At 34.1% G+C, this 72,089-nt stretch overlaps 1 protein-coding gene and 1 long non-coding RNA gene across 2 annotated transcripts; one reads left to right on the top strand and one right to left on the bottom strand.

Moving 5' to 3' along the window:
- The first annotated feature begins 10,376 nt into the window (after window positions 1-10,376).
- On the top strand, window positions 10,377-11,510 carry LOC127870281 (uncharacterized protein KIAA1958-like). Its single transcript, XM_052412910.1, has 2 exons — window positions 10,377-10,546; window positions 10,703-11,510. Exons 1-2 carry the CDS (start codon window positions 10,377-10,379, stop codon window positions 11,439-11,441), a joined length of 909 nt encoding a protein of 302 aa, XP_052268870.1. The 3' UTR covers window positions 11,442-11,510.
- Window positions 11,511-35,085: 23,575 nt separating this feature from the next.
- On the bottom strand, window positions 35,086-59,524 carry LOC127869555 (uncharacterized). Its single transcript, XR_008044685.1, has 3 exons — window positions 59,182-59,524; window positions 58,832-58,959; window positions 35,086-35,218 (listed from the first exon to the last, which is right to left on the bottom strand). It is a non-coding gene; the product is annotated as an uncharacterized LOC127869555 (long non-coding RNA).
- Between the last annotated feature and the right edge of the window lie 12,565 nt (window positions 59,525-72,089).

Here is a 72,089-nt window from a genome sequence, read left to right as displayed (position 1 = left end):
ACACAGTATTTTGTGGAGTTGGAATAGGACATCAATATGGGACTATATTGTTTTTTCAACAGTGCATAATATGCAGTTTTACATGTTGTATTGATTTAGTTTAACAAATAATAATTAAAATAGATACTTTCATATATAATAGCATCATTTAAAATGGTTTTTTTTACAAAACTGTTTGTTATGTCTTCCACTTAAGTAGTGGGGGACATATTGTTTTTGCCCTGTCTGTTGGTCTGTCTGTTGGTCTGTCTGCGCCAACTTTAACATTTTGCAATAACTTTTGCTATATTGAAGATAGCAACTTCATATTTGGCATACATGTGTATCTCATGAAGCTGCACATTTGAGTGGTGAAAGGTCAAGGTCATCCTTCAAGGTCAAAGGTCAAATATATATGGCCAAAATTGCTCATTTTATGAATACTTTTGCAATATTGAAGATAGCAACTTGATATTTGGCATGCATGTGTATCTCATGGAGCTGCACATTTTAAGTGGTGAAAGGTCAAGGTCATCCTTCAAGGTAAGAGGTCAAATATATGTGGCCCAAATCGCTTATTTTATAAATACTTTTGCAATATTGAAGATAGCAACTTGATATTTGGCATGCATGTGCATCTCATGGAGCTGCACATTTTGAGTGGTGAAAGGTCAAGGTCAAGGTCATCCTTCAAGGTCAGAGGTCAAATATATGTGGCCCAAATCGCTTATTTTATGAATACTTTTGCAATATTGAATATAGCAACTTGATATTTGGCATGCATGTGTATCTCATGGAGCTGCATATTTTGAGTGGTGAAAGGTCAAGGTCAAGGTCATCCTTCATAAGGTCAAGGTCATCCTACAAAGTCAAACGTCATATAGGGGGACATTGTGTTTCACAAACGCATCTTGTTTTTTTTTATAATTTTCATAAAATGAAACTGTCCATGCCACACACAGTTGAAAACTACAATTAAAATGAACTTAAAGCTTAATAAGCAATATCCTATTACTTATCAAGCTTGAAGTGTAAATAAATCATTACAAACATTAATTCAATACATGAAAGGAACAGTTTTGTTTTAGAATATCAACAACACAATGTCCATTCCCAGTTTGATGTCTAATTCCAAATTCACATAATACAGTGTACTTATAATACCTTTGGAATTGGTTGCAAAACATGTCTAATTATTGCGATGACGCTCATTTCATTTAAGTCCCCTAATGTGTTCCATACAAAATTACATAGTAGATTACTGTATAAATATGCACCAACATGTTAAACCTGTTCAAACATGGTTACAAAATAGTCATCTGCCATATTTTGGATGGTGATTTTATGCATTTGTAACTAGCACATTTACCTTACACCGAACACAAAAACATGTATGTTTCCGGTTACACACTCAAAACAATGAGGGTCAGTAGGTTCGGATATTTTTTTATATTTGGTTCGAAAATGTTCGGAATTATTAGATGTTCGTACTCATATTGTACCAACATGATTCAAATAATATAAATCAAATTTACGAACAAAACAAATCAAGGTATTACAGATGCTGACCATCTTGTGATAATCAAGTACTGTTTCACACTGGCGGTTACCGCACAAAACAAATCAAGATATTACCGATACTGACCTTCTTGTGATAATCAAGTTCTGTTTCACACTGGTGTATTAACATGTTAAAACAAGTCAGGTTGTATTAGATATAAACATGACTGTGCCTTGTCATTGGATTTTTTTCCCCTACCCTGAATTCCAAAATGGTGGAAGATAATGGCAGCTCTGCCTTCTTGTCAAGCCACTACGCTTGAGCAGTCGGCCATTTTCAAAGATAGCGGCGTGGTTTAAAGTTCAGGCCTTTAAAGATCTACATAGGGACCAAATAGTGTCAAACAATATCGTTGTTGTCCACTCGCGATTTTTTGTTAAAAGAATTGCAGTCACGGGTAAACTCTTGACGGTCGATCGGGTAACCGGAAATAAACATAATTTTTCGTTAGGCCTTATACAATTAACGCTCCATAAAAACAGCTCGTAATTACTAATCTTAACCCTTTTACACTCCATTTTTAGCTCATCTGAGCACAACATACTCATGGTGAGCTATTGTGATCGTCATTTGTCTATCATGCAGCGTCAACATTAACCTTGTTTACACTCTAGAGGCTACATTTATTGTCCATTCTTAATGAAACTTGTCTGTGGGTGTGTCTGTCCAAAAATGCTGCGTCGCGTGAACCTCGAAATTGCTTGAGCTAAAGACATGCAACTTAACAGGAATATTGGTCAGCATGTTGTATATCCTTCAAGTCATGCACACCATTACTGTCAGCTGTTGTCATTTTGCTAATAACTCAATATGTATGTAATCATGTTATACAGGATGAAGAAGAGCGCGACATCCTGGTAGGAAAGTCGAAAAGTCCAACAAAGATGAGAACAATTTACATACAGGATGAAACGGTGGACAGGGTAAAAGTGGCTTTGTGGAGAAACACTAACAAAAACGTCAGAACTGGGGATTTCGTCAAAATCACTTATTTGACAATACACACTTACCAAACAAAGTACACAACTGAAACCAGCTTCAATTCTACCTACACAACTTCAGTTACTGTAAGTAAACAATTTGACTGCATACTTTAAGGATTTTTCAAATAATTTAGCTAAGATGCACTAATGGTGGGCAGAACACCATGACAAGTTGCCTATTTTTGTGCCCCCCCCCCAAAAAAAACAAACCATGTCCGTCTGTTTGCTGTTCTTCCGTGCGTCTGAAAAAAGTTTGTGATATGCATATCTACACTTATTGCTTAACATGTAAATTTGTGCACCTGTGGTTTTTCATTTGATTTCAATATCTGAAAGCAGAGTAATGGCTCTCGACTTAGTAAAATTATACTTAATAAAGTTTGCGCATATCTATTAAAGTATAAGGCGTACAGTCTTGACACTTCAAGAAAGAAAAGACCTACAGTCACTGTCTTGAAACTTTTTAGCATTATTGCTCACTATGTGAAGTTGTGCATCTGAGTTTTATTTAGTTTTGTTTCAATTGGTAAAGCAGAGTTGTAACCCCTGACTTAGTAGAATTATACTTAAAAGAGTTTATTCCTACAGTCCCGAAACTTAATAGGCTTGTTGCTCATCATGTGAAGATTCGCGCCATGTAACATTTATGGCCCTTGGTTAATTTATGTTGCTTTTAATATGAGAGACTTAAGACTTGTAAGATTTTTGCTAATCATGTAAATAATAAGCTGTGAAGGGAGGCACCCGTGTCCAATGGACACTTTTCTAGTCTATGTCAAGTCAATGCTAAATGTCACCTGTTGTTATTGTATAAAACTTTAAAAGCCAATGTAAAAGGCCTACTAAAGGTATCTTGTTCCTGAGTAAAAGTATGTTCTATTTAGGTTTTTCCCAAATTCTAGATTTCACAACACATTCCTTCCCATTTGAAAGAATCCATCCAGTACCTTCCCCAAAATTTTTTGAAATCCCCGAGTTGCTCTGTCTAGACATAAAAATTAATTAGTATTCTTATAAAAAATCAATCTGATTCTACACAAGATTATCACGATTTAATTTAATTCAATTTAAGAAGCGTTCGACATTGTGTGGCTGACTTTAGATCACTTGCCTCTCACAGATGTAGGTTCCATCCTCGCTCTGGGAGTTGAATTTTTATGCCCCCATTCTAAGAAGAGGGGGTACATTGTATATTGCTTTGCACATGTCTGTCGGTCGGTCCGTCCACCAGGTGGTTTCCGAATGATAACTCAAGAACACTTGAATCTAGGATCATGAAACTTCACAGGTACATTGATCTTGACTCGCAGATGACCCCTATTGATTTTGATGTCTCTAGGCCAAAGGTCAAGGTCACAGTGACCCGAAATAGTAAAATGGTTTCCACATGATAACTCAAGAACGCTTAGGCCTAGGATCATGAAACGTGATAGGTAGATTGATCATGACTCGCGAATGAACCCTATTGATATTCAGGTCACTAGGTCAAAGGTCAAGGTCACAGTGACCCGAAATAGTAAAATGGTTTCCGGATGATAACTCAAGAACACTATGGCCTAGGATCATGAAACTTAATAGGTAGATTGATCATAACTTGCAGATATCCCCTATTGACTTTCAGGTCACTAGGTCAAAGGTCAAGGTCACAGTGACCCGAAATGGTAAAATGGTTTCCAGATGATAACTCAAGAACGCTTATGCCTAGAATCATGAAACTTCGTAGGTAGATTGATAATGGCTGGCCGATGACCCCTATTGATTTTCAGGTCACTAGGTCAAAGGTCACGGTCACGGTGACCCAAAATAGTGAAATGGTTTTCGAATGATAACTCAAGAACGCTTATGCCTAGGATCATGAAACTTCATAGGTACATTGATCATGACTCGCAGATGACCCTTATTGATTTTCAGGTCACTAGGTCAAAGGTCAAGGTCACGGTGACCCCAATAGTAAAATGGTTTCCGGTTGATAACTGAAGAACGCTTATTCCTAGGATCATGAAACTTGATAGGTAGATAGATCATGACTTACAGATGACCCCTATTGATTCTGGATGACAACTCAAGAACGCTTATGGCTAGGATCATGAAACTTCATAAGTACATTGATCATGACTGGCAGATGACCCCTATTGATTTTCAGGTCACTAGGTCAAAGGTCAAGGTCACAGTGACAAAAAACTTCCACCCAAGTGCCCGCTCATGAAATGCTCAAGGGGACCTGCTCAGGGGACCTTGGGTCTTTCTCCACCATGACAAGCGGGAAAAGGCGCCATATAGCCATTAAACGTGTCAATGCGACGTTAAAACAAACAAACAACTTCTATTGTTTTGTTAATGTCTGATGCTGCCTTATCCTTGAAAAGTAATGTTTGTATTGCCATATGAAATATTTCCTTATTTTTCCAGAAAGTCGAACCACCAACTGTACATGTGACACTTACAGTAATTAGTGCCTGTGCACAAGATGACGTTACAGAACTTCTCCTCAGTGATGACTCTGTGAGGGCAATTCCTTCACAATTATTAATGGCTGCCCTTCCACAAGAACTTGAAGAAGTATTGGATCCAGAACAGTGATTTTTTTTGCCAGAAATTACAGCCGATATTCGGCTGCTTCCCAATTGCAAAAAATGACGTTTTTTCCCAAAAATTTGATTAAAATTTCCCAAAAAAAGACAAAATTTTCCCAATAAAGCCAATAAGATTACAATGTAATTAAGCAATAATTTCGAACGAGTGCCGATCGAGTTGCCGAGTCGTCGCCGAACAACAACTGACTTACGTATTTTTCGCGAATTTAGCCGAATACGATTTTACGTTGCTATCCACATCTCTCTCTATATTGCGGAGGATACCGACGATAGTCGATGTATCCCGATTGTAAACGCCTGTTTTAACACACGCCCAAGATGGCGGCAAGCAGACGAGAAATTTGCGATGAGCGGCGAAAATGATAAATAACATTCAAATTAACAATGGATATCATATGGTTATTACGGATTAATTTAATGCGTTTGTCAATTAACGCAAAATATAACGTTTGAGATAAAAACAACAAATATTTATTACAAATCTTCACAGTGAATGTGCATCACGGAAATCAGTGTTGGGAAATTGGAATTAGTCTACCGTTACTCACAAAGTTAATGCATTTAAGATGAGTATCGTTCGAAAATGGAAAGAGACAAACATGATATGATTTATATGTTAGTGGATCTGTATAAAATCAGATTCAAATGCATATTCTGCTTTATTATGTTTGTCACGCTTTACAGTTTACTGAAATAGCATTGAAGTGCACGATGTTGAAAGGTAAAGAAATGAAATACATTATTTTAACTCCATATAATACATCATTAACATAGCAAGACCACTAAAGCGTTTTTTTTATAAATATTTGTTAATGTTTTCACCATATGATATTTAATTTAAAAGAATACTGAATTAAATTCTTACTGTTAAAGAGGTTATGATTAAATGGTATATTTAAGAATCTATATAGATTATTACAAGTTCAATATGAATGTGGAAGGATATTAACTTTAACATTGTCTTCATTGTAAGAACACATTAAATTAGTACTTTATTAAATAAAAATGCTGTCAAACATACTTTAATAATTTTAATTCTGTTCTTATAATCATATTTATAATGTTTCCCAATTTCATGGTTTATCACGCTATTTTTCCCAATTTCATGGTTTATCGCGCTAATTTTCCCAATCCAAAAGGCACAGGCTGTAAGAAAAAAAAGCAAAAAAAATCACTGCCTTGAGTTACCAGTTTCAGTTGATGTGTAACAAATAGTTGACAATATCAGATTAAAAAATACATATTAACCCTTTGCATGATGGGAAATTTGTCGTCTGCTAAAATGTTGTCTGCTGAATTTCTAAAATTAGCATTTTCTTTGATTTTTTCAAAGAATATTATCAGAATAGCAAATAGTTTGGATCCTGATGGACGTTCTGTGGCGTCTCATCTGGATCCAAACTGTTTGCAAAGGCCTTCACAATTCGGTTCCCGCACTGAAAGGGTTAACCAGTAATTGCAACTAGAAAGATAAAGGGCTCTGCCCTTTATTGTGGTTGGGGACGTGCGACACTTGACCCTCAGTCTTATTTTCCAGATTTCACATTTGGGACAATTGACACCCCTGCTATAGAAGCCTATTCATAAGTAAATCGGTAATCTCCATTGGGCACTCATTGAGTAGATGCTTATTGAACAGTGTAGTAAGTTGATCTCTCTAGACACTTTCACTAGTATTATTACCGGATGGATTGGATTAGGTCCAAGACTAACATATTTACAAATGTTACAGAATTATAACTCTAATTCGGGCTAGTAAGAATTGATTCGGGCTATTGAAATTTCCAAGCTGGTAGTCTGATCAAGCTAGTGCCTCAAAAAAATAATGCCAAGACTGGAACTTGGCCTAGACATCATATAGATACAACTTATGATTAAGTTTGGTGAAGATTGGATGAAAACTACTTGAATTTGAGAGCATACAACATGCTGTATGTGACCCCGTGAACTCGTTTTTTGACCCGGCATGACCCATATTCGAACTTGACCTAGACATCTAGATAAAATTTCTGACCAAGTTTGTTGAAGATCGGATGAAAACAATTCGAGTCAAGAGAGCGGACAACCGATACAGATCAGATGGACAGACAGACAAGACTCCTATATACCCCCTTTAACTTCGTTTGTGGGGGTATAATGAAATTATAAGCCAATGAAAAGAAGTAATATAAATACCTGAATGACTTTCCCGCGAACAGTTGTTTTGGTTTTTGAAGGTGACCTTAGTGCTTCTCTCAATGAAACCATAGGAGCCGCTGGTGGATTGACAAGAGCCTTACCCTCTTGTACTCTGCTGTCAGGGACTTCAATTTCTTGTGTTGGGAACAGTCTAGATGTTCGGGTTAGAATGATATACCCATCCCTTCGGATGAAATTTCTCAACATTATTGTTTTCCTTCAATAAGTTTGTTGAATTGGGTTGGGTCATACGACACAACTTTCACAGTTTTTTTGTCATCTGCTATAGCAACAGACTTTGACTGCTTTGTCTCACCATTGGCATTAGTATATGTCTCTGGACTGCTTGCAAACACAACTCTGCCCCTTGCAGACTTGTCATAGGGCATGCTTTGGTCCATGTTCATGATTTCTTCTAAGGTTGACATCTGCAAAGATATAAGTAGAACAAATGTAATTTATCAAACAAGAGTACTGCTTGTGGGTGCCAACGCTTAACTGCAGTTGTTTGTTGCCCTAGCATAACTCGATAACTGAAAAATATTGCCCAAATATTTATGTAACTTTTCATACAAATATGCCTCGTCTGTATAAAGACCTATTGCAAGTTTGAAGAAAATGTCCTTATATTGAAGGAGATAGCTGCATTTTTAAAGAAATTTGCTGAGTTGAAAAGGGGCATAACTGTGAAAATACTGCCCACTATTTTGTGTAACATGTTTAACAAATATGTGTTGTCAGTATAAACAACGAGTACAAGTTTGAAGAAAATATGTTTAGTGATTTTACTTACTTCTCACCAAAATGATCAAGATACAAGAGGTTTTACACCTTTGTACAGCTGATCAACCGTGCCTTTGATTGTCGCAGTCGGCAGTCCATCGAGCCAGTGTCAACTTCTTCGAGAAGTGGACACTAGTCACACTCTTTTTACACATTTCGCCGTAATCCAATACATTCAAATTACACAACCAAAAAACCCCAACCGTCGTCACTTGTGCAGACATTTCTTAAATCATCGTAAAAGAAAAAGAAAGATACAATAATTGCTAACAGTTGTACGGTTGTTTTGCGTTTCATTAAAAGTAAACCAATCAAATGCCACTAATTGGTCACGTGATTTGAAACGTAGCACATCGTCATCAAAATGGAATTTTATTGATAAAACGGAAGTGAGATTCTCGCATGAATATGCAAACAATATAAAACCTATGCCGTATCCAATGCTTAGGAATTTTGCTTCAATAATATTTTATTACACGTTCTATGACACTTTCATGTTATATAGTTATGTTCTGTATTCACAATGCGGGTTATTGAGAACTTCTTTGCAGGGACCTATTTGTTTGTATAGGTCCCTCTTCTTTGATTGCGCATGAATGACCGCCAAGTGGTAAATCGGACTTTTCCAAATTCATTCATTCGCGGTTGTTTTGGCAGCCAGCCAAGTCAGCTTAATCCAAAAAACGGTTTAAGTACTTTAAAACAAAACACTCAACTAAACTGTGTCAATGAAATGCATCGAAAAAACCTCTGCGAAACTATACTCAATACAAATGATACATCATCGGTAACATAAAATAACACATCAGCTTTACCCATACAAACAACAACAATAACGTCAGCAACGGCATACTTAACGTTTTAAGAAAGGTTTCAATTACTATGAGCTTAACATCACTGTTACTTAATATACCATTCTCTCTTTTAGCAGCCTTTAATAAAAAGAATATATATATTTAATCAGTATTCAATAATACAGCATTAAAGGCTTTTATCCCACTTTTACACCGAAATCGGTTGATTAAAGCCCCGTTGATTAAATTTCATCTATAATCAACGGCAAGGCTATAATCAATGGCACGAAATGACGTCATCAACTTCCGAACCGGGACTACTTTTTCCCACGCACCTCGTCGCCTGTATTTGCCAAGTGCATTAATAATAAAACAATCTCAAATGTTTGTCAATCTTAATGACCTTAAAACAAATAAAAGTAGCAAAAAACCGTGTTTTTTGTCATTTATTTTTATTAAAACCTCTAGTATTATGTAAATTTAACACTATGTTGCAAATAGGTTCTGTTGTTGTTGCTCCCCTTTGAAGAAGTCAGTTCGAGTTGCTCCCCTTTGACTATAGAACACAATCGTCTGCGAAATCGTAAACCCCTCAAAATGTCTGACGAATTTGACAAAGTCAATTTCTCATTAACTTGGGATGAATTAAATAATGAACATGAGCAACAAGCAACTGAAGTGGAATTAACACTAAGCCAGTTCCAGGAACAATATGGGTTTCATCCATCTATTTTGTTCACAAATGAAATTGAATTGACCATTGAGAATGAAACCAGCCCCAGTAGTAACGCACCATCCAGTAGCAATGTCTTCCCCCCAACTTTAGATCTGCATGAGAATAAAGAGTTCTTAGATGTTAACCTCACTGATGTTGGTGATTTCATTGTCCAAAATGAAAATAAAAAGACTGTATCGAAGACCTTGTCTGACATAAACAAATTTAAAAGGTTTCTTATGTCAAAAGCTGAATCAAAAGAAATCCACCACATAGAACCAACTCTTCTTGATGAGTATTTGGCCACTTTCCTGTTGTCCCTTAAAAAGTCAAATGGCACAGATTTTGAACAAAGCTCCCTCCGTGGCATCATTGCTAGTGTTGACAGGTACCTGAAACGACATCGCTATGGATGTTCAGTCATGACAGGGACTGGAGCCCAATTTGCACTCACAAGGGACACCTACAATGCAAAGAAAAAAGTCTTAAGATACAGGTAAAATTGAGATGAACGGTTATAACTAAAAGAAATTTGGCAAAAATAACATATTCAACAGAAAACGTATCATTTATGACAAAATTGGGAAAAAATCCCAAGTGTAGTCTGTACGAAACTAATACCCTGTCGACATAAAGTTGCAGTTAATAAATATAACTCTAAAAGTCACATTAAAAGTAATACTGTAAGCCTACGAAAGATAGAATACTCAAAAAATAAATTTAAATTTAAAAATATAGTCGAAAAGTTAAATGAAACAGTATAATAAATATAAATCACCAATTTAGGGTATGGGAAACCGTCCTAGGGAGGCCCATCCGCTGAGTGATACCGACATCGATCTGCTCTGGGAGAAGGGGATCCTTGGCACGGAGTCTCCGAAAGCCTTGTTAAATACAGTCTGGTTGAACAACTGCCTTCATTTTGGCTTGCGAGGTACAACGGAGCAATACAATTTGCGGTAAGAAACATTTTTACACACAAACACACAAAATATGTATCAATTTTTCTCATTATTTTTTCACCCCATTCACTAAGTACATCCGCTTCAACTAAATTGCTGTATTTAATTATTGTTCATATCTGACATTAAATTAAGATTCTTGTATTTTGTTAGGTGGGGAGACGTCCGCCTCCGTGTAGACTCGAATGGTGTCGAGTATCTCGAGTTAAACGAGCGGCAAACGAAAACGCGCACAGGAGAGAACATCGCTGACATAAGAAAAGTGTCTCCCAAGATGTTCGGCACTTCTGGACCAAGAAATCCCGTGTTAATTTACAAGCTGTACTCGAATATGCGTCCATCTGATTTTTCTTCAGATCAGCACCCTTTCTACCTGGCAACACGCACAATTGACACTGCATCCCAGTGGTTCTTGCGTCAACAATTGGGTGTCAACAAGCTGGGTCAGATGCTGAAGGCCATGGCAAAAGACGCCGGCTTTCCCGAGCACAAGAGAATAACCAACCACTCAGTTCGCAAATTCCTGGTCCAAAAACTTCGAAATGCAAACATTCCACCCACTGAAATCATGGCCATAACAGGGCACAAAAATGTCCAGTCCATAACCAATTATTCCACCATATCTGTTGAACAGCAGCAAAAGTGTTCCAACATTCTTGCTCAGTCCAGTAAATGTAACAAACAAACAGCTTCCTCTTGTTCACCTTCATGCACTGAAACTATGGTCGAAATGCAGCCTACACAACCACTGTCTACCGTTGAACAAGTTGATCTTGATTTTCGTCCCACCCAGTCACTTCACCAGCAAATGTCTTTCTCTCGTTCGAACAACTTTGCCTCACAATTCTTTGGTGCCACTTTCCACATTCAAAATTTTAATGTGAATAATTAGATTAAATCCAAGTTGTTATTGTTATTTCGTCACGAAATAACCACATATTACAACAAAGAAGCAAATGTTTTGCACCTCGTGTTCTAGTTGATAGTCTGAACATCGAAAGTGAATTGTGTGTGGTGTTAGGCTACGTTGTATACAGATGTAGTTCCTTGTATATAACAACTAAATGTTATATTAATGTTATAACACTTTTAGATTTGCAATTCAATATGAATAAAATTGTTATTAGTAACGCACGATTCTTTGTCACAGAACTATATTCTGTTTTTTTTTAAATGACAATTTGATCAGCGGTTATTTTTGGAACGAGGAGTAATACACTGATCTTGGTTACACTACAGTCATTATCAAAGTACGACAAACACTCATGAAAACTAATTTTGTTAAAATAAAAAGGTTTACTGAATAAGGCTCGTGCTTTTTGTTTTCTAAGCCTCGCATGATAAACCTGATCTATAATCAACACTAACCTATTATTCTCTATATAACACATTATCAGGATAAACCTGTTTGACCTAAAGAAATGTGTTAACGTCACAAAAGATTATGACGTCAAACATTGTTACGTTTCGACAAGGGTCTTAGAGGCCTCCAAAAGGTCGTTTGAAAGGTTTTGGAATGCTCCCGTAGTGTAGATATACTCCGCCACGAAATGTGGGCTGAAGTCAATATTTCGTTTTGCTGCATCGAATCTCTGCAAATACGATAACGAATTAAAGTTTGTATACATGTATATATCTTATATTGTATCAGCTCTATGACTGATGCTGATGACTTCTAAAGACGGCATATGAGCTCGACGCAAAATAATTAAGACGAACAACACATGTGACCTCCATTAAAGAAAATGGCGGTTTTTTATATCTGAAAGCTTACGGCTAACTGTACAATTTCTATTCATAAATTCGTAAAACGTTGAACACTGTTAATACGGAATTGATTATATTGAACCATATACAATCTGAACTGTTGAAACCACAATACAAAAATAGGCTACAAAAATGCATAAAGCAAAGGTTCAAACGCTGTAACAGTTAGTGAAGTCGTTTCCATTAATTTCTACATACAGTTTGGTAGAGAAATACAAACAGGTATTGTGTTGAAGTCTTTACTGGAGAGACGAATCCACTTATATAATAAATATTTATTCAGTAAACCTAAAAAAAATATCATAAGATAAATTATTTTCCACTTGAATTGTATACAAGGCAAATTACCGAGTGTTGAATTTGATAACATGTACTTAAATATGGTTATAATTTGTTAAATAAACGTCTCATAAAAGCATTTGTACCAGAACTATTTTCAAATCATGATGATTTGTGGGACAAATATTTTTGTTGATTTCGTGTTTCGACGGATTTAAGATCTAAACCAATATTTATAACCAACGTTACATCTGTATAAGACCAAATTACCGTTAGCACAACACACATCAGTATCCAATAAAATGCACGCAGACATCCTGCTTTTAATTTGCAATCTATGTAAGTCCAGATTTTTCACAAAGAAGAGTACATTACACTGTGTACTCAGCTGACTTTTGACAATTCATTTGTTAAACGCAATGCAGTAAAGCGGTATCGATAACGTTAACATTGTTTTATTAGAATGATATGACGTGCGTGCTTTGTACATGTAGTTATGAAAATAGTTCATATGAGCATGTACTTTCATTATAAATACAATCATCAAGTAATTTCAAATCAATAAATACCAAACATACGGCACTTTACAGCAAATGCAAAAAATACCATTCGAACAAATATCAAACGGCTGTAATTATCTTATTTAGAACTGTTCGTTCACCATGTTGCAAACTATAATTATCAAAGGGCATTTGCATCATGGTACATTTACTTCAGTTGTAAGATAACAGTTCGAATGACGATAAGACACTGATCAAAACAGTAGTTGTGATTCGTTTTTTGAAACTTCCTTCGCTCATGCTGCAATCAATAATATTTTCAAATAACATTTAAATCAATGTTTCGTCGACTAAAATCGTTATATCATATATAAGGAAGTAAAACTTCAGCTGCTGCAGCATTATTGAATTCTTATTATAAACAATGTCACTTTTACAATGGCTTACCTGCTTAAATGTTTATGGGGATTGTCAAGTGTCAACAAATAACATTTAGTGTAGTGTAGTGTAGTGTAGCGTAGCGTAGTGCAGTGTAGCGTAGCGTAGTGCAGTGTAGTGTAGTGTAGTGTAGTGTAGTGTAGTGTAGTTTAGTGTAGTGTAGTGTAGTGTAGTGTAGTGGTAGTGTAGGGTAGTGTAGTGTAGTGTAGTGTAGTGTATGGTAGTGTAGGGTAGTATAGTGTAGTGTAGGGTAGTGTAGGGTAGTACTCGTATAGTCTCGTATAGTATACGTCTAGTAGTAGTATCGTCTCGTCTCGTCTCGTCTCGTCTCGTCTCGTCTCGTCTCGTCTCGTCTAGTCTCGTCTCGTCTCGTCTCGTCTCGTACTCGTCTCGTCTCGTCCTCGTCTCGTCTCGATCTCGTCTCGTCTCGTCTCGTCTCGTCTCGTCTCGTCTCGTCTCGTCTCGTCTCGTCTCGTCTCGTCTCGTCTCGTCTCGTCTCGTCTCGTCTCGTCTCGTCTCGTCTCGTCTCGTGTCGTGTCGTGGTCGCGTAGCGTAGCATAGTGTAGTGTAGTGTTACTTAGCGTAGCGTAGTGTAGCGTAGCGTAATGTAGTGTACTGCAGCGTAGTGTAGTGTAGTGTAGTGTAGTGAAGTGTAGTGTAGTGTAGTCTTCTTTGTGTAGTATCTGGATTTACCTAGATTTTGCGGAACAAACTCAGGATGTGTGCATAAATTACACTGGATATTACATTATTTAATTCGTTTCGTATTTCAGTCTTGATAATCAAATACCGACATAATGATTTATTTGAATTTCCTTTGCATGGATAGGTCTACTCACACAAATCAACAAAACTTTATGAACTCGAACAATACTGGATTCACAAAAGGTCGCATCTATTATTCCATTAAAAATGTGAATCACCGATCATATTGATACTTTGCGCAGGCCTTTCCTTTTTCTAGATATGCTATGATTGAATGCATACAACCTTTAATATGTGTTTAATGTTCAACGTAGCTTTCATACAAAATAATAACGAAGCTTTCATACAAAGAAAAAAAACTGACCAGTCTTTTAATATTGTTTAACAACGTGGTAAAACGTGATCCGCTGTAATAACTAAACACAAACATATGCGCGAAAATAAAATGACAAGTTTTTTTCTCTATACACATTTTACGTGTTGACGAGTCATATACGCTATACACGTGCGCTCGGTATGTTCTATCGGGTGTCATCGCCATGCATATTCATGTAACACATCTCTGGTCATTCGCCCATTCAGTGCCGAACCTGGAATGCCTTGCATTGCTTTTAAACTGATTTCATTCAAAATCATGAGCGGCCTTTGATTGGCTGAGGTATTTCATTAGATCAGATACCAAGAAAGTTTCCGGCTGGGCCGCTGCAATTTAAGATAAATACTTTAAGGAGCTATATGTCGATAGCATGTAGATCGTGTATTTCAACATATTAAGTCAGAAGCTTTTCATATTAGGATAGGAACGTTGAATGAGGTCATTAAAGTACTCAAGACGACGTTTTAACTTTAAACAATACTTTTTTTTAAATATTGGAGTTAGTCTACCAAATATGCAATAGCTTGAGCGAAATCATTGCGAAATCAACACAGAAAACACAGAATGACACATATATTTCCTAGAAAATTTTTAAGTTTGCGTAGATTCTGATGACTTTATATAAAAAACCACCGCCAGCATTGCTAGCAAATCTACTTGTGCTACTCATTTCTTTCATGTGTTTGTTTTTATTTTCTGCACCGTTTATGGTTGAGTATGAAAACAATTCTACACCGTGCGGTTCTGCCAATCAAGAAATACAAAAAGGATATTGGAAAGTTATTTGGTATCAAATCTAAACCAGACAATCACGGACTGTGTTGGTCAATAATCGGTGTATAGTGCAATTGTCAATAATAGAAAACGGTTACATAATCCATTTAGCAAGTCTCTGGGAATAAAGGGCTTTATACGTCTGCGTGTAGTGTCTTCTCACATGTCCCTTTGCAATCTTCACTGTATGATCAGAGACGACACTTAACGAGTGTATGAAATGTTTCGTTTAAGTGAAGTATTTTCTAGACAAACATCCAGCCCGGGCGAAAAGAGTCAGATAGTGGTTTATGTTCATGAACATTACACTTTGACATCCATTCTTTGAATTATAGAAGAAAGGCATTACAAACCATGTGTTCTATGTAATAGGTAGTTTGCTATACAATGCACAACGAATATTATAACTTGAATTTTTCCATCATTATTTGTATGCTTTGGTCTGTTGTGTAGCTATAGTTATTGCCATATGGCTCAACATGTACAGGGTAATCATATTACATGTTTGTCTTATTGCATGGTTGGTGGAAGACAATTACGTACACAAGTCAAATACAGTTTTCATTTCGATGTGTGTTATTAATCTCTAACACAAACGCTTGCCAATGTTCGTAAAATATTCTGTACAACAAGATATATGCGGCGTACTAACGCCCCGCCACAACAAGTAATTGTGACCTATTTTCTCGGTTGTCTCACGCACATGCCTTTCCTACTCCAGTGAATATCCAGAACTACATGACTTTAAAAACAAACATTGCCGTATTAACTTTTTGATTGATCAATATAACTCTGCCCTCGCACATGCTCATTGTTGATTGCCTGACTCGCTAATGTGTCGATTAAAAAACGTGCTAGGAAACTCACAAAACTATATATCCCGTGTGACCTGTTTGACGAGGGGTTTTGATAGGTATACCTATCAAGGCAAGGAACTTGCATTTTGATAACTAGTCATTTTGGCATCTATTATGTATTATATTCATTCTGGCATCCATTATAGATAACAGCCTAAGTAGAATGTTTGTTTGACCTATACGTCACTTTATTGGTCTAAAACGCAGTAATATATGGCAATTTAGGTTTGCTTATTTGCGTTTTGTTTTTAATGTTTTGCGGAATGTTTAAATCAAAATTATTTTATTTTATTTATAGAAATATATGCTTCATTATTAAAAATCCATAAATAATTTCCAAACTTCGAGTATTCTATTTCTATAAATATGGCAGTTATGATAACAGATGTATTAATAATGTTCTATAATTCATGTGTTTTGTTTATACAATGATGTCCCAAAATATTCGTTACGTTGCACTTCATTACAAGCTTAAAACATACGTGTTTGTAACATAACGGCAAATTATCTATGTAATATCAGAAAAAAATAGTTATTATGTCTGAATGTAATGGATTGATCTCGTCCCAATGATACATATGTTCTTTTCTTGCAGTGAACATGTATTATCTGGTCACATCCGTACACTTGGGTGAGCGCTTCTGTTACATTTATATAGCTTGGGATCGTTCACAGCTTGATGATTTTACACTTTTTTCTTTCACATCTGCGGTTCATAAAGAAATATGAGCATATTTACTTCGCGAGATAACAGCTCGTTGACATTTTCCAGGTGAACTGTCGATTGCAGTTTAATCAGCATTTAAACAAATTATGCGTGTATGTTGTGTGATCAACGTTCAATGAATTTTTAAATTTGGTATGATAATAAACACATCGAAATAGCAATTCATAGCAATTCACCAATTGTATACTAGCTACATGATACTCTGTGTTAAATGTAAGTTACCAAACTGGAATATTAACAAAAGGCGGCTACATAGCCTTCGTGAAATAAATATCACTTGTGTGTGAGTAGTAATGATTTGTAATATGTTCACAACACGGGTTTTTATCGTTAGAAAAACAACAGCAAAATAGTTCAACATCGAGATTTTTACTTCAAAAAGACAGAAAAGTGTTTCCATTGTTGTTTTTGAATTAATATGTCAATAGGCACGTTTAATAACAGTTTATATATGTTTGTTTCTGTTCGCTTTGTGTTTGAACACATGTCTGTGTGCAAAAATAATCTCAGTGTGAAAAAGCACATTTCCTTTTCCCGACATCATTTTCATTTTTTTTTCAAACATTGTATCAATGTATAATATCTAGCTTACAGTTCCCTTTAAACCCGCATTTGCATAGTTGTTAGCAAATAAATACGAAAAGAAAACACGATACGTGCAATGTAGTTAATTAAAATCAACATAATTTGAAAAGTTTACACCTCAAGAACACAGAACAGTATTTGTTTAAATCTCAACATTGCAACATGGAGTTGATCTTTGACGCATTAAATAGGCTGACAACAAAGTTATTTCAAATACCCAATTACCTGCTTAATTCATATATCTTGAAATATAATTTTTTCTGAACAAATAGTCATTATTCCAACAAAAAACGCTGTTTGAACTGTTACAACAATTGCGTCCGCATTTATTTGCGGTAGCAGCGAGCGAGTCGATAACGATACTTTCCAAAGCGTCATTTGTCTTTACTTATGATAGTCCTATCATTGACAGGATATACATTTGACAACGAAATGACGTCATTAACGAAAAACAGATTGCTCTTTTTGTCAACTGAAGTGTATTTTAATTGGACATTATCTGGCTCAAGTCACCATAGCAACCGCTGTAAGAATACATTTAATTGTCGTTTCTCTACGCCAAATTAAATCAAGTCTAACACCATGTAGTCAATTTTGATACCATTTATTACAGTTCTTTACGCACAAATGACAATGGTGTATATATAAGACGCAAATTAAAAGGTATACTATATTTATAAAGGCGCTTGATACATAAATAAGATGAATCAGCACGCTGACATAAAGACAGTACGCAAAACTGAAACTAGTGAAAGCATCGATAGCAGCGTAAAGTCAATGTATACAACTAGAATGTACTTGTTATTGTAGCTTAATTGACGAGTGTTAAAACGAGTTTATCAAAGCTTGGATTAATTTTATAATATATTTGGTGCTATTTGGTGATACATAGTCTTCCTAAGTACAGAAAGTATAATCATAATATATTATAAAGATATGTAGGTTATTTAAACTTAAATAAATAATTGTGATGACTTAATTTAAAAAAATCTTAAGCAGGTATTTGTAGATCATTCATATTGATTCCTTCTTTGAAAATAAACACAAACATTTATTTAATGCTACAAGTTTAAGCTTTAAAACTAATCGCCACGGGACATTATTGGTGGTAAATAAGTCTAACATTTATTATCTTGCTCATATAACTTCCATATTCGCTCGCAAATTGTTTAGTTAACGCAATGATAACGATTTCGTTTGCCAATTAATCTACCAATATATTGTTTCTATTTTTGTTTAAAAAATTATTTCATATGTCAAAGGCAAATACGTTTTTGTTCTTATTACTACCTGTGTCGACAAAAAAACAGATTGCATAAAAAGTGGATCTAAATATGAGTAGAATTTGATAAGAACTGTGAGCTGAAAACACAGTTTACTAGGAAATCTATGTCGATATATAGGTCACCAAAACGGTAGACATATATAACACATTATTGTGATAAAGGTTTCATTATCAACACCATTATCCTCCGCCTCCTCATTAGCATCATCATAAACATCATAACCGAAACATATACATTATGGCATTACTATCATAAAACGTTTCAGAATAATAATCGTCACCAGCGGTAGCATTAGTACAAAAGCACCATTATCATGATCAGTATAATCAAGTTTGATTTCAATCTACTGATCCATTTTCATATTTCAAATACACTGATGTATAACCAGAACGTAACGAACGAAGTTAATTGTTAATTAACATACATCCTTCAGCGATTATCGCAGGGTATTCATGTTTTGGTTGGAAATAATATCCCGTGTCGACATGAAATTCATTCACTTTGCTGATAGGCCTAAATTGAGAAGTTCGCTAAATCTATCATCCTCTCACAGGGCAGAAAATTGGTCATGAACTTGATTCAAGTTATTCGTCAGAAAACGTCTTAAATAACGTAATTACGTTGGCTGATTTATGGCACTAGATCAGTTTTTCTTTAACCTCGAACGTATTATTCTAGATTTACCTTTTATGTAGCCTTTGCATTTTTGTTCCATGCCGTAGCCAATGCATTTTTACATATGTTTAAACCGATGCATTGTTACATTTGTTGTAACCAGTGCAATGTTTCATTTACTGTTCTCAATTTTTTGTTTCATATGTTGTAGCGAATGCATTTTTACATTTTAAAGCAGATGTGTTAGTACATTTGCTGATGCAAATTACTTGTTGCATTTGTTATAACTCATCCATTGTTAAATGTGCTATAGCAAATGTACTGTTTAATTTCATGTAGACAATATATTGTTGCATTTCCATAATTCAATGAAGTGTAATACATTATGTAGCGAATGCATTGTTACATCTGCTATTCCCAATGCATTGGAAACCTACATAGATCAGCTAGGGTGTTCCTGTATTGCTTTTGTCATGTATACCAATATTGTAAATATTTTTAATAGATCAGTGGCATATAAAAACAGTTATTTTGAATCGCTTTGCTGTTATATGAGTGTGACATCATAAAGTAACATCTTAATCGACAAATGTGTTGTCGTTATATAGTAACGTTTCTCATATCCGACATATGTGTACTTAACCAATAGTATCACCAGTTCAAAACAAAGCAGCGGATATAAAAGTGAACACAAAGTATTCATCATTCAGTGTTGTTATTTTGAACATACCATTTTCCTCTCAATGTATCCAATACCATTTATTTTATTTGTCACATGAATGTGACTGTTTTCCGAATGCTTGAACAACACGACATTAAATTGTATCGCCATGCTATTAGACAATAAAACGATGTGATTCTATAACCATATGAAATGCGCGCCAGTTGAATTCCGTCATGAGGGTTTGTCTCAATTTCCCTTTTATATTATCTTTGATCTTTGATAGATGGTTTCGAATTAAACACGACTCCCTTTAAAGTACTTGCAAAACTGTTCTTAATATAAACACATTAGTTTGGATTTAGTTCATGTAATAGCCAAACCGTTAAGCGAATTTTATTTTCATATATGAGCAACCAGTTCAACAAAAGTGTCCAAACAAGTCAAAGTGCAATGCAATTGACCGTTACAATCGCCAACATAAGCCCAAGGTCCTTCCAATTATTTTCAACAACGACAACGACAACTACCGCTTGAGCATCATTATCAATATCATCAACATTTAAACAATAAACAGACAGACAAACAGATAGAAACACAGGCACACCGACACACAGACACACAGACAGGACGGTCGAACTGACGGACTGGACGGTCGGACCGATGGACAGGATGGTCGCACAAATTGACAGAGGGAACAACTGACAGACTGACAGACAGGCAGATGGACAGAACGAACCAACGACAGACAGAGTTCCATTGGGAATCGAATAAAACATTATAGCGGCGAGAGTACAAAAAGGCCTTGGTCTTGAAGATAACTTTGTTTTCTAATCAGTTCTCTTACAACTACCATTAGAACATATTTACAGCTTAGTGTATGCCAACGCAAATTAAAACACACAAGAACAATGAAACTTTTTTACGGCTAACTGTATCGTCGCGACTACAAATGAGTTACCATGGCAACACCGTCATCACATTTCCGGCCATCATGAAGTTACAGTGTTGTTTTGTCATTATGCGAGAAGATAATTCCCAGAAAGAGCTATAAACTACATGCCTAACAAATAACAGATATGTTTCGAAAATGTACTGATCTTTGCTTTTATTAATAGTAAATTATTTATTGTATAAAACACGTGAGATTTAAGTTATTATATGTTGTATTTTGGTATTGTTTAACGTATCGTACAGTGTATTAGATTGTATGTATTTAACTGTTTAATTATAATATTACATTTAATAATTAAGTGCCGTTGATATAGTGGTAGAAGAAAAATAGTTAATTAAAGTAGAAGTAATAGCAGTAGTAGTTATATAATAAGAAGAAATAATAGCAGTAGTAGTACTATATTAAGCAGAGGTAGTAGTAGAAGTATTAATGGTAGTGATAGAAGTAGTAGCACAAGTTGTTGCTGTTACAGTAATAATTGTTTAAGTTTATACCTGCTCAACATGATATAAAGCCATACATCCGAACTAACAAACACAGAATGCTTACAAATACCGAAGAAAACTTAACATTCAGTAGCGATAATTGGGCGGAAAGTAAAGTCATCGTCGACAATCTCTTGCACGACGGTTACATTACACTCACCTCTGTGATGGGCTCGAAAAAGTAGTTCGTCCGAATTCGTGTGATTTTAAATCACATGATCATGGCATTCGAAATGTCAATAAGGCCCGGACATACAGGCAGTCGTGAAGACCGAGCAGGACCTGTAAATAAACTCTGAATTAAAACATAAGATTCAACAAACCTTCAATTAAATTGATCAACTGAAGACTTCATCAACTAAATGCCTTAGCTAAATGTTCTTGAATAAGTCTGAAGCAGTCCGCGACAAGTGAAAATGTAGATGTGTAGCTGTCTCGTCAACAAGTAACACAGTGACTCTTGTACGCCATTATATGATAATGTGATTCCAATTTAGAATAGATCAATGGCATATTCACACATTTATTATATTTTATAAATACTGTTATTGCATTTTTTTAAATATGTACTTATAACGTATCTTACATTGTGTTTGTTTCATAATCAAGTTCTCTAAACGGATCTATTCACTGATTTTGGCATATATTTAAGTTTGACATTACATTCTTTATATTGATAAATGTAAACATTGGATCTGAAAAGCTCCAGTAGAAAAACAAGACTAAAAATAAAAAAGAAACAAAAGTAACCCTTAACTGGGCTCGAACCACTGACCCCTTGAGTAAAAGTGTTTCGCTTAGACCACTCGGCCATCCGTGCACATACAATTTGTGATGTATTTGATACTTTATATAAGCAATCTTCGTAGTTTCACAAAATATAACGAAAACAACAGAACCTACAAATTATTCAATAGTTTCGCGTTGCAACGCTTTAACATTTTCAGTTGTTTAAATCGTCAAAAGATGCATATAATTGATATTTTAGATCATGGTAAATGTTCATAGTTTGAATCCGGATCTTCACAATTATTGAAAATCTAATTTCAATTCGTCGCTATTGACAACGCAGCACCAATTCATGCACAATTTCTAGTTTCGGTACAGAGCGTTTAGATGGTATGAAACGCGTATGTTATTTATACATTTTTGTAGTTTGCAAAATGCGCACATTTTGAAGTAAATATATTTGGAACAAAGTCACGTTAAACGAAACGAGTTCACGTATTTGGTATCTGGGATACAGAGTGAACATGGGCTGTCCGGTCATCTTGTCGTGGCCCTGTGGTAAGAACAGCGCAGTCTGAAAATGAGGCTTGGTTGACGTAATTTACTGTCATTGCAAACTTAAGCAGTCTGGTGTGAAAATGGGTGCCATTTTACGTCATGTATATTTATAAAAAAGCAAGACAGACTTTTATAAAAGAGAGGCATTGTAATCATTAACTTTAATATCTTCAATATCTACAAATGAACTCAAATAACTAAAAAAGATTTTCCACGAACAGCGTACATTAAGATTTTGTATTAGAGAAAAAATTATCGCATAAAACATGTTGTTCCAGTTCATTGATTGCATATTTCGCAGTTATTATTTCTTTAAAGGAATGTTATGTGTAAGAGTCATGTATAGCACAGCTTATGAATTTCTCTTCCAGTGCGCCTATGGAAAACATGATCAGAAGTAACACTGGCCGCATTTGGCGTAAACCCCCTTTTGTATGGCGCGGCCCATATATGCTGTACGTTCTAAACATATTTAACACGCTCTTAAGATATTATCTTGTTTAGTATTTCTGAACGGTGTTCTGTATAGTAGCTTAACGAAGTAAAATAATCCAACGTTAAGAGTGTGTTAGTTAAAAGTAATATACTTGAGGAAGGTGAACCGTTTACATATCATTCTCCTCTGCTACATTATTTGGCTGCATGATACCTCAAACAATGTTTTACATAAAATACTAGTGCATTGCATTACATTTGTGACTTAAGCCTAATGTAAGCAATTATTTTCTAGTACATACAACTCCTCTCTATTTTGTTGAGCTCTTCCATGACCACAAACACGTCCGGTTAACATCAACAACTTTTTAATTCTTTTAAAATAAAATAAATAATTCATATTTTCAAATGTAAAATACGCATTTTTTGGATTCAGACGGGATAAAAATACAGCAAATTCACCAAATTCTACATGTATTAAATTTTAATTGGACAACTACCTGGATTATATTCGCGAATGTGATTTATATTGGACTCTATGCTTGATTATAATGAAGCGCAACGGCAAAATAACAAAATAACAAAAGAAAACAAAGAAACAGCAACGAAAGTGATTCTAACGTGAGCAAAATACATCAACAGAGGGACCCGACCGATACCGGTGATTTGGCATCTACAGGTACTATCTTTATACACGAGGATCCCGTGCTACATACCTCGGCGTTATCGACAAATAAATCTACAGAAGCGAGCATTGAATTGGTGGTCTGTGACCTAAAGAGGCATTGTTTATTTACATTAGTGTTTTCTTCGGACAATCGTCTGATGTCGGTCAGTCAAGTGTTTCACTTCTTTATATTTATGGTTTTTGAGTTATAAGGCAACGACAAAACGCAATCATGAACACTGTGAAGATAGCTTTTATGTTTATATTATATTCATGTCGATTCATTGTTGAATTCGATTCTTATGACTTTCAAGTGCACCAGTACCCGGCTGGTTATATTTCGGACTGTGTCAACATTCTACCGGTCAACTATGGACAACATCTGTATTTTAACACATCTGTATCTAACAGAAAACAACCATCGTATGCAATAGAACGAAGAGACAGTTTTTATCCTATATGTTTATTGCTGTGTGGAGATGTCCATCCATGTCCCGGCCCCACTGAAAATGGTTCTACCACAAGCGGCTATGAAGTGTTTAATAAACGTGGACTTCATTTTCTTCACATAAATTCAAGAAGTCTACTACCAAAATTACATGAAATTGATTCTGTATCTCGACGTTACAGGGCTGCATGTATTTGTGTCTAGAAAACCTGGCTAGATGACTCTGTTCCAGATTCGGAAGTAAATATCAACAACTACTCTATTCAGCGAAGGGATCGAAACAGACATGGCGGTGGTGTTTGTATATACGTCAGGAAGGACTTATCCTATAATATTCGTTCCGATTTGAATCGCGATGATCTTGAAGCTATTCGGATTGACATTTTATTACCAAAATCTAAACCTATTTTATGTGGTGCTTTGTATAGACCTCCTTTACAACAGAACTTTTATACCAGTCTAGAATCTTTGTGCTCTTCATGCAATGACTTTTTAGAACATGAATCTATTTTAATGGGTGATTTTAACACTGATGTGTCCATGAACAAATGTAATACACTTTTTAAGTGTTTCAAATCATTTATTTATATGTTTCATTACAAACAACTGATTTCAGAACCAACTAGAACTTGTTCTACCATTGAAACCATAATTGATTTGATATTGGTTTCTAATATTTACAACATTACTCAGTCAGGTGTAATTCACACTTCCTTTAGTGATCATAGTTTAATATTTTGTACTAGGAAAGTTAGTAAAATTCCTATTAGTTCTCATAACAACGTTACTTTAAGATCTTTAAAAAAGTTATTGTTAGTCCCTTAACTCACATCATTAATTTGTCCCTCATACAAGGTCAAGTCCCCGATGATCTTAAGACGGCAAGAGTTGTTCCACTCTATAAAAAGGATGACAAATTGTCTGTAGGTAATTACCGGCCTGTGTCCATTTTAAATGTTATTTCTAAAATCCTTGAAAAGGTAGTTTATGACCAGGTTGAAATCTATTTTAAAGATAATAAATTATTGTATAAATTTCAGTCAGGTTTTAGAAGTGGCTTCTCCACGGATACTTGTTTAATTCACCTAAAAGATTTTATCAGGTATGAAAATGATAAAGGTAATATTGTTGGCATGGTTATGTTAGATTTACAGAAGGCGTTTGATACAGTCGACCACTCAATTCTTCTCATGAAGCTTCGTGCATCCGGTCTTAGTGATAGCGTTTTAAACTGGTTCAAATCATACTTGTCGGATAGAAACCAGCTTGTTGATGTCTCCGGTACCTTTTCTTCTAAGGCCAGTATAACCTGTGGTGTACCCCAAGGCTCAATCCTTGGACCCCTTCTTTTTCTAATTTACGTGAATGATATGTCAGCTGTGGTTAAAAATAAATTGTTATTATATGCTGATGATTCTGGAATCCTTGTTTCAGGTAAAAGTGTACTTGTTGTTGAAAAGGCACTAACAGATGATATGAACATGGTTAGCCAATGGTTGATCGACAATAAGTTGTCATTGCACTTAGGTAAAACTGAGTCAATTGTGTTTGGGTCCAAGCAAAAACTCAGGTCACAATCTAGCATTGATATATCTTGTAATGGTACACCCATTGCTTCTACATCATCCGTTAAGTATCTTGGAATTACCCTTGACCAAAACCTTTCTTTCTGCTCAATGGCTGAGTCTCTTTTGAAAAAGGCCAATTCTAGGTTAAAATTCCTTTATCGTAAGAAAGATTTCCTTACTTTGCATACGAAGAAACTTCTTGTAATGTCACTGATTCAGTGTCATTATGATTATGCTTGTTCTGTTTGGTATAATAGTATAACTCAGTCTTTAAGAAATAAGTTACAAACCTGTCAAAATAAGTTAATTAGGTTTGTTCTTGACCTTGATTCTAGAGTTAATATTGACCAATCTCACTTTAAGTCCCTCAACTGGTAACCAGTTCACATGAGAGTAAATCAAATAATGTTATGTCATGTCTTCAAAATAAGAAATGGCCTTTTTCCAGATTACTTGAGTGAACACTTTGTTTCCCAAGATTCTATGCATAATTACAGCACTAGGCTTAGTAAAAAGGGTGGGTATTGTTTACCCAAGGCCAAATGTCATGGTTCCAAATCCTTTTCTTTTAACAGCATTAAACTCTGGAACTCTTTACCTGAGTCACTCACAGAGGTCAACAGGTTAGAAGGCTTTAAGGTTGCCATTAAAAGTCATTTAATGAATAATATTTAATTTTTTATATATGTGTATCTTTTCACTTTTAATAAGCAGATATTAACTTCATCCAAAGACCTATAGATATAATAGGCCTTTGCTTCATCTTAGGTTTTTATTTTTAATAATTATTAGTTCATACTTCATAACATACATTTTAGCAATATATTTAATTTAGATAATTCATGATACCTCATATCATCAAATTACAACTGTCAAAATATCTATGTGTTGCAGTAATTGATAACATTATCAATTGATCTTAGTTTCCAGCTCCTGTCATATTTTCAGAGCACTACTGTGATAATTAGTTTGATCTCTTTTGAACGGTGATATATATGTTTTATTTCATTAAATAGTTATTTTACTATGAACATAGTTATGTTTAAGGTCAACATAGTTATGTTTAAGGTCTGCCTCTTTTTGTCATGCCACCAATAATAAGGACCACAATGGAAATACGGGCTTGCTCTTTTTTGTGTTATCCTTGGTTTGGTGAGCATGTCATAGTTTATTGTACATGATATAGTTTTTAATAATTGCTTATTATTTTATTCTATGTTATGTTGTGAACTGTGTATATGCTTCCTATGCCGAAATAAATCTATCTATCTATCTATCTATCCTCCGCCTCCTCCAGGGTAGACCTTCAACGACACAAAATATGGGCTTAAGCAAGAGCAAACGGTATCCACTCAGATCAACCTGCGCTAGCTACACTAGCTAATCTGAGAGGACATTTTCTGTCAAGATTATCGCTAAACATACACTTCCTTGTAATAAAAACTGCCATAAAAGTGGACTGCACATCTTAGGTCACACTTGCATCTAGCTTAATAGTGTCGTATGGCATATTCGGTCAGAAAGACTCCGATAAATATGACACACAGGCAAAAAACAATTGCCTGGTAAAAAACAACAACAGCAGTCCATTAACTATCACTAGTACTTTGCGACTATGGCAGCAGCTAGACAAACATTAAAAAGCTGAAAAGAAATAAAACGCTGAATCAATATCTCACAGACCTCGCCAAAATAAAAAAGGGGCGACACCTTCTGCTTTTAAACAAAAGTTCAGTTTAGATTCAATGTGTTGTCCCTTATGAGCCTGAACGACGAATTATCACGCAAATGATTAGGTGAACGTTTTCCCGGAATGAGGCTCAAATACTCTCGTGGTTACTTGATAAATATGTATTTTGCTCACTGTATGGGCTTCATCACCTTCTTAGCGTGGTTATTATGGTCACGCTATATTGTTAGCATGTAATTCATTTAAAATGTATTTATTTAGCACTCATGTTAAAAAAAAAACATGAAATGTTAAATCACTTAAACATTACCTATTGTATCAAATTAAAATTTACATAAAATTTCGACACTAACATGGTAGTGTGGTTTAAGGAAATATTAGATATAAAAGTTGTTATATTGAAATCCAAATTGTAAACATTAACGTTGTCGTGTGACATTATAAAACAGCATTTTACAACTTGCCTTACAGGACCAAAGTTTTCACGCGAGGTCTGTTCGTTTTAAACAAGAGTCTTATATCTCCTAAATGCCTGTTTCACGACGAGTAAGCATCCAACACCAGAATTATATTTAGCAGACATTGCGCGCATATTTCTTTCTTGGATTTGCGGTTACACAATGTAATCAAAGCACAAATATCAGCCTCTGATTCTTGGCACAGAAAGGCGAGGCTTTACCGAAGGCGAGATAGTTCAAACAACGCCATAATTAAATGTAAACCTTGGATCTTTTTCCATTGATCAAATTACTACTTCTTCGAGGTACTGTAATTTGATCAATTATCAACAGAACCGCGACTTTGACCTAGTTTGTGTACTGATCATCGATATAATTATCTATTAAATCACAATTATATTTTCCGAGCCGGACGCGAATCTAAATGCGACCCAGTCATTTCTGTCGACCATTATCGCGAGTCGTTCACCAGCCACATCACAATGATTGCATCCGGTTTGATTCTAAACATAGCTCATAATATTGGCTTTGCTATTGGGCGACTGCACGAAGTTGACCGAGCCACTCCTCATATAAAACTGTATCATATACTGCGCGAAATAGATATCATCTGGCGTAGATTACAAGAAGCTATCGTCTGCGGTTTAATATTATTGATGAATGCACGAGTAACGAGGTGATTCTTCATATGGAAATGTCGCTAGTGCGTAACAGTCGCTTGTTCAAGCAATGCGTTAGATTAAAATTACTTGAGTGCATCGCGATAAGTGGTTTAAACGATATATGAAAATGAAATATAAAAATATTTATAAAAAAAAATTTAAAATAAGAATGCTAACTGGTATATGAGAATATATTATGATTAATATTTTATTTTTATTTTTTTTATTTAAGTGTCGATATTTAAGTTTATTTTTTTTCGAAATTATTATATCACGAAACTGTATATTTGATTACAGTTGCAAATTGTGTAACCTTGGCGCTAACTTCTGTGAAAATGAACGCGTATTGAAAAATATTAATCTTTCGATAATGTGCAATAGTTTTTAAGTTTTTAGCCTTTTAACAGCGAAATCCTCATCACACATCTCCCTTGGCATTGACATTTTTTACAATGACTACGCTCATCTTACTTCATAGAATTGTTGAACTTTGTTGGACTGTCTATTGGTAAAGAAACAAATGAAAAATATAGGAGTTTATGTTTATTTTACATAAATAATAAACACATGTGTGTCATTTAATTGTTGCATAGTCCACGTTTGTTGTATAATATACTTTTGCTCTTATAGCAAGGTTTCTTTTAACAAGCATTATTTGCAGTTAGCTTGACATTGTTGATCGCAATGATATGTTCGTGTTAATGCTACTTACATTGACTTTGAACGATGTCAAACTGATATTGGCGATTACTTGAGAATTTAGTTTTGAATGTATAATTTGTAAAGGCTTTTTCCTTTCTTACATTATTAAATTAGCGCATACTAAAGGTTGCCTTCATTTATAAAATAATATTAAAGCACAACACTAAAACATTGCCATTCTGGACACCAAATGTCGTGAGCACTCGGAATAATTGCAGCAGCGTTTGTTGCTTGTCACGCATATCCGAGTTGTCGATTAAACTCAAATAAATCGTACTGCAATATATTACCCGCACGATGGTTTGTTTACATACAAAGTACGCAAAGACCGCGAGTGAGGTTGATTAGATGTGATGGAACCAAGTCGGCTTCATATATATGAGAACAAGTCTTAAATATTTTATCCGAATGATACAGACAAGAGGCAAAGATGTAATCGAATACTATTTGAATGAGGTAGTGTTGGTTGAAGATAATTATTAAGGGAGGACGAATCAAACTGCCAAGGGGAAAATTCTTTTGTTAATCAGTCAAATTCACAATTACATAATGTCATCTCATTCCTTTTGTATTGTATTATGTTTATGAATATTATAATCTAACATTCACAATTCCGTTTTATCTGGTATGTCAAATTAATTGAGCATAAGATGTTTTGAGTTGATACACCAACGTTACACCTATGTTATTATACTTGACAACCGGTCATTCTTGACATTAACATTTATAACGTTGATAGCTTTCCAAATAAGACACTAACAGGCGCCTTTTAAAGCTTATACCGTCCCAAGAAGTTTATAAAACAGCGATAGCTACAGTCATTAATTTAAATCGATCCTTCTCCCAAATATAACGTATATAAAACTAATTTTCTTGCTGATGCAGACATAAATGGAAAAAAACAACAGAAAATCAAAATTCATTGGCACAGTTTTCTTGTCTGGTATGGCACTTTATTCAAGCACTGTGGTCCATAAAGGGGCAAAGTATGTTTGGAACACAGATGCGATTCCAAAATATGGACGAAACCAAAAACAACAGCATGCTTAATTGTAACGTCTTTTTTAAAATATTACACTAAACAATTTGATTCTAAGGGAAATTCGTCTTTCAGTTTAAAGAAAAATATTTGAAGAGGCAAACGATTTTAGAAAATAAAATGATGTGTTTGCTTGTACAATTAGGAACTTTTACAGTAAAGAGACCTTATAATCAAGTTCTCACACCTATCAGAAGGCAGTACCATATGTGGATATACAGACACAACCGACATTATCAAGTGTTCATCCCGATGGACATGATGAGGTAGAACTAGGCTCTTGCGATTACTATAACTTCAATAATGATCGCTTCAACTAGACCGGCGTTCGTGTATGGACGTACACAAACAAAGGAACGCAATCACGGCGAGTTAAGTTAAGAAGTCCCTTAGGGAAAAGTGAACACAAATGTAACGACTGTTTTAGGCAGACATTGAAAGTATAATACAGTGGCATTACTGCTTCCCTTAAGACTTCAGAAAAAACGGCAGATATTAATTGCGACTAAACACATGAGTTATGTTGTTTTTCTAAACACGGATAGTAGTCACAAGTAAAAAACTCAAATTTTGTGTTTCTTGATCTTTATGATATTATGTATCTTACATAAAAACAAAAAAAAAACAACGAGGCAATGGTAAAAATTGCCATTACTAACACACTCATTAATGCATTTCATTGTTTAGTTCATCAGCACAGCTTTTAAGATGTACGAATATTGGTATTTATGAGGAATTGATGATGTTCATTTCTGATGTCTTCCAAAATAACTATGCAGAAATGTTCACCAAATTACGTGTAAATATTGAAAAACAATTACCGATCCGGTAAATCAAGAAAAAATAGTTCGATTAAATAATTTAAAATCAATCATACATTGTTTTAAAATAATATTAAACTGAATAATGTTATAAATATATAAACGCACTTTAATGATTGTATAACGAGTTCGTGTCTACTAGGAGATTATAAATGTCTATGAAGCACGAACAGGCCTATAACAAATATACGCGCCACGATTACTTTCATCTACAATTGAAAGCACAAAGAGGTGCGCTGGTTACATGATATTATAATTTGCGCTGTCGTATAATGGGCTTGCCAGCTTTAAACAGCATATCGAGCAAAATGAAAAACAGAATTAGACGTTATGAAAAGTGCCTGGCTGGTTGCTTTCGTATTGACAGAAAAAGGACATTGTCAAGAGAATAAAGGTTTTTCAAACCAAACAAAGCGACCGACCGCTACACATTAAAGCAACCAAGAAAACTGCATACGCAAGGTTTGGCATTACATTTTATTTGACTACAACTTACCAAAAAAACAACAAAGCTATAAGCAAGACTGGATGCAATTTATCTGTGTTTATTGTCGATAATATAATATAAGCGATGACTTGCGAGAAATAGACGGCAGCACAAACATCAAATCAAAAATTCTTCGTAAAGAAGGTGGCACTTTATTTTCAACAAAGCAACTGTGGAGGAATCAGGCTCGTCCTTGTTTCGTCAAAAACTCAAAACATAAATGTAATTGAGTAATACATTAAAATTTGTGCGAATAAGGAGAGAGGTTGAACAAATATTGTGGGTCGATAACTTGCATTATAACAAACTAATTTGAATCAACATTTAACCATGGCAAGTCCATACGAGGATGAAATTGGTCAGTTGCGACTCAGTTGCTTATATAATTAAAATAAAAGTATGCATTAACGTGTTGTATTACAATCGGATAGTAAACACATACGATTTTAAATGTACCTCCGATAGCCACAATACCCTTGATATGTGCAAGGGTATTGTGTATCTCGTCGCATAGGGGATATCTGCATACTTTTCAAGGACGCCATGAACTTGACATTAATAATTTAAAGCTTGATGCCGACGTCTGGTAGTCTATACCACAAGTAGCTTAATGTATCACGGCTAAATGAGGCTCGACTAGCTGCAATAAAACAGCGGATCTTCCACGAATACAAACCTCTCGCAATTAAATGATTTATGTCCAAATATGCACGAACAAATGCCCTATTCCCATCCTGGCTGGAGCCTTATTCGTGGATAATGAGTCCGGGATTGGCATGCAGAAGATGTAACATTTGTCGGAAAGTTTTGATTTAAAAATTAACAACGGCCTTAGATTGCACATGTTATGATTTGTTATATAGTCATCTCCGTCTTTTTAAAATAAAAGTTAGGAAGAACATGTGTCGAAAAATGCGAAATAAGCCAGATATTTAATTCTGAAATCGAAAATGTCTGTACAGTCGAATTCGCCAGCATGTATATCATGCATGTAGGATGTGAATCTAAATTTAGTTTTAGTGCAGATTCGTTCATATGACACAAAGATACAATTTTGTTTCCTAACAAATACGAGTAAACGTGTCGGCATCGGCTTTAACCAGCCAATTAAGAAATTTACTGAAGTTAACAATATTTGGTTTCTAGAACCATATACAGATTGTAAATTGATGTTATTTGATGTTATTTAGTTTTCCTAGGCCATATTCCTATGTTGGTTTAAGATTTCAAGAATTACTTGTTGACATAGAAATCTTGCATACTCCCTTTAAAGTACAATAGTCTTTAGAAAAATTAAATGACCTAAGATAGCATTCCTTCCCGTTAGCATCGTATGATTCTGTAAAGTCCTTTTACAAACGAAGCGAATTATTTAGACGTCATTTAAACCACCCGTAGTTCACAACATAAATTGACGTTAGAAAATGTTAAGTCATAACCGGTAATGATATCACAATGATATTGTGACTTTACCTTAGTGACCTTAGAGGCCTCCACGAGGTCTTAAAAACGTTTCTGCAATTCTCCCCCTATTCACTCTTGTAGAAATACTCCGCCATGATCTTGCGTGAAGGCAATAATCTGCTCGCCTGCATCGAGATCCTGCGAATACTCGCGATATATTTTGTCCATTACAAACAAAAATTAAGGGTTTATAAAACTTGACCAATGTTACTTTTATTTTTATGTTCGAGTTTCGTTATGACAAAAACATATATCAAAAATAGCATATAGTATCAATAATCCACAAAATAATCAAAACAATATCCGTAATTGCATTTTTTATGTTTTCTGAAAGGTAAGCATTAATAATCTTTTTGAAACTGCATCTTATCTTTTAAAACCTGTATTCGAAACCTAAACTTGTTTATAATCAGATCCGCAATTTACATGTATAATTTTTAGGGCGTGACGTCGTCGACCCTTGAAGACCGTTAAATAAAATATCTTCCAATGAATGTAAACTAAATAGCGGAATTACTGAATGAACGAGATGCAAGAGTGAACAACAATAATATATGAAATCGTTTACAATATATTGATTTTAAATCGATAAATCGATAAATACGAGTTTTATCTTAAGGGTTTAGTAGCAATACTTTATGTAAAAATGATATTTCATCGGTAACGAGCCTTTGTTGATATTACGCTATAAAATAACGACTGGGTGGGATAACAGCTTTGCAGTAACTCCACTTTTAAGAACTGTCCGAAATCAGTTTGACACTACAACAAATTAAGATAAGTATAATAATTTAAATCACGTAAATTATTATGACAAAACATGTATTTACAATAAATGTTACAATAACAATGTGTTAATGTTTTTAAAACATAATGATATTACATATTTACGCAAAAAAAACATGCCCCTGCGATAAAAAATTATTGTTATTTATATGATCATGTCATATAAAACACCTCACACGCAAAATGTAAGTATGGCAAACAATGTTAATAATTTGATGACATTTACAACCCATATTAAGATAAAGAAATATCATTTGAATTACACATTTCAGTGAACATTTGACAAATGTACAATACTCTTTAAACTTTAAACACGTATTGTGATATATTATGTATTTATATCAATTAATATTTATATTGCATGTTTGAATGTTTGTCTAAATCTCGTATAGGTAACCCATTTATTACAACTTGTATTCATTCTTCTTTCTCTATTCTTCTTATCCTTTCTCATAGCTTTTTCTTCTGTCATTGTCTTCTTTCTTCATTTTCTGCTCTTCTTCATTCATTTGTTCACCATTCTTCATTTTCTGTTCTACCTTTATGTTTTCATCATTCTTACTTTTCTGCTTCTCGTCTTTTTTTTTTGCTTTTTATTCGTACTTCCTCTTTCGTTCTTCTTTCATTTGCTCATCTATCTTCCTGTTCTGCTCTTCTTATTCCTTCTTTCCTGTTTCTTTGTTTTTCCTTTTCTGTTTTCTTCTATTTCTTGTCTTCTAAATGATCAAACTGAGAGATAAAAACTTCACTCTCCCAACTTAGCCTTTGAATATTCTAATAAAGGTCGTCATCATCTTCCTAATATGCGCTTACTTCTTAATGTTCAATAAATTCATTTAATTTATTTTTTCGTGTTTTCTCTTTTAACCTAAATCTATACACACTTGTCCTGTAGCTTTTTTTTATAAACGATTGCAAGTCTCTTTCGGACTCTATTATTTTTTTCCAGTAAATTGATTGAACTGTTCATTATTGTTTGTTGATTCCCTTCACCGTTGAGGAGTATTGTTTCTTTTTAATATCTTCCAACACAGCTAACATTTTAATGATCTGCAATAATGTTGTTTTCTAAAGTCTCAAATGCGCAAAGCATGGTTTTTGGCGGCGAAGTATAAATCCTCACACGGCTAGCACTGGAACGTTTACTGCAAATCGAACAATCATGTTTATGTGTATAATTGATATTTTTTTCAGATCAAGATATACGCATTTCTGATGGCTTTAACTACCAATCAGGTATCAATTTTACTTGATAAGAATTAAGTGTATCATGATGGACAATTGTTGTTCTTGTCCTTTGACCAGTTTTACTTCTATAAATCTATCATTTACCTGGTTTATTACTTAACACGGACCTGTCCATGCTATAAGTGACGAGTCCCTTTTTTTCACATGTTTGTACTGCCATACCAAGTAATTTGCTTTATAGTTGTTGTAATTTAATTAGCATAATAGTTTACTTTCATAGTTTGATTAGCAATATGCATACTATTTCTAGCAATGTCATAAACAATGAGCAATCGCTTTTCTAAATCTGTGACATAGTGTGTTTTTGAATGTTTTGATTCTGCTTCATCTTTGTCAGTGGTTCCAAAAATAATGTCAACTGATAACCTTATTTCTCAACATTCACAATATGGCTACAGGACCATGTTCATGTTCTGTAATATGCTTTCCTTTAATACATTATTTGGCTTTAACTCTGCCTTTTGCAAAGAAGTCACTCAAGAATCGATTTTCATTTCTACTCTATCCCAATAACGCGTCTTGACAAAATATCTGCATTAGTAGGCAGTTTAGCAACTCGACATTCAATAAAACAATCATATTCACTCATCCATACTGGTGAACATATTTCAAAGCACTTACAATTGCTAATAATTCTCTTTTTGTAACACAATATTTTATCTCTGTTCTAGTAAACCATTTACTAAAGTATAACGTTTCCTTTGCCCTTAATTATCAGAGACAAAACTGCACCATGACCTACTAGTGTGGCATCAGTGTCAATAATAAATTGATCACTTTCTGTTTGTAAGTAAAGAATTAGGGCATTAATCAAAGCATCTTTTATTCTTAAAAAGGCTTTTTTGACAATCATCAGTCCAAATAAATTTCCGATTGGTTTCTGATAATTCATGAATTGGAAACATGTGAGCTATAATAACTTGCTAAATATATAAATTTTCTTGCTGCCATTAAATTTTTTGGAGTTGGTAATTTTTTATAACGTCCATTTCCCTATGTTCTTTACCTACACCTTGTTCGTTTACCCTATCTCTAAGGAATGTAACATCATCCTAAAATAATACATGTGATACATACTAATTTTACAAAGAATCCAGTTACAGATTCTATAGATACTTTAGGGGTTAAGCTTAAAAATATATGTTTTAAATATAATCTCCAACCTTTCTTATTGATAGGAAAATAAAGAGAAATGAGTTACTATCGTCTTAATAGATTATCACTGTGGACTATAACAAACCATCATAAGCCCTTTTCATCATCCTTGTAAATGTAGCTGGGGAATTGAATTCCCTAAACGCTTATCCTTTCCATTGCTATTGAGATCCACAAGGTATAGAAACAGCTGTTTTGTCTTCTTCATCTATATCTACCTGCCAATATCCTGATTTAATATCTTAACATTACCAACATTTTGAACATGATGACTTTGTGGAAATTTGTATATAGCAATATCTTTTTCCATTCTCTATATCTCTTTTAAAACATATTTTTTTTCTTTTGAACATAGGAATTCTGTAAGGTGATTCTTTCTGATTTTGCATTATCAGTATCAATGTTATTAGTTATTCCAGATGCATGACATATATCCTCATCATCCGAACTGAACATGTATTGATTTTTAATAAAAATCTTCCTTAAAATCTCAGATTAATTGGAATCTAGATTTTCAAGAGATGTTTGTTAAATTTATGTTAAATGTTCAGGCAAATTATCAATTATCTGACTTTTCCCAATTTTTACTGTATTGACTGCCTCTCTGTACAAAATTTCAACATTTTCCCGTTTTGCGGTTGCAGTATCTTTAGAATCTGTAACTGGAATCTTGTATATTTTGTAAGTATCACAGTTCAGTACAACTATTTTGATTGACCAGCACTTAAGCTACCAATAAATCAGTATTCTGCATAAAACAGTATGTACCTCCATACAAATAACATGTATTTTATATCTATATGATCTAACACTTTTCCTGAAAATATCGTTTCTGTAGTTGGTTAAACTACTATGTTTGCTGTAACTGCTACCCTTCAACAACTGGCTATATGTGGTGAATCATTGCATCAAGAAATTATGTCACCTTCAAGTTACATATATTTTTTACTAATTATCAAATCACATTTATGACTTCGCATTAAATCAGTGCCAAGCATACCATCTTGCACAATGTCTGAAACTTACATCTGAAGGCATAACACATGATTTCCTAAATGTAAATCCACTTCTGTTTTCCACAGAAAAGGATTGGTTTCACTTGTAACAGTACCTTATATTAACAGGATATATCTCATGATAACTATATTTTCCTGTTGTTTCTCAAATGTTGAATTTATTATTTAAAAATTTGCTCCAGAATCACACAAACAAGACACTAAAAACCCATTTATCATCACATTAAAAAGCCATTACTAACCCCTAAGATATTTAAGTTAATGACTTCACTGTTAGACCTTGCTTCTGCTGTGGTCTGGATGCGGGCCCCAAACTTGACCTGTTCCCGTTTCCCACTAGTCTTCTATCTTTGAAATTAGTATCGTTCTGAACAGTTATATATTTATTCTTATAACCGTTATTATATCTGTTTGATGGTATATAAGCAGTATGCTACTGTTGTTATAATATCAACTGTTATGGTATCTTTTTATAAGTATATCGTTTTCCTGAAGTGTACAATGTGTTTTGTTTTTTTCGATAATTAGGACCATGTTTGGGTATTTCTAATTTTTCTACGTGAGCTGCCAATGTGTCAATTTAATATATCACATTTTCAAATTTAGGTTTTGAGTGACACATAGTTTAAACACGTTTTAAGGCAATAATTGGTTGACTTCTTAATATAATACAAATATGTTCGTAAAATGCTACTTGTTAATCCGGAACTCGTGAGATGGCATTATTGGACGTCTGCGATGTTGTATATTATAAAACGATTGTTATGATAAACATGAAGCGCAGGTGAAAGCGCTGTAGTATTTTTTTTTGGTAAAATAATTATCTAATGAGAGTGCTAGGAACATTTAATCGTGAACATTATTAATATGATCATATAATTACTATGTAATTGCCAGCTTTAATTTATTTCCAAACAAGATATACAAAGCATATGACAATTTCGATTCAAATGGAACTCACACATATCAAATTAACAAGCATCAAACGGCTGTGGTAATTATAGCCCGGACGTAGCTTCCACCAGGTTGCAAACTATAACTAGTGTGGGACCAATGGAGCATGCTTCATTTGCTTGGGTCGAACGAAAATATTTTAAATTGAGATTAAAGACTGATCAAACGATGGCCGTGATTCATTTTAGAAACTGTCTGCTCTCATGCTGCACAAACAATTTCATAGAATAATTTAATTCATGCTTAATTGACTTATATCGTTGGATAAAAGTCCATACATACATTGGCTTTACTGCATGAGCGTTTTACAAACAATTTATGCAAATTACTTTGGAACATATTTGAATCTGGGTATTAAAACGGACATCGTTTGTTGATTCGCCTAATGGTTTACACACCTGGAATGTGATGTGTTGATTTAATGCTTATTTGCGGTTTAGTATCAAATGAGGCCTGTGATGGGCTGCTATGTTACTGTAGATCCAAAACTGCGTGATGGGTTTCGGATCGGGCACTGAAGTGTTAGCAAGACACTTAAATAGGTCTAACGAAGGTATTCAGTCATGAATATTCACATTCGTCATACAGATCACTTTATTTGGCGAATCATGCAGATCCTGTATTTTAAGAAGACGTTTTAATTTAAATTCAACGTTTTTTGCAATAACAAAAAAGTAAATTTGTATAGCATTTGCGTAAGTCTGCCGAATGACTGATAGTCTAGCGAAATCATAGCGACAACGACCTAGGAATCACATATATAGAATATTAAGTGAGTTTTTGATACAGATCAAGTTTATCATGCGATGCTTAGAGCCACGGTAGCGCGAGGCTTGCCGACGATGTTATCTTCCCGTAGTTGACAATAACATATTCTTCAATTTTTGGAAAAAAAAACCAAATCTGATCTAAAGATAGTGATAGTTTAAAGATAAAGTTAATACGATCGTTGTAATACTATCGATTTTCATCTGGTTATAGGATAAAATGACATATGTTCTCACCATTAAATATTCTTAATTTAGATAATGTATATTCAATTTCAACTACAACGATATGTTCCACAATATTACTACTTTAGCTTATCCTTTTATTCAGTATGTTTTTCCTTATTGTCTGCACCGTTTATGGTTGAGTATGAAGACGAACTTGTCTTAAAATATTCTACGCCGTGCGGTCCTTAAATAAAGACATACAACATTAAGGCGAGTAAGATGACATCTAATCTAGACTAGACAGTCTCTTACTATCCTGACCAATAAACTGTTACGTTTATAAATAAAATATGCTTTTATCATCCAGCCTATCTCAGGGAAAAAACGGGATAAGTGCATGTGCATGAAGTACAATCCCATGTTTGCATATGCAATCCGCAGAGGCTATCAAGGAAAGACACTTTCAGCCGTAATAAACTTTTTCCAGTAAAGGATGTCTTTTGTAAACACAAATTCAGCTTGGCATTAAGTGTCTAGGATGGATGTCTTTTGACACAAATTAATAAGGGCAGGTTTTTCCTAAGTGTAGACGATCTCAATTCACATAGTACTATTTATTATAAATCTTTACAATTAACGGAGTCGAAGTTGTTGTTGGTTTAATTGGTCCTTTTCTTCCCCATGCAACACGATAATGCTATTAATTTTATCAATTGTTCGAGATAAAACACATCTTGTACCTTATTGTTCTTGACATATGGCAAAACACGTGCCTGCTATCATACAACATCTTTTATATGTTATCTCTAAAAACAATACTTATATTGGGTTAAAATGAGAAAATATTCCTTATTTCTGTGAACGTGTTTTATCTGGAGACAGACGAATACTACGTTGAGCCCTAACGCGTCATCTACAATTCAATAGATTGCGTTCGTTCACAGAATGTTAGTTCAATAAATCAATACCCTCCATCGATAGACAGATAAGCAATGCAATAATTTTGTATGTGTCTAGTCCCCGCTATAAATACATGTGGGACACATTGCTTAATGGCCAACGATATTATCTTGTATAAACCCACGCATCTGTAGCAGGTGTACCGTAATGCTGTCAATTGTTTTATTGCAGATCTGTATTTTGAAGTACGTTACGTTTTATTTTAGTGCATTAACAGTTCTTTGGTCGCGTGATAACTGCTCTTTTATTTTCAAAGTGGACCGAAGTTTATAGTTTGCCCATTACTTTAGTATGTAATGCGTTAAAGTTGTTCGATAAATTTTTTTTTTTAATCCAGTATTACTTTAAAAGCCGGATCTCATTTGCTTGATTTTGCGGTGGTAAAATGTTTACCTACATTAACTAGTTGGCTGGATTTATCTGACAATGATCTGCTGATAACATTAGAGTGTTTATAAACAGAAACACTTGTTTGAGTAGACATCAATTTGGTATAGTGTTGACTCTGTATTTACATGTATTCAAATGATATGACCATGCACAGTTTGAAAGATTAAGAAAATAAATTGAATGATTATATAATCATGGTATTGTTCAATTGATTGAAAATTCGTGTATATGAAATTAATTTCAAATATAACTTACATTCTGATGCAAAATATGTACACTTTGTATCTGGGTTGTTTATGTTAATGGACTTTAATCATCCATAGGTGCTATAACTATAATAACTGCAGTATCTCCGTGTTTACATAAAGCAAACTGTTTATTCATTAATTTAGCATTTACAAAATGTACATTTTTAAGATCCAAACAATAAAATATTTATTTACACATTGTCTTAAGACTTGATTTGATTGTTTCATAACTGAGTACTGTTTTTTTTCATGCTTTCGTGTTAATAAGTTTATCGTCTGCGTGGTCTAACCTCGAACATCGATCTCATATATAAATTCCAAATATTTTTCCTGTATTTGCTACGCATGGCTTTGTAGTTTTTTTCTTTTGTTTGTCGAGGTGCCCGGTTGGTCCTGGGGTTCCAGATGGAGGTAAATTCTCTATCAACATTTTCATTCCAGTGGAGAACAGCAATTTGAGATTTCATATTGTACTGAATATCAGAAAATGCTATCCTCTTATCTTGAAATATGTTCATTACGTTGTTGAAACTTTCGACATAAGATGTACTGCGACTCACACTAAAATTCTCAGGGCTTTTATATATCAGTGAACTTTTAATTGCATTTTCAAGCATTTTCTCTACTTTTGGTTTGGTGATCACAGTTCTTGATTGTTCATAATTTTTGTCTGTCTTGCATCTGGAAGTGTCTAAACAATTGTCATGTTCCTTTTTATAGTGCTTTACTACACTGTCCAATTCTTGACGCAGCACTTGAGGGTTCTCCTTGCATTTTTTCATGGCTAAATGCACGTGGGTTGCCACTGGTTCTGCTTTGTCCTCCAACTGTCTTGACCATGTTGTACCTTCTTTATACTGTGGATCTGTAGATATAGCTTTTAATGACTTTTTTCATTGATTTAACACCATGCCAATAATCATTTTGATTTTGAATAAACGCTGTATCTTTGACAAATCTATTTACTGCCATATTCCGGTCATGTGTGTGTACTTTGATAGATACATCATTAGATGCAAAATATCCATATATCTTTCGCGTACCATTTATTTCCTAGCGCTGAGATACTATGATATAAGCATTTGTGACATGGTCACATTTTAGAACCTTGTTTGTCCTGTCACCTATGGAAACTACACTGGTGTCCTTTGCATTTTTCGTCCACTCATGATTTCAATTCCATCTGCATAGGCCCCTATTTCATCCAGCAATTCATCTTCAATTGACTTGTCATGAGCACTTTGTAAACTTTATTTATATTTGGTATGGAAAGTTTTCCTGTTCTCTTTGGTTACACATTCAAAGCCGGCTGCATTTGCAAACGGGCAACATTCCACTGCACACCATGGCATAAATACTCTATGATTAGCTAGATATTCCTTGTTTGGAAAATATGGTGATGATAACCACGAAAAGGTGTGAGGAGACTCCTGGTTTGAGCATGTCACTGTTGCTACTATTTACATGTCCTCTTCTAACACGTTTTGTCACCTTACAAGAATGTGTCCAGTAACGTGAGTGATAGTATGTCCTTTCCAAAATTGATTGTAACGAATCTGCTTATGTAATAAATAAATCCTGCATAGTATCACATTGTGCTACTTCTTGGTGAGATCCACCTGTTCCAGCAGAACGAATTCCATCACTATTATTTGATAACCAAAACTCAAACACAGCATTGATCACATCAGTATTTGATACATAACCGTCTTTCAATTGAGACCATTTTCTTTTTAAATGTTGTAACTTGTTTTGTAACATGTTTTGACATCTTTATTACCAGGAACTTAAATTATAAAGTTAGGATTCCTATTGCCTGCTTGTTGATCCATGTTTACAATACACTATAATATTCATGATATAGTTCCTGGTCTGCAAATACCAAATCAAATATAGTGCATTGTATTATTTTCGCAATGGGTGTCTTCAAATAAACGGTTACTCTATTGTTTTAATTATTTGTTTAATGAACACAACTTGTACACATTTTACAACACTATTATTATATGTGAATTTACAGTTTGTGCGCAATATTTCAATATAAACTTGGTCCGACTCTTTTTCAAACATTGATCGCCCCCCCCCCCTACACACACAGACACAGTGGGTCAGTCCAATTGACTGCTTATTAGTTGTAAATCTGTTCCGTTATATTGGAAAGGAATTTTCACACTCATGTGGTACTTACATGAGATACATGAGTTGTATCATGATAATGAATCACTGCACACTAGCAAAGTTTGTGTGTGTGTGAAATACCATCATGAATGCAGAAAATCAAAGCCTTACACTAATTATCAATGTATCGGAATTACAATTGAATGCAATAACTAATTTATTCAACCACAATGACTGGGTATGGATTGAAATTAATCAGGATACACAATTGATTACAACATCTACTCAGTGTGACGAGCACCATATGTTACTTGAAGTTGGAGGTGAGCAACCAGCAAATGTGAAATATACCCAAATTTTCCTATTGCGCAAGATGAATCACAGGATGAATGTCCATACTGTTACTGCAGACCATGCATAACAAATGAGAGAAACAGACAGCTAGGGTGGGAGGACGACAAACATGCTGAAACCTAATCATACAAATACTGGACTTAGAAAGGAGAAATACAAAAGATTTTGGACAATGATGCACCACAGAAATGTCTGGGAAGATGAAAGATAAAAAATAAAAAAGAGATAGTCTTTAAACAGGGATCCTCGTTGCAAAAAATATGAATGGCACAGAATAGAAATAATGCCTAAATGTGTGCTGGATTTAGTCAGACCATGGTTACCAAACCCATCAAACATTCCATACATGGGTCATCTGTGGGAAAAAGTTTCATTATTTCATAAAATGATAATTGTCAATGAACATCTACATTGATAAATAGAAAGAAGTGGATTATTTAGAGAATTTCCATCACTTACCTGCCATCTGTCAGACAATATTCCGTGTAGTGTAAACTACGCTAGCTACTGACTGAGAGAAGTTCATAACCTTTCAAGCGGGCGGTGCTTAGCATTTACAGGGAAATTTTAATTTCAAGCAGACAACAAAAAACTTATTTCTGTAAGTCATTAACTATATAATTTACAGTCACCAAATTGCACATACTTATTCTTTGTACACTAAAGTATATTTATGTCAAATTCCATTGGAAAATATTAAATACAAACTTAAATATTATGAAAAAATCATTTTTGTTTTCTGCTGTTTACACACCAGTGTACAACTGAAAAGTAGTTTGTGGCCCTTTTACACTGCTTTTCTGGTGTTTAAATACAACAAAATACTTCATCATAAGAAACAGCATGTCTAAAAGTTGCAATGTGCAGTGGGTTACATGTAGCAACTAAACAATTGAACATGATAAAACGAGTTTTTTTACAACTTCTATTTTCTTTGATTATACAGCACTCGTGCGTATGCAGGGATGGTTTGTTATATACTCTGAACAAGCTTATATTTATCAGCAGAAAAATAAAAACCGAAGATCACAACATCGATTGTTTAACATTTAGAAAGACACACAAGTTTGTTTATTATTGTGATTAATTTAACTTCAGATTGAAACAGAAACGTTAAATACGAGTGTTTTGTTTTACATTTCTCTTTGCTTTTTGTTTGTGAATGTTATTTGTGAAAAAAAAAGTTTTCGGTGTAAAAAGTTTCTATTTATTTTCACAATATAATATACATTTTAAAACAACGAGATGTATTTGACAACCTATGATAAGTATATAATTTCGTACAGTCCACTCTCGTTATCTCGACATCGGATATCTCGATATTCTCGATATGTCGAAGTAAGCTCAATGTCCCAACTTTTTTCCTTCTTTATCTATATAAATAAACATCGCATATCTCGATTTTCGTTATGTCGAATAATCGATATCTCGATATAAAATTTTGTCCTGAGTCCCGATTTTACATGTATTTACTGTGGTTTATCTCGAAGTGCGAATAACTGTGTCAGTGTCGGCAAAAGGTGAGAAATTTTTTCTTTGATTCATCACCGTCCCGCTTCGCCCGGCTGCTCCCGATACACGTGTGAAATGTCGTTAGCCATTAACACTTGAGTAAGGCCTGTCACTTTAACATCAATTAACTGCAATTAATACACAGCTTGCCGAAAGACTAATTGTTTTTACAAACACCATTCCAAAATGCATTGAGTTATATTTTTGCGTATATAAACCGTCGCCAATTTGCATAATGTTGTTCTATTATTGAACTCCATCAGTCATTTTCATTAGCATTTCAAACTACAAAAGATACATGTGCAGTTCAGTATTCCGGAACGTGATTTACGCATGTTCAGATGGAAAACCCTCGTCTTGATTGGACGTCAATTGCATCATAACTTTAAATAGCAACATTACCGGATGTTTTCACGACAGTTTAGAAAAATTATAATCGCATGTGTTCATGCAATAATGTAATAGGTAAAACGTCATTTTAAGCATTTCAATAGCAAAATTGATCGTGCCTCGTAAAAACGCGTATATATCAGGTACAGAGTATTATGCCACACGGTGACGGCTTTAGTTAGACCTCTAAGCAGGTATTTAGATGTTAAAAACAAGGTAAATATTCGTCTCGTTTTTTCGTTGAAAACGCATAATCGGATATCTCGAACTCTCGTTATCTCGATATTTTTTCTTGTTCCCGCCGACTTCGAGATAACGAGAGTGGACTGTACTTGTGTATTTCATCATGCTTTTACATAAGCATGATAGCATAACAACATGAAAACGGCAATAATGCGACACATGCAATGGCATAACAATGACATGCATACTATTACACTAGATGTATGTGAAAAACTATGTACACTAAATGTAGTTTAAGATACTAACACATTTGTATCATTGATTTGATCTTTACACGATTAAATAGGTTGACAACATGGATATTTATGTCTGCTAAATTAATAGAATATCATTTATCATTTATCGTAAGATGAGTTGTTCTCAATATATAGCTATTTTCACAACAATACACTTTGTTTGAACTGTGAAAACATTTGCGTAAGCATTTATTTGCGGAAGTATTGAGTTGATAATGATAATTTTCAAAAGTGTAAAAATCGTCTTTGCCTGTGAAAGACTTTACAATTGGCATGAAATAAGTTTGTCAGCGAAATGAAGTCATAGGCGAAACACAGTTTGCCTCATTAATGTTTTGCCATTTATCATTGTCTCGTCCAAATCACTGGCAATCGCTCTTAAAATACCTGTACGTGTCGCTTCCCCGGATTAAGCCAAATAAAATTAAAATGTAGATTATGAAGTCAATTTTGATACCATTTAATACAGTTCACCAGGCACGAATTACAATGTTGTCTATATAAGAAGACAATAGCAACGTAGTATATAAAGCCGTTCGAATAAGAAATAACATACATAAAAGCCCGATCGAAAGACAGTATGATCACATGAAACTAGGTAAAAGTATGAGGCATATAGGTGCGTTGCAACAACGACGTATATACTTTCGGATATATGTACTGCTAAATTGGAGCTTTGTATAGGCATTTAGTTATCATAAGTTCTAATGCAATAACTATTATGTGAAAGTGAAAATGTTTTTAATCAGAAATGTGAAAAGTACGTATAGATTTCATGCCATGGTTAGCCCTTTAGGTTTTATTACGTGGCTCGAATCTCGTTTTACTAAAGTTTAATTAGATTTAAAGTTATTTTCTTGAAACACTTGTTCAAATGACATTGTTCACAACTCGAAAAATGTATTAGCAAGTATGTTTACAGTTAATAATTAATTTTCTGTTTAAGAATACACACACTTTTAACATAAAACTACAATGTTACGTTTAACGAAATCATTATCGCGACTTGATATAATTTAATTTCATGCTTACATAGTTCCCGTATTCGTTTGCGAACAAACACACATCTATTTAGTTCGGCTATGCAAACTATTGTATTCAACCAACATTTCTTCGAGGATATTGTTTCTATTTTCGTTGAACAGTTTTTTATCTTGTCAAGTTAAAAGGTAAAGCTCTTTTCTTCGTATTCTCTAATGTGTCAACAGAAACCACTTTCATCGAAATTGGATATTAATGTGCATCTCAAGAAGGTTAAAACAATACGCTGAAAAACAGTTTAAGATGTCATTAATTCCGATTGATCACCGAAAACGATACACACATCTTACAAATAAGTGCAAGAATCCGTTTTATCACTAACATAAATACCATCCTCCTCCTCGCCCTCGTCATTTTAATCATCATCAACAACATCAATCCCAACAAGGAACTAATAAATATAATTAACTATCATAACAAATCTCAAAATCTACTTCAGCAGCAGCAGCAGCAGCAGCAGCAGCAGCAGCAGCAGCAGCAGCAGTAGTAGTAAAAGCCCCATTAGCATTAATAGTATCATAAGTTTTATGTTAATGTAAAGTTCCGTAATCAGTGTTCAATTATACAGATCACAATCAAGTATGTTCTATTTAGAAACATGATGAATTGCTGTTTCAAAAGACATCAGTCAGTGTTTATCGCAGTGTTATCATGTATATGGTTGGATATACTATTCATTGTCATCAGACATCGGAAATCTATAGAATCATAGAGCGCCAAACAATCGGTTATGAAATTGAGTCAAATAGTCATTTGTCAGAATACGCCTGAAATAACGCTTGACATAATTCGCTGATTTATGACAATACAACATTTTGGTATGAAACCGCATTTATAAATATAGAATGGCGTTTAGTGTAGCCAATTATTTGCTTCATTTGATGCCAATTGATTTTTCCATTTTCTTATGGCCATACATGTTATTTTTGCTGTGACCAATTACATTTGTTGAAGCCGATGCAATGTCCCATTCGTTGTATCAAATGCATTGTTGCATTTGTTGTAGCCATTGTTGTGTTACAGTTTATGTAGCTAATATGTTGTTACATTTGATGTAGAACATGCAATATTGCTTTTGCTGAAGCCAATGTAGTTATACATTTTATGAAGTCAATAGATTTTTACATTTGCTGAAGCCAATTAATTGTTTTGTGTTCTAACCAATGCATTGTTCCATTTAATGTAGACAGTGTATTGTTTCGTTTTATGAAGCCAATTTATTAATACATTTTATGTGGAACATTTTTTATTTTGTTTACCCCTTCCAATTCGTTGTTACTCTTGCTGTTGTCAATTCGTTTGTTGGGAGCAATTCAGACAATTTAACTGCTGTGTTTGTACATCGATTGTTGTTTGTCACGAATACCAATATTGTAGCGGTTTATTATATAAATTTGGTATATAAACACATTTCGTTGTGTTGTTACATGCGTGCTTTAATACAGTTTCTAAATAGCAGACATTAGTTCGCGGTCATTATCTATAGGCTTTTTGTTTGCATTTGAAAATATATGTCATGTGTTCGTAGTTTTTTGCGCCTACTTGTTATGAGGTCACAACTTATGTCCCATGAGTCCAACTAATACTTCCTCCCTCGACAAACACGAATTAAAGTGACGAATGTATGTTAATGCAAATGTCAGCTACTTGTTATGATGGTCACATTTGCCGATGTTAATCGTCTTGTTGTATTCGGCAACACTTGATACACCCTTGCGTTCAGTTAGAGGGATCGCTAACAAAGCTCATACGCACATGGGGTAGATCCAACTATAATATAATACAACATTCGTACAATAAAATACACAATTCGTATATTTTTAATAATTGGTAATAATTAAATGTGTCTTATTGGTCACGTGTCTGAAAAAGAGTATATAATTGGTCATTAGTTATTCCTTGATAGTATAGCAAGGCATCTCCTTGGTCGGCGGTCGTACTTGATTTAAGCAATTTCTCAGCGGATTGAAACTTCGCTTTTAAGGCGGCATTGATCTGCTCTGAAACATACATGTTATATTATCGATGATACATGTCAGGTGGTTTAAATAAGACGGAGACATGATTCTATCAGAAGGAATTTTAGAACATTCAAAACCATATGATTGATACTTTCGATGGAAATGTTAAAGTAAATATTGAATGATTGCATCAACCGCTGTATGGGAAAAGGAATACGCGGAGATGAATTAATGAAGAAGCGCAATGTTTACGAAATTAATCAGAATTGAGCGCGTCCCAGTGGCACTTTTACTTTAAATTATTTTGAATAATGCTGAGCCCGGCTGTTAAGTAAAATATAAGCAGAGAAACGTATAAGATCTTGAGTTCCTCTGATGAATTTGTATACGAATGAGATCTTTAAAATCGAAAGTTAACACCTCGAGATTCAGTTATTATACACCAAAATGTGACATGAAAGAAACACAATAAATATAGCCAATTCGATTTATGTCTCCGAGTATCCACAAATCTAACATTCCAAATGCTGTGACTTTTAAGTTTCTTACAGCAGCAACTTTATAAGTGTATACAATCGAGTTTGTTGACTTGTAGTGCATGGTACTGCACATATCTATTTTTATCTAGTATAAAAGGACGCATTATTTACACAGTTAAATGCATGCGTGGTTCACCCTAGTATATCAACCATGACGTATATAATAAAGGCGTTGTCACCTTATCACCGTTTTGCGATTAAATGATCGAAGATTTCTCAAATCTGAATCGATGAGTTGTGTGTTTTTAAAGAAGGGTTTACTTCGATCCGATTTCGCTCTAAGTTGGCCCATCAATCTTTATTAAGATAAAGAAGGTCAACATGAACACCCGCAACATATAATGAAGTAGCACCTATACATTTAAGTAAAGATATAATTATTCGTAAAAGAGTAGGGTGAGCTAAAGTTTTTCAAGGCAAAGTGATTTGCCCAATATAATCCAAGCACACAGCTCACATAGAACACGTTGATAACGCTTTCCCAGTTGACATTTTCATCACGCGATATACATCACAGTTCATAGTTAAATTTACACGAATGTTCAATGCCACGTGTTCTTTTGATGAATTTATGCTTTATCTGCTTTAAAAATGTTTCTTATATACAATATCAGACATTGGCAAATTGCATCTGTGTATATAAAAAATCAGGATTTTGACAATTTAAATAGTTTTTTCCAGGTATTTCAGAAAATGTTAAAGGTCATCGAATATTATCTCAGCTTTTGGGAAAAATGGTGGGCCCTTTAGATGAGGATGTTTTAGACGAAACAGCATTAATAGTGTTATTGATAAACAACTTACCTTTATATATTTGCTTTTGTCATTGAATACTTATCAAATATTCTGTTACGTATAATAACTATAGATCGCCTTAACTTGATTCGAAAATAGCTGGAACGCATATAAACATGCCTCAAACTTTGACAAATGTAGTCCAAAGAAAGTATAATATATTCCAATAAAGCTTAAATTGAAAGAGGCAATTTAAGGTCATAAAACGCATCCACGGAATCTTAAGCTTTAACCATGTCATATGGTTAATTATAAAGCGAACAACTCAGTTAAATGCCATCCCCAATTATTAGTGATTACAAGCCGCTGCAAAAGATGTTATCTTGAATTGATGGGATTTACGGATTGAATCGTTCAGGTCGAGCATTTTATAAAATAGTGTAAACATGTGTTCATTTGGTAATTGATGGCGTGATGATAACGTTAATGATGCTATTGATGTTGAGAACGAATTACTTGCAATGGAAGTGCTATTATTTTGTTGTTGTGGAAAATGGTGCATCTTGTTTTGAAGATAACACAAAATGTTAAATAAAATGAGCCTCACTACGACAAAACGTGTTTTTATGCATGCGCGGTAAGTTTCTTTTCAGATAAGCCTTGCACTCCTCACAGTCCTTACAATGTGGAAAGCAATTGTGTTTGTTTTTATGAAATAGTTTGTTAACAGTAATTCTCATCACAAACAAAATCTAGTCGAGGCGAAAAGTGGCGTCCAAGAATGAACAGGCTAATAGGGACGACATTTTACACATATGAATTTGGCCCCGGTTATCCTTAGCGAGGATAAAATGCTTAACACATAGATCTAGGAACAGCTTTAACTGGCATTTAAAGCTCATCGACGCCATTAAAAAGATGTAAACGTATAAGATACGTATCCCAACTTTTGAAAAATTGTCATTATTCAAATCAATCTCAAACATCTCTTCCTGATCGCGGATGTCGCTACGGATATCAAAAAGGCGAATGTTCCCAGAGTGTAATTCACAGATACATGGCGGCCAATCTAATTTGCGGGTTTCTCCTTAGCGAGCACCGTTGTTTACAAGTCATTGGTAAAATGTCGGTTCAAACATTCGAGAGGGTACTCTAGCTTGTATGATACGTCTGTGAACCAGCGTGGGGTACCTTCGGATAGATCCCATGACCTTCCGCATGCATGGATGACACCATATAAGCCCAGTTGTTGGAAACAATGTGCATTAAGCGTCGTTATCAGACTGTGGAGTCCGCAAGGCTTATCATGGACTTTTACGTTTTTTTATTTGTTGTTTAAAGTAAGTATTTTCTACCCTAAATCAATATAGGCGGAAACGGTTGTCCCTGAAGTATGATTTGCTTAAAATAAAATGTTCCTGTTAACAATAATTTATTGCGTGAAAATGCGTTTCGAATTTCATTCTTCCTTTTATATTTATTTTTTATAAGTATTATAATCTATTATTAACAATACCATTTATCTTGTATGTCAAATAAATGCTCCTTTGAATTAATTAATAAATAATATCATTTTTCAAATTAATACACGAACGTCTTGACATTAACATAAACAAAGGTGAACGGTTTTCTATTTAAACACTAACAACGGTTTTGGTAACCATAACCGTCTCAAGGATACTATAAGACAGCGATAACTCCATTAGCGATTAAATTAAACACACATATTTACAATTTACCACATAGACAACATTTAAAACAAAAGTTCCTGCTGATGCAGACTTATTGGGAAAAAACACAATAAAAAAACAAGGGAAACTTTGTCTTGTTCTGTTTTGCAGATTATAATAGAAATACAGGGACAACGTGTTTGGAACGAAGATGCGTTTTGAAAATATACACGACAAGAAAAAACAACATCATGCTTGCTGGTTAAGGCTTTTTTTAAAACAACGTTAAACAACTTTATTCTGAGGTGAATACACTGTGCAGTTGTTTAAAATATTATTTTGAAAGAGGAAAATGTATATCGAAAATAAAAAAACATCACCGACCGTGACATTCAACGCGACGTACAGTAGTCACAGTAAACATGTGTGTGTGTTCAGTTATGCACTGGAGCAGGTGTTTGCTGGTACAATTATGTACTCTCTTGTACAGAAACAAAAATTATATTTGGGTTCTCACACCTTTCAAAAGGCAATACCATATGATTTAGACTTATCCCGAAAAACGACAGCAACTGTAAATTGTAATTGAACACACCAACAAATTATGATCACACGTGCGAAACTCAAATGACCTTTACATTAAGTGACATGGTGTTTATCTCTGATTTAATTATTTAATGTCTCTGATCAAGCAAACAAAACGAGACACACGTAAACATGATCAAGCTATCATTAAATCATTTGCTTTTTAGTCCATCATCATTTCTCAAAGATGTACAAATATTGTTATTTATGAAAATGTTTATTTCTGCTGTCTTACAGAACGACTAGGCAGACTTTTACACCAAACGATATATACATTTTGAAAAAACAGTTCACCATCCGATAAAATCACAAAACATTTTTTTCGATTTAAGTATTTAAAAACAATCACACATGGCTGTTGTATAATATAAAACAGTATCACATATAATAACATTAAGTTATTTAAGTTTACAACGATTGCGTATCTACTAAGAGATGTTAAAAGTCATTGAAACATCGACATACCTATGACAAATATACGCGCAATTGTTATTTTTATCCACATATCAGAGCACAACAGGGTGCGCTGGTTATATGACATCATAATGTTTGCTGCCGTTTAATGGGATTGCCAGCTTTAAACAAGATAGCATATCGAGCAAAATAAAATAAAAAAAAGTAATTAGACGTTATTAAACGTGCCTGGCTCGGTGCTTTCGTATTTTCAGGAAAAGGATTGGCATCACAATGAATGTTGTCTAACCATAAAACCCAACCGAAGCTTCAAATAAAAGCAAGAAAGAAAACAGGTTACGCAAAGCTTATACATTCATCGACTACAACACATAAACAATGAACACGTATAAGCAAGGCTGGATGACATTTGTCTGTGTTTTTTTTTATAATATAAAAGTAGCGAGAAATGACGAGAAATAAACGACAGCAAGATAGATAAAACAAACACCAAGGCAAAAGATCTGCGAACGGCAAGTGGGACTTAATTTGCAAACACTACATTGAGGCGAAACTACACTTGTAAGTTTGCCTTTAAACTTGCAAAACATTAAAGCTATGTGTAATACATTAAATTTTGAGCAAATTTGTAGAGATGTGGATCAAAGATTGTACTTCGATGACTTGCATGACAACAGACAAATGCGAATCCACATTACACATTGGGCATTTCATACAAGGATAAAATTGGTCATTTGCGACGCTGTTGCTTATATTATTATAATCAAATTATTCAATAACGTGTTGCATTATAGCCAAATGTTAACCCAGGCAATTTTACATGTTACTGAGATCGACAAAATGTGCAGAAATCACTTTTTTTCCTAGACATGTTTGTCAATGCTTTTTTGTAGCAACACTCTGTTTTCATTAATATTTGAACTCAATTTATTTATGTTATGCTATACCAGTTCACATATGGATCAATAAATATGTATATGTGCACGGGTATTGCGCATCTCGACGCCTGTCCTTGACATTAATACTCTAAAGCGATATGCCGATGTGTGGTAGTCTATGCCCCAAGTATCTTGATGTATCAATGATGCTTAATTAGGCTCGACTGTCCGCCATAAAACTGCGGATGTTCCGTAAATAAAACCATATCGTTATGCGATGACTAATGTCCCAATAAGCACGGAGAAATTTCTTATTTCCATTACTGGCTGGATCGTTATTCGTGGATAATGATTCAGGGATTGGCATGCAGTAGAAATAGCATTGTTTTATTTTTTAAATTAAAAACGGAACGAACTTAAACTTTTTATGATAGTCAGTTATCATTTATTTATCTTCGTCTCTTCCTTAAAGTGATGACAGCCTAAGCTAGTATTTGAGCTTAAGGCGAACTATTAAGTTGTCATAACTCAATATGTCGCCATAGTATTCATAGGGTTTATCACAAATTTTGATGTCAAAGCACATGGTTATTTTAAGCACACAATATGTGTCACTGAAATGCATGAAATATTAGCAGCATTGACGAAATAGGAAATGTCATAGCATCGTGAACAAGACCTTATACAAACAAAACGAATAGGTTAGGCGTCATTTAAATAACCATTAATTACACAACTTATATTGACGTCACACAATATTATGCCATAACTGATAATTACATCACAATGACATTATGAAGTAACGTTACAGACCTCAGAGGCATCCACAAGGTCATTTAAAAGGTTTTTAAATTCCCCAATCTCGCGAGTCTTGTATATATACTCCGCCATGAACATGGGCGTTTAGTTCATATTCTGCTTGTCTACGAATACGAAAACAACTTTAAATATTTTTTTTTTAATTTAAGCGCATTATTTAATGTATCCACTGTCTAGTCGTTTTGTTTATCCAGAACTAAAACATCAATTAAAATATGTTCGAAAAACGCTTAATTGTTAAACTGAAACCCATGATACTTAATAATTGACAGCTCTATTGAAAGATGTACATGAAGCGGAAATTAAAACGTTATATTGACTTTTTGGTAAAAAACAATGATTTACTGAGCCTGCTAGGAACATTTGACCATGAACATTATTAATATGATCATATAATTACTATGTTATTGCCAGCTATAAATAATGCCCATAACATACCAATCATATGACAATTTGAAGTAAACTGAATTCACAAATATCAAACGAACACGCATCAAACGGTTGTAATTATTGCATTTAGAACCATTATTCTACCAGGTTGCAAACTTTGATTATCATAGGACATCTGAACCATGCTTCATTTGCTCGAATCGTATTTTAAATACAGATAGAACACAGATCAAACGATAGTTGTGATTAGTTTGAGAAACTGCCTTCTCGCATGCTGCAAACGATAATTATCATAAATAGTTTCAATTCATGCGTAATTGACTAAAATCGTTTGATAAATGTTGTATTTGCAGTGGTGTTACTACATAAGCGTCTAAAAATGAGAATTGTAAGCTAAATACACATAGTAATGTACTTGCCTTTATGAAGTATATGAGTTTTTCTTCCCTGATTATCTTCTATATGTGTATATTTTGTATTGGATAAAATAGTGTGGACACTTTTGTCTGAAATGTATATATATATATGCTACAGAAAATATATAATTTCCAGTCTGTTCGAATTATCTAAATACCGTGAATGACGTCTTAGAGTATTTTCATTCTAAGACGTGTCTTATTAAGTTGAATTGTGTGTGAACGTGCTTTGTGTAAAATGAGTTTACTTACTAGATTTTATAAATGCATAACTGTTGTGTCGTATTCAGAATTTATAACGACTCATAATTACCAATTAAGCTCAGTACTCATTACGAACATGTTTAAAGCGTCGGTTATTTTATTTCACATTATTCTTTGACAATCATTCAAAGAAACCAAAGGAAAAGCTAAATATGTTTTATGTATTACTGGTCCTTTGCTAAACCATGAAACACGAATATAATTTATTACATCGCTATTTCGTAATTCATTACAGTACCTTATTGTGCTTTACACATTTCAAAACATGTCGGCTATCATAATACACTGCGTTGATTGTGTGTCTCTAAATTATAGCAAATTTACTAAATTATAATATCTAACATAAAAATATAGTATATATGTTATTTCTGAATACAATAATAATATATCGCTTCAATGATAAATAACTTCTTCTCGTGCTTTGAGCGTGTGCTATCTGGAGACAGACAAATATTTAAGTGAGCCCGAGCGCTTCCTCTACAAGTCAATAGTTTGCGTTCGTTCACACAATGTTAGTTCTACACAATCATTATCTTTCATCGAAGACATAGACAACGCAGTAATTATTCATGTGTCTTATCCCCAGAAGAGAAACATGTGGAACAAAATGCACAACTTATTATTCAAACAATATTATCTTGTACTAAGCCTAGCATTTGTAACATGTGATCGATAATGGTGTCAATGGTTTGTTTGTACATCTATAAAAATAAGTAATCTTTTCTGTTCGTGCATTTAAGGTTCTTAGATCGCCTGACAACTGCTCTGTGAGATTTTCAAAATGGACATCACTTTGTAGTTTTCAAAGTAGCTTAATATTAAATGTGTTAAAGTTCTGCAATCGCTTTTTTACTTTGATATTACTTTAAATATAACAAAACAATACTTCATAAGACATTAAATGTCTACTAGTTGCATGCTGCTGTGCGATAAATGCTGATACAACAACTGAGCATGACACACGAGTTTTTTATAACTTACATTCTCGGGGATTACACAGCACCCGTGCGTAAGTAGGGATTGTCGAAACAAGCTAATAGTTTTCAGGAGAAAAACAAAAACTGAACTTCTATACATCGATATTTTAAAATTAAGAAAGACAGAACAGTGTGTTCATAAGTGTGTTTAATTAACTACACGTTCATACAGCAACGTAATATAACCCAGCCAGAGTAATCTCCGACCACAATTAGGATCGAACCTTCCGGTTCCAAATCAGGCAGAAACTCTACTGTGTCGCTACAAAGCTAGCTCATATAGCAAGGCAGTTCAGTTCTCCATATACTGAACCCTGCTGCACACACACAGCCTCAAATTGAGAAATTCTTCAGCGAATTTCATACTACCACGACATCTTAGGAACGACTGAAAGACATGGTGATTGGCGCCAGCGTAACACAGGCAGAACAATCCTCGACCACGATAAGAATCGAACCCGGGACCTTCCAGTTCCAAACCAGGCAGACACTCTACCGCGCCGCTATAAAAGCTACCTCATATAGCAAGGCAGCATAAGTTCTTCTTATACCGAAACCATGCTACAAGTAAATATCAGTTAATTGTTTTTTGTTTGTCTTTGTCTTGTGTGGGTTAATATTATCTGTGTCAGAATATACCCGGTGTAAACTAGTATCTGATCTTATTTCCATAATAGAACAATCATTTTACTGAGTATAATTTTGACTATCTGTTAACAACCTATTTGAAATATGCTTTCATGCTTTCTGATTTGCGTGATGGTTAAACGAAAAAAAATGCGACCCATGCAGTGGCATAAAAATGACAAACATTAACATTACATGAGTTGTATCTCGAGAGCTAGTTAAACTATTCTAAGATACCCAAAGATATTAATCATTTGTTTGATCCTCACACGAGTTATTAGGTGTACAAAAGGATTATTCCGCCTGCTAAATAAATTGAAAATCATTAATCGTTAGATGCGTCTTTCGCAAAAAATAGTCATTTTCCCAATAATAATCGCTGTTTGAAAGGTGAAAAGAATTGCGTAAGCATTTATTTATACTTTCACCGAGTCGATAACGATACTTGCCAAAGGTGTCATGCTTTTGCCAAGTGTTAATTGTATACTCATTACGTTTAAGAGAAAATGATATTCATCAGAAATTTGAAAAGCACCTGTAAACGTTAATGCCATGGCATTGTTTACGCTCTAGGTTTCGATCACATGGTCTCGAATCTCGATTAAGTCATGCTTTATTAGAATTAACGTAATCCTTTCGGTACCCTACTTAAGAAAATTTGCATAAATAAAGGTCATGGCCTTCTTTAAAACTAAAAAAATATACGAGCAAGTGTTTTTACAGTGTCGTTAATAGTGCATTCCCTGTTTTATAATTCACAAACACTATTAATATAATACGACAATTTTAGGTATAAAAAATCATAATCGCGACGTGACATGAATTATATTCATGCTTACATAGTTTCCGTATTCGTTGGCGAAAAAATCCTAGTGTTAAGTTAAACTATGCAAACTATTTTCTTTAATTAACCTTTCTTCCAGGATATTGTTTCCTTGTTCGTTTAATATTTTTTTATCGGTCACACGCCAAAGGTAAGACGTTTTCTTTCGTATTCTTTATTGTGTCAAGAGAAATCAATTTCATCACGATTGGATTTAATTGTGCACACTAAGTAGATTAGAATTATATTGCGATGAAAGAACAGTTTAAGAAGCAATCAATTTCTATGTATAGGGCACAAAAAGGTACCCATATCTAGAAAATAAACTTTATAATCCGTTTCATTGCTACCACAAAACCCTCCTCCTCCTCGTCTTCGTCATCATATTCATTATAAACAACATCATCATCAACAACAAACTAATAATATCATTTAGTGTCATCAAAAGTGTAGTAGCATTGAGCATCATTAGCAGCAGTAACATTAGATCTATTAATATATTATTAATATAAAGTTTCATCTTTACGTACTGTTCCACAATCATATTAAAGTATACAGATTAAATTCATATGTTGTATTTACCAACATGCTGATTTTTTATTTAGCAACACATCAGTCAGTGTTTATCGCAATAAAATCTTGTCTATGTTTGGAAGTAATATTGTCGACATGAAATGCAATCACACTTTTTTCCCGCAAAACACCTCATTATTGATTTTTCTCTCGTTTTTGTTTCGCTTGACGCCTTATTAATGACTAAATATCTGCCTAATAATGACTTAATGACTACTAAGTTTTCATTTCTGTGAGACGCCGTACCAAGTACTTATCTTAATATACTTTATATACTTATATCATACCTGCAGTCTGCTTCGTCTGTTCGGAGGCCTTCGCCGCATTCTCCGTCTCAACCGAAAGTGAGTCAGTGTTTCAATTGTTATGTTTTTAGGCGCTATGCGGTGGTCTTCAAGAAGCGCACAAATGTAACCTGCAATTTTCATGACTATTGGTTATCAATATGTCGTTAAAACATTACTTTTTAATTAACTTAACAATACGAACGAAGGTAATTTTTCGTTCAAACACATACATGTTATACCCTACTTGATGTTAATCCGTTTCAAAGTTCGAGTGCATGAATGGTATATAACAATCAATTCAAATCTTAGTTTATCAAGATAAAGGTTAAGGACACTACGAAGCTACTTACCGAAGATAGCTCGGACGCGAGCCTCGTCGTATGGAGTGTCGTCCTTGGAGACGTAGTCCACGATGTTGTTCGAAATCTCCTCGGCCCCCGGGTCGTCGAGAAATGCAATAGTGAAAACGTAATGATAAAGTATCGGTAACGAATACAGGTATATGAACTTAATATATGATGCGAGTTTTCACGATCTCAAGGACTGTGATTAAGTAACAATTACAATTGTGTAAAATCATCTTGATCGTCATGGTGATCATCATCACCATTATTATCATCACCATGACCATCACCATGATAATCATAGACATAATCATCATAGTCGTCAGTATCAACAAAAGTGGCGGTATCATCATCCTCATTATATATATATTGCAATAATCATCATCTACACCATACCCATGATCATTATTAACACCATACCTATTTGCATTATAATCAACAGAAACAACATCATCATCCCCATAAATAGAATAACACAAAGCTCCAATATCAGCCACTCTTCGTTATTACAGAAATAAATCATATTTAAAGCTTCATGCTTCCTTTTGCTAAATTTATTTGTAAATAAACACACAAGCCTTCTCTCCAATATTAATAAAACAGTTTGCCTTTCCTTCAAAGGCATCACGTGCACACTCAACCCAAGTATGCTCATCATGATTGCTGTCAAACTCATTTACTTTAAGCTCGTTGTGAAATATCACATATGTTATCCATTAACGCAAATGGACATAACCGGTCAACGGATTAATGTTTCTTGTTAAATATGATTTGATTTCTACAGTTGCTTCAATTAACATTACGTTTAGTTTGCCGTTGCCAAGAACCCTGGCCAACCCTTGCAGGTCGTTTTACAATCACAGACGACGTGCATAGGCGCCGAAATGTTATTTACACAGCATTGTGTTTATAAATGAATTAACGCACAACACATGCCACATAAAATAAACTGATATAATACATGCTTCTATCGCTATGCTGAGCATCAATACGTGCACAGATTGTAAGGAAGAACAAAGCCATCAGTTGATGAATGTTGAACGCGTTTGTTAAGGATGTATCATCCGTTATATTGTCAGAGGTTATTATAATAACTAAATAGTCATTCGAGACTGCATCCATATATTTGTATATGGAATTGAAAGAATATATCATAGCATGTTCTTATAAATTTGCAAGAATATTAATATGCATGATTGTATCCTATTTCACGATTATTTCCACGAAGGGAAATATGACCATGCGAGAAAAACGCAATACAGGTCTCTACCATATGCAATTAGAGCAATTAGTTGCAAGCAAATAAAATGAAATTGTGTTTTTTTCTTACTGTAGGATATTTGATAACAATAGCAGTTAATTTTAATTAACAAACACATATGGCTATATTAATAAGATTCAACTAAATCGCTGACATAAGTCCAACAAGTGAATAAATGCAACATTATTGTTTACAAGTAATCCAACAGGGTCCTTTTAAAAACTCCTCTTTTGAATTGGTCAAGTGAAGAAAGCGAGATATATTTTTACCGAAACTATACCTACGGGATATAAATACTGCGTATCATTGTATATTTTTTGCAAACCGAATAATAGCACCATTAAAAAGGCCTCTCATATATGCACAACACAAACACATGTGATTCATTCCCCTTCGAGTATGGTCACAATATACAATAGTTCAACACAAAACTACCTTTCCAATGGCAAATGAAAAGCATATTTAAGAATGTACTAGTGTGTGTTGAAGAAAAAACAACATTTTTTTATCGGGGAATAAAAAGATATTGATCCTTTTACAATTATCTTAGCAAACACATACCATATGAACTGCTTAATAAAACTACTACCGTGGGACCGTGGTCGTGTGGTAGGATGCTGGTTCTAGGAACTGGAAGGTCCCTGGTTCAAATCCCGCTCGGACCACGAAAATTTCATGCGCAAAAAAAATAATCCCACGCTTGCTCCTCTCCACCCAGGAGTATAAATGGGTACATGTGAGGGACAAAAGCCAATTTGCCGTGCAGCAAACTGCGCCGAATGTAAACGGACGACTTATATCTCAGTGATCAGGGATATGCCAAAGTCAATTGAATATAAGTCTAGTACAGTAATCAGACTATAAACAAATGCATTTTCATCTGCATTTGCATTCATTATACGGATCTTTATAACGTTCGAACTTTGATTAAAGGAGTTTTCTTTACCCAAAATGCTGTCCGAATGTATATACGAAACGTTCAGATGTGATTAAGCATTCTTTTGAAATTGGCAAAATTCGTTCATTTTCGCATGTGTATCGATATAGTTATCCATAAATAAATAAGTTTAGAACGATGCTTATTTAAATGCGGCCCGGACATTACTGTCGGACATTATCGCGTGTCGTTCACCAGTCACTTGACCATGAATACATCCAGCTGTATTCTAAAATGGCTTAAAATATTGTAATTGCTATTGGACGATTGCAGACAGTTTACCAAGCCTCAAATTCTAGGAAAATCGATAATATTTTACAAGGTTTACAAAGGCTTACGTCAGGGTTTAATGTTATTGATGGTTGTCCGGATGACGAGATGCTTCTTAATTTGGTAAGATCGTGGGTGCGTTAGAGCGGCTTGTGCAAGAAATGGGTTAAATTAAAATTAATCTAGTGCGCTGAAATAAGTGGTTAACACGGTATATCAGAATTAATAATACATTAATGCGTTTACATGAGAATGCTGACTGATCAATAAGAATCGACACATTATTTTGATGGTCAGAATTAAATGCATAATTAATAGTTAATACTATGTTAACTGAATTAACCGGCTACATAAGGCACCCAAAACACAAGAGACATTAATAATTGTTAACTTCATAATATTGACAATGAAAAATAATTACTTTTACTTCCGTTAAGGCTTCCGTAAACATTTATATTAAATAAAAAATAGCACCAACGTTCTTGATTACAAACAAATGTGAGAATGATGAATTGATTTATATTTCATGTATGTATGTGTTAATAAAACTTCTTTGTCAAAACTGTTTATCCCACAAGACTGAGCCTATGTGGTAGCATTGGCGCTAAACATAAATACGTACATGTATTGAGAAATATACATGTAAAACTGTCTAGTCAGTGTTATATTGCGCGTGTCTCACAACATCACACATCGTCCTTGTCAAAAATCTCCAATGACTGAGTTCATCCCACTACTGCGAAAACGTTAAACTTTGTGGGACTGACTATATGGATGAGAACCAGTTGAATATTTTATGTGATTATTTATGTGATATATATAAGTTTGATGTACATGTGTTTGCAAATTAGTCGTTGCGCAATCTATTTTGGCTCTAAGTGAATGGTGTCCTTTGACAAACTTGCGATATACAAGATGCTAGTACAGTTGTCCTAGACTACTTTTTGTACCTGGATTAATCCGTGTTTAACAATAAACAATAAAAGCATGGCCAAGTCCAACGCCACGTTAGAGCTGTTCTTAGGAAACCCGAGCTTAACATACAAAGGGCATTATAAGCAGTCGTATACAGGTGATTTATTGCGATAACTAAAATTAATTGTGTATTTAGTAACTGCGACGAAGTTTAATGCAGCTGGAACAAGCAATAATATTGCATTAATAATAATGAAATGTTATAATGAGCTTGTTTTAATTTGCGTTGTGTTTTTGTCATGTGGATGAATAGTCTGTGTGAACATAAAATAACATTAACAATTTATGTTTACCGTGACTTCTTATCTTTGTATGGATTCGTCTAGCACAGTGCTCCATAAGAAATAACATAATTATAAAGAGAGCGTGAAGGCGTTTCGACACATGAATGCGCTGTAATGCTGAATTCATGTTGAGGTATAACAAAACAAAACTGTGTGCGAAGATAAGAGCATTTACACGGAAAAGAACATAATGAGAGAATACAAATCATGTTACATTTTTTTTGACGTTTTAAATGTTATACTAAATATAAATACATCAGTAACAATGAACTTAAACGCGATGTTCCGTAGCCAGTGTACATGCGTGTTTGTGTGTGTTTACGTTTTTACTAAAGCAATGATGGTTCGCAAATATTTTACAAGAAAGTATCAAAGGCGTATATGCAGGGAATATATATATATATATATATATATATATATATATATATATATATATATATATATATATATATATATATATATATATATAACTTTTTACAATTATTTATTTACATTTATATATTTATTTATTAATATTTATATTTATATACATAGTTTAATTAAAGAATATTTAACTGCAACAAATCACAAAATATTAAACAAAACGGTAGAACATAGGTAATTATCTTAAGTTATTTTGGTTATTTAAATTTCGGTACGTGAGTACTTGAAGTACCGGTATAACTATAAACAACTATACGCGCCAACGTAATTTTCACCAACAATGAATATCACATATAGGTGCGCTTGTTACATGATATCATAGTATTTTGCTGACGTTTGATAGGCTTGCAAAGTAATATTTGAACCAGACAACTTATCGAGCAATAGCAAAAAACATGCGAGACACCATAAAACTTGTCTGGCTTGTTGCTCTCATTTTCAAAATATTGGATTAGCAGAACGATGTTGTTTGTCTTGCACACAATTTATTGACATAAATAAATTGAAGCCATAAATAATGTAGAGAGGCAACGACACAAATGATATTTCAAAGATTTTTTTACAGAAAAATGAACCTCAGCAAGGCTAGCTCTCCAATCAAAAATTCTTGCGATCAAATAACTGTAATAAAGAATGGCTGTTAAGTAGTCGGCAGGAAGAAACAAATAACAACATAAAATATCTGAGTTTTAATTAAATGTTTTTGCAACAACTTAATAGCGGTGGAATCAGGCTAGTTTTTTGGTCGTCAAAATAGAAATAATACAATCAGTTATGTAATACAAGAATATGTATTTGCAAACAAGGAGACAGGTGAACAAGGTATTGAATATCAATGACCTCCATTATCCCGAACACATGCGACTCAATGTAAACCCATGGAAAGTGCATACACGTTTGAAATTGGTAATTTGCGAGGAATTTTCTAAATTAAAATTATACAATAATGCAACGGTCAGCACATTATGAATGTCATTTTCTACTCCGATGTCACATAATTTCCTGTGTTATTATCCCCAAATAATGAACCCAGACTTAGGTACAAGTAGCTGCAATGTGCAACGTGCGAAAAGATATTTTAAAAACATGCTTCTTATATTCGTACGGTAATGTGACAATTTTGTGTGAACATTTAATTCAGGTTCCATGCAATATTATTAAACTGACAACTTAATTGTGTGTAGCTAATTTGCTGTCCTAAAACCAAGGTTAGTCAAATAGCCGTTCCGAATTCTTAAAAACAATTTTCTTAATAATCACAATGACAGAAAGACAGAAAAAGAGTGTATTCAGATTTATACAAGTGTGAATCAATTGTCTTAATTAAAAACACACATTATTCTATGTGACGTTATTATGAATAACAACATAACATTAAATAACAAATACTGGTCATTAAATAACACATATACATACATACAATTAAATAAAGTCGATGGTAAGCACACTTAGGTTCTATAAAGGCGATACTAAAGTTTATTTAGTACTATATAAAGTATTATTAGGAATTGTATGTCTTTTAAGAAAAGCTTCTTTGATAAATTTACGCAGATTATAAATTATTGATTTGTCACATGCAACTAGAACCCCTACGCACATAGATCAGTATAAAATTCAAGGAAAATCGATTACATCTCAAGAGGCTTCCAAGAAGCGTAACGAGATGGTTCCTAATATGAAAATATCGCGGGTGAGTAATAGTCGCTTGATAAGCCAATGCGTAAAATTACAATTAATACAATGCGTTATAATTAGTGGTTATTACGATGAATGCAGATGAAACGTAACCACAAATGATTTTAACCTGATATTGCTTTTTCTATTTTAGAGCCACAATAGTATGATTGATGAATTAATGTGTGCACTAATCTATTCATCAATGTATGTGTCAGTCTATGTACTACAAAAAGTGTTTACAACACGTGTTTGGCATTTATTTGTTACACCATCCACTTTAGTTAGTATAGTATACAATTGCTTGAAGAACAAAGTATATTTTAACAAACATGATTTTCAGTAACCTTGGAATTGATGATACAACATTCATTTGCATAATAATATTACCGACATTCAAAATGAGTCTGTTAAATTGATATTATTGATTTTCTTGTCAAATACTTTTCTTTCTTTTTTCATTACTGCTTATTTATTGTTAAGATAATATACTGGATGTTTACATACTAATCTCAATAAACAACTGTCATATATGTGTCAAAAATGCCTTGGTGTCTCGAAAAATGACAGCGGCGCGTGTGTGTTTGTCTCCAATGACCGAGTTGTCGATTGAACTCGAATATAGTCAGAATGAAATATTAAACTCATGTGCACGTTTCGTTAAATAAATATAACTCGGACCTGAGGATTAAATCAAGTAGACTCGATATATATTTGTCTGACATGGCGGATTTTTCAAGAACCGTGATCCGTATAAAGATAAAATATGCCTTATGCGTGAAGCCGTTTAAAAACAATCTTCATCACGAACAATCAAAATATTCTTAAGGTCATGACATTTTGAGGTATTCCACACTGAATCTTGGTTTGAAGATAAAGGTAGATTTACCAAACAAAAGAACATATTTAGAAGATAATTGCATGTACCAGCTGCGCTCTGAGAGCTGAAATGTTATATATAACAAATACCGCCGACTGTGACATTGATGGCGGCAAACAGTAAACATATTTGTTTGTTCAATAATGCGCTGAAGCAGAGGCTTGATTGTTCAACCTTTAAATATCTTTTACAGTAAAAAAAACATGATTATTGGTTTCTCCCATCTGTCATAATGCAGTCTCAAAGACGGATAAACAGACAAGAGTCAATGTTTTGTGTGTATAGTCCGATATAAATAATAAGATAGAACTAGGCGCATGCAAATACGTCAATAGGGATCGGTTCAACTAGATTGGCATGTGTAACTCAGTGCGAACCGGTAAATGGGAGCACGCGAGGATTACAACACGCTCACAGCATAATTAATTTTCACAACAGTCAAACGATTATTTTTGGCTAGAATTAACCAATTGAATGAGAACAGTATAATACAGTGTAATTACTTCTTATTTTTGAGACTTATCCAGCGAATTACAGAAGCTATAACCGAGTCCGATTATACACTAACATAAGAAGCATGGTTTAAGAAGTATTTGGAATTAAAACGGTCCGAAACCCGACAACGTGTGCAAACATAAACACTATCCAACAATCATTAAAACGTTTGCCTGAATCAATTCTGAACAATATAAAAATAATGCTACTGTTGAATTGTGGTAATTTTACATCCGGCCTTTGTGTACTTGGGTATGTTAAAAGTCCATGAAGTACCGATATACCTATGACAAATGCTACGAGCAATAGTCATTAACATCTTCAATTCAAAACAACCATACAAACAAAGCACGCAGGCAGGCTAGTTGGCATGTATTAGTTGTTGTTTTTGCGATAATTAAATGGGGGTCAGGAAAGACGAGACAAGGTCTGCAGCAAGTCAAAACTAACCAAAGCAGAAAATCTGTGAATGGCTGGTGTGACTGAATTTGCAAACAATTGAAAAGAGTAGGAACCAGGCACGTAAATTCGTTGTAAAAAAACAACAACATAAAAGCAGATTTGTAATACATTAACTTTCTGAAACAAGAAAGAGGCGAAACAAACATTGTACTTCGATGACATGCATTAAAACAAAAAATTGCGACTCACTATTAAAACATAGACATTGCATAGAAAAGGATGAAACTCGTCATTTGCGTAGCAGTTTCTTATATGAAAAGTATACATTAATGTTATTGTCAGCACATAAATCCTTACATTTTCTTTTCAAACGTCATATCACACCTTATTTTATTTTAACATCATAGTTAACCCAGACGAAATAAAATGCAGCTGAGATGTACACAACATACATAAATCATTTTTGTTCTAGATATGCTTCTTGGAATGCAACAGTCGTGTAGCAATAAAGTGTGATATTTTCACCCAGTTCTCAGCCAATACAATCAAACTGACACCTTTATTGTGTGTTGCTGATTTGATTTCCGAAAATAAGGTGTTAAATGACAATTTCAAAGTCTTTAGAAATGAATTACTGTTTAATTAAGACAAGCAACATTGAGCGAATGATAGTATAGCCATATACGTGTCATTAAAATGCAATAGAGAATATAACAGATGTAATCGCTGTTGTGGGTTTCAAACATTATTGCAATGTCATTATAATAAATGTAAGAAATAAATTACTTATATGAAGAAATATGTGAATATTTAAAAATAATATTTATTAAACATTTAACATTTGCTGAAACAGCTGTCTCTGATCGAGGTTTTCGCGTATCCTGACGCATCACTTATTGCCGCACTCGTTGCATCGTATGCCGATGTGTTTAAGTCAATGCCCGGACTTCATAGATGCATCACGACTGAATCGACTGTTGGACATTAAACAGCGGATGTACCACCAATAGAACCCATTCGTATTGTCATTATTAATGCCCCAATAAGCGCGAAAAAATGTTGTATTTCCTTCCCTGGATGCAGCATTATTGGTGGATATTGGAAAGGGATGGTACGTAGTAAATATAATATAGGTCGAAATGTGTATTGTTGAAATGTAAAAAAAAGGAATTGTATTTTACATGAGAGACATTTATAATTCATTCAGCTCCGTCTTTGGTTGATTTTTAAAACAATGTAAAAGGTTAAAGTATTTGTGCTCGACGCGAAATAGTTGAGGCAACATGTTAAATAAGTATATTAACACAATAAAACGTCAAAAAGCACATATGAGGCCAAACACATATTAATACACATGTGGCCTTTAAATGCATCGAAAATATCTCTTAAAGACCATAATCATTTCAAAAGATTATATTAAGACTAACATAATCGTCATCAGCAGCTTTACAGATATAAGACTAACGACAACAAACAACACGAATTACGTGGAATGAAATTTGAAGATTACACTGCGCTTTAAAAAAACGCATATTGGTGGGATACATTTTTTGCAGCAGGTTTTAAGAAATAGAAAATGACGTTCATTTGTGTAATGCTCCTATAAATACAAAACCAATCAAGAAGGCAAAATTAAATCACAATTACAGACTTCTACCGGGCACTTGACGTCACAACTCTTTGCGAAGCAACACAACATTACACATTTATTCCACACTATAACCATAGAACATCGGCCCCGCGTGATGTTGTGACGTCACAACATATGTTGACATAAAATGACATTATGACAGGGCCTCAAAAAGGTTGTTGAAACGTTCAGAAATTCATCAATCTCTCCAGTTTTGTAGAGATATTCCGCCACTACATGAAGTCAATATTCTACTTGGCTCAATCCAAATCTTGGAATTACGAAAACTTGTTTACTTTATGTCTATGATATTTTATCAGCTGCTTCTTTCGCTGCTGATGATGACCTGTTAAAGTATGTGGACTGAATGCGAAATACTATGACGAAGACACAGTGTGACACCTTTGCACGCAATTGCATGTCAAATTTTCTCTGAAAGCTAATAGTTTATTTTACCATTTTCTAGTCGTGTGTTTTGGCCAGATACAATTAATGAAAAATTAAATATATTCGTAACACGCTGGACGGTCATTCCGCGACTCGTGATTAAGAATCATTGACATTCTGCAATAATTTAAATGTTCCTTTTAACGCATACACATTAAGCGGAGGTTGAACACCTACAATGGCTGGTGGACGGGATTTATATTAATTTAATCAGAAAGGTCCTTGTCAAATTATTGTATTCTCGCATGAATGGGGAAAGGAATCAATTTACATAATACATGTTTATGTTATGTAAGGCATATAATCAGACCAAATTATCTTAGACATGAAATATCTCTTTCTCCAACGTAGTTACTGTACACGTTTGTTTTTCAATCCAAATAACTCCAGAAGTTTAAAGAAGTGTAGTACTTGCATTATGTACTGCACTCAGCTGACACTTGTTATATTTTCTGTTAAACGATTATGCAGTAAAACTTCATCGATACCTCTACCTTTGTCTAGGTAAAACATTAAATGAGAAACATGTTAATGGTTATGATCATATCATTTCTTTTTTAAATGCCAACATCAATAAATGTATTATCACGATATACAAAGCATATGGACATTTCAAAGCAAATAAACTCACAAATAGCAACTGCACACGGCTCAAACGGTTGTGATGATCGTATTTAGCCTGATCTTCCACTTGGTTGGAAATAATAATAATTATAGCCATTTGAAAATGCTTCATCATTTACTTTAGTCGTAAGATAATGTTTATAAATAATGATCAAACAAAGATTGTCATACGTTTTACAAACTTCATTTTCTCATGCTGGAAACCAAAATCATCATATACCTTTTTTAATTATGCTTCATCATTTAATATCATTGGAGAACATGCCACTTTTACAGTGGCAGTACTGAATTCGCGTTGAACAGAAAGTGTTTGCTTAGCACACATTTTAATGTATTCCACTGTGTGTAGCAATATGTGAAGTATCTGTGGATCAAAACGTCATTAATACCATTCATGAGTAGCGGGATTTGATCAGACAAAAAGACATTCGATATAGTAAGGAGTTTGGATCTTAAATTTGTGAACCGGTCAACCTACGGAGCCAATGAAAAAGAAAAAAAAAATCCCGACAGATAATAACGGTTTCACAGTACATCGCAACAAGCAGTTCAAATGTGAATTACCGATTATGTATATATGTTGATCAAGCGTTCTTCTTTTATAGGACATATAATGGTTGAAGACATACATCATCCAATATCTAATAATTATTCACAGTTGCTTTCGATGAAATGAATAACAACAACAAAATCTTATCTTTTGGAAAAAATGTAAAAAGTGTGCTCGGTGCTGCAATAGCTATACCGAATATCTTTGCGCGAGAGTAACAACCACATTCCGTGTTCCGCGAGTTTTATAGGCAACTGCGCGTATATTGACACTATACGCAAGAGAAAAGCTCTCGGTTATGTCTTGGGACGTTATTTGAATAAGCATCACGTGAAATTGAATATTATGCATATGAATGACACAAAGGCGTTGTTCTGAACACGCCATTCATTAACATTATATATTTCCTACATCAACTGTTAATTTCTGCAGTACAATATTTGATAATAAATGTAACATATGCTACTTCATTAACTATTAATTTTGCTTACCTAGTTTTCAGCGTTAAATTTTGTTGTTTTTTTATTTGAAATAACATTGTGAACACCTTCATCTGAATTGAAAATAACGCAGAACAGTAACATAAATTGCATCAGTATTAATATAAAGAAATTCAACTAGACGTACAAAGCGATACATAAGTTTCTCACATATAAACTGACATAAATGACTAATAGCAAATAGAGAATTGTCATTCTGTGCCAACAATCTAAATGGCTATCTTCGGGCGTGTCGTCCCTAATAAGCCTGTGCGAATAGAAAATATAATCTGAAATGAAACTTTCAGCACATGAATTATACGATGTTTACTTTGAGCGCGAGTCATATGCGGGGGTTAGATGGCATCTAATCCATACTAGAAAATCACTGAATGTGTTTGCTTAATATCATTTTAGATTGTAATTGTTAATAATTACACATGGCTACATAATCTATTAAATCGAGTCTCTGTGGGAACCAGGCTTAATGTATGTGCGTTAAATATCACCAAGATGTATGTGCAGTTTGGTCAGGCTAACCAGGGACAATACTTTCCTCTTTATAGAAATGTTTGGTTTAAATACACAATATAAACAAAAGATGGTCCCTAGTAGGCCTGTACGGACTTCATAGGTCAATCTGGGCGAACAAAGCATGTGCATTATGCCCGTTTTTCTCAGAGTCCGAATCATGTTATTAAAGCACTTGCATTATGCCCGTTTTTCCAAGAGCTCGAATCATTTTATAAAAACACTTGCATTATGCCAGTTTTTCCCAGAGCGAGGATCCTTTTGTTAAAGCACTTAAATTATGCAGGTTTTTTCCAGCTATCGGATTCTTTTATTAAAGCACTTTCAGAGAGCCCCATTTTTCACAGAGCCCTGGTCATGATAATTGTACATAATGCTTTGGATATCAAAATAACAAAAAGCGGGGTAAATTATGCTTATTGGGTCAAGAGTCATCATCGGTACCATGAAACACAAATATAATAATATAAGGTATTCCACCAATTGTTCGTCGGTAGATTCTATGGCTATAGTTAATTTCACCTGGCTTAACACGTGTCTTCAGATCCTCTTAAATGTCTTGATTCCTTTCTTCCTATTGTTTTACAAGCGGATAACATGTTTATATGGAACTTTCCTTTATCTTATCTAAATATATTCATTTCTTGCTTTGAACATGTTTTATCTGAAGACAGTCGTAACTTATGTTAGCATAAGCTAGTCATTTACAATTCAATAGTTCGCGGTCGTTCACAGAATGGCAGTTCTACGAACTAATAACTCCTAATCGGCAGACAGTTAGGCAACGCAGTAATTATTCGAGTGTCTTTTTTATCGAAGAAAACTAATGGTTCAAAAGGCATTTCTAATTCTAATTTCTTTTCTAATTTTTAATCTTTCATAAATGGTATACGCTAAATAATGGCTTCAATGGTTTGTCTTAAGATGTATATTTTAGAATATAACAAGCCAATATTAACATAGGCGTTTATGGTCACAGTTAATATTATTTGCCCACTTTGATTCTGACATGTACAGTTCTTTATGGCTACTTATGAGCCTAGCCTAGATCG

The sequence above is a fragment of the Dreissena polymorpha genome, chromosome 2 (assembly GCF_020536995.1).
Source record: "Dreissena polymorpha isolate Duluth1 chromosome 2, UMN_Dpol_1.0, whole genome shotgun sequence".
Classification (NCBI taxonomy): Eukaryota; Metazoa; Mollusca; class Bivalvia; order Myida; family Dreissenidae; genus Dreissena; species Dreissena polymorpha.
Note: the sequence above shows the minus strand (reverse complement) of the source record. Positions and strands in the feature narration are given on the sequence as shown.

What these genes read in the sequence shown, in the direction of transcription:
- LOC127870281 (XM_052412910.1), top strand. Translation starts at nt 10,377, where the DNA reads ATGGGAAACCGTCCTAGGGAGGCCCATCCGCTGAGTGATACCGACATC. An exon ending in ACGGAGCAATACAATTTGCG is followed by an intron (nt 10,547 to 10,702) that starts GTAAGAAACATT and finishes GTATTTTGTTAG; the next exon opens with GTGGGGAGACGTCCGCCTCC.